The sequence below is a fragment of the Lygodium microphyllum genome, chromosome 5, assembly GCF_053477565.2.
Source record: "Lygodium microphyllum isolate KBCC chromosome 5, Lygodium_microphyllum_v1.1.10, whole genome shotgun sequence".
Taxonomy (NCBI): domain Eukaryota; kingdom Viridiplantae; phylum Streptophyta; class Polypodiopsida; order Schizaeales; family Lygodiaceae; genus Lygodium; species Lygodium microphyllum.
Genome location: NC_141139.1, coordinates 56,966,590 through 57,038,678, shown reverse-complemented (window position 1 = coordinate 57,038,678; position 72,089 = coordinate 56,966,590). Strand labels below are relative to the sequence as shown.

The 72,089-nt window shown below is 40.5% G+C and overlaps 1 protein-coding gene across 1 annotated transcript; it reads left to right on the top strand.

Moving 5' to 3' along the window:
• The first annotated feature begins 36,895 nt into the window (after positions 1-36,895).
• On the top strand, positions 36,896-42,365 carry AAT (aspartate aminotransferase). The gene is made up of 10 exons (XM_087677869.1): positions 36,896-37,372; positions 38,061-38,310; positions 38,410-38,503; positions 38,583-38,686; positions 39,773-40,021; positions 40,117-40,230; positions 40,403-40,486; positions 40,592-40,762; positions 41,314-41,427; positions 41,815-42,365. The coding sequence occupies exons 1-10, from the start codon at positions 37,221-37,223 to the stop codon at positions 41,968-41,970; spliced, it is 1,488 nt and encodes a 495-aa protein (XP_087533995.1). The 5' UTR covers positions 36,896-37,220; the 3' UTR covers positions 41,971-42,365.
• The last annotated feature ends 29,724 nt before the right edge of the window (positions 42,366-72,089 follow it).

Genomic DNA, 72,089 nt, shown 5'->3' with positions numbered 1-72,089 from the left:
TAGCGTACGAGGGTTAAGTATAAAAGGCTAAGTTGTAACTAGCTTAGGATATTTTTGCCATTTTACAACATGATTTGTTTGAGGTTTCAACCTCCCACTATCTAAAAGGGTGAATACTCTTGGCCACCATAGCTTGGGGTGCGTACTATGATGCAACCTCTCATCTTTTGATTCTCAACCAATATTGGTAATATCATTTCATGCCTAGCCACCTTGGCTATGGTTTCTTGATTAAATAGTCTACTAGGAAGATCGAAAGACAATGGGAAAAAGGGCCTAGGCCACGGCCGGCCATGTAAAAAAGGGGATAAGGGGATGACCACCCAAAAGGGATTTAGGGTTTTGTATATAAAGTTGAAAAGTGAATGAGAAGCTCATTCTTGTGTGTGGCCAAAGCTTCTTCTTCTTCTTCTCTTGTTTATTGTCTTCTTGCTTGTGCTTCAGTGAGGGATTGAGGGAGTGAGGGAGTGAGTGTGTGAGAGTGAGGGATCGTGGAGAAGAAGCTCCCCATCTTCTCTCTTCATCTTCTCTTCTTCTCTTCTCTTCTCTTTTCTCGCACGGCTATGAAGGATGGAGCTTGATGGAGAGGGCTTGAGATTGCTTGAGCTTGCCGCAAGGATCGTGGAGCTACCGAAGTGCAAGAGAGAGGAGGGAACTTGATCGAGCATCAAGGTAATCTCACTACACCCGTAAGGTAGGCATTGCACGTCGGCTATGTGAGAGGTAGCCATGGCCGCTCGGCTTGAAACGCTTGATCAACAAGCGGTCCGTAGGTATTGGGGTAGAGCTCCGTAGCTCCCCTTCATTTTGGTTCCGTTGTCGGGACCAACCGAATCGAGTCTCCAGCGCCGTGCGCATCAAATCGAGCATAGAAGTAGGGTTTGCAGTCCGAACCAGTACTCGAGATAGTTAGGAGATTTAGGAGGTTTTAATCCTTGAAGCAAGTAAGTATTTTGATTTGTTGTTGAATATTAGAGTAGGACCATCCATCTCCATATCTATTTTTTATTTTTGTTGCATTAGGTTAAGATTAGGATAGGAAAAAGAAGGAAAACAAAAAGGGTTCTGTTGTTGCTGGAAATAGGGAAATAGGGGCACAAATTCAAATTTCTGGTTGAAAGAGTGTGAGGGATTAGCTTCTGAGGTTACAACAGGCTAGGATGGGGCAATAAGAGGCCTAGGGAACCAGGAAAAACCACATTTGACATTCTGCTTTGTGTGAGAGAGTGAGTTTGAGAGCCAGGGAGAGAGAGAGAGAGAGAACTGCAAGGAGATCTTTGGAGTGCCGACCAATTTGAGCACCACAGTGATTCCAGGTATGTCTGGCATTTCCTTGTAGTGTTTTGCACCTATCTGGAAGGCACGGGATGATTCCATGGAGTAGACATTGACCTTGAGGCATTGCGCGCAACCTATGCGCTGTCGTCTGCACCATCGGACCAGTTCGTCCGATTCTCAGAATAGGACTACCCGATTTCTGGAGTCGGACCTTCCGACTGCGAGAATCGGACCACCCCGTCCGATCCGATTCCAACAGTCAGACCCAGTCTCAGAATTGGACCAGCTGCAAGGATCAAACCACTCTTCCTAGTGTGGAGAGGATCAATGATGAAATTGTACTCAGAGTCGGCATGGGATCGACTTCAGCAACGACCAATCCGTTCGATCGCCAGAAATTGAAATCACCCTGTCAATCTTAAACTACACATGCAACCTAACCTAAGGTCACACATAACACATTTTTTGAACCTGCCTGACAGTCCTAGCCACCCTGTTCACATCTCTGACCCCCCCTGGAAACCCAATTTATCCCTTAGAAGCTAGAGACCAGACAGGATAACCGAGGATTTACCCCAAACAGCTAGACACTGAGTGGACCTAATTTAGAACTTGACTTAACTTTCGGTAACCCACCAACCAACCCTGAAGCAGAATAGAGAATGTAGCATGGACTTTCACTAAGACCTTAGGTCAGCCAGAACTTGCGCTTAAAGCCATATCAGGCTACGAACGTGAGGGGAAGAGTGGAGTTTGTATTGAGCATTTTTTACGTCTACACCTCACTTTTGATTTTATCACCAAAGGTGCACTACAAGAAAAGAAAAAGCATGTTTTCGCACTGAGCACTAGAAAGCACGAAGCACAACTTGTGAATAAGATTGACAACTGCTTTCAATAACAAGGAACTCATCAGCAGATATAATAACATCAAGGAATCCACTATTAGGAGAAGATCCCAAAACATAGTTGAGTGCCTGAGAGCCCCATCAGTAGGACCTTAAGAAGACACGAAGATCCACAAGGCGACAACATAGAGGATCAGACACTGTTGGAGCTACTCAAATCAATCGACGACCTTGTGGAGCTAGAAGTGGGAGCAATGTCAGGATCACGAGGCGGACAAGGAGAGGACCGACTGGACTTGGGAGAATTCCCAGTCTTAGTGCAGGAGTTAGTCAATGAGTACAACTTGTTGACTAGGACGATAGTTCAGGGCAGACCAGTAGAGGAAGTGGTAGCAAGCCTAGAAGAGGAAAGGAAGGCGATTAGAAAGGTGCTAGAGAGCATAATTTCCTATAACCACGAGCAGAAGGCTAGGAAACTCCAACAAGAAGTAGACATGTACGAGGCCTGACATGTGCTAGCCTTGGCTAGTGCAACTAAAGCAGGGCCAAATGCAGAGAGAGAACGAGCAGCAGAGGCTGACTTATCGTTGAGTGAACTCCTAGCCAAGTGGCTCATGGACAATACGTCCACTGAGCAAAGCGCAACAGCCTTAGCCACCGCATTACTCTCGGGATTAGGGGTCACGCAAGGGGCAAAGGGGCAATCTAGAATCCCTATTGTAGCAAAGCAGCTAGACAAGTATGAACCTAGAAATGACCCATATAGCTTTGTGGAGAAATTTGAACAAGTTTGCAAAGCAAACGATCTCACGGACCTTGCACAACGCTCTCAAGCTTTCGGTCTGTGCTTAGGTGATAAGGGAAGAATTTGGTACATTAGTCTAGATGCAGCTGAGTGCACAAATTTTGCCCGTCTTAAGGACCTCTTTATCAAGAGATTCTCTGAGGTAGGGTACTCTGACAATCTCATCGTCTGGTTGATGAATGTCAGTCAGAGGGAAAAGGAGGACGTAAGGGACTATGTCACTCATGTGCGTAGCCTCTTCAAGAGAATCCCTGCAAATGAGCGACCTAACGAGAAGGCTATGTCTACCGTATTTATAAATGGAATTCGAAGCGAGGAGCTCTACAAGGCTTTGGCTAGTAACTCCACTCTACACCGATACGTGTTAGCTAGAGTCTTTGAAGAGGCAATAAAGGTGGACGATCAGCTTAGGGAGTGAAGCATGAGGAACACCAGTCGAGATAGTACAAGTCAGAGAGCTCCAGAGCGGTCAACAGTTTCAGGAGAGAGAGAGAACTCTAGCATACAGGATAAGGGAAAGAGTGTTGACCAAGGCCAGGAGCTGGCTGAGGTGAGAATGGAGGTTGCACGATTGCAAGACCAAATGAGGAAACCTGTGCGGTCGCATGTGTAGTGTATACACTGTGGTGGTAACCACCTCCCAGCCGAGTGCCAAGACCCTAGATCTAGGCCGTGCTCGAACTGCGGTAGGTTCGATCATGATGCATTACATTGCAGACTGCCAAGGAGATTCCCATATGTGCAGCAATACAACCCTCCATACTTAGGCAACAGGCTACCTAATCTCTTTGGCAGGGGAGCCCAGTTGGCGCTTCCAGCACCAAATGATGCAAGACCGGCCATTCCTAGGCTAGAGATGAACCCAACAGGCATAGCCAGACCACGAGGGCCCTATGTAACCCATCCACCGAGTGACGCTCCTGTTCACTATGTGGAAGAACCTAGTGAAGAGGAGACCTATGTGAACCCATACATATCCTATGATGAGGAAGGCAATCCTGTCCTGATGGACTACCGACCAGTACTGGTGTGGCACTAGGTAGAGGAAGAGGCAGAGGCTTTGGAGGACCAAGCCAAGATCCAGTCTCATGCTAGACTTGCGGTCATCCATGCCATATTTCATCACGCTGCCCGGAAAGGGAACAGTCAAATAAGGACAAAGCTGACCTTCGATGCACCGAGTGTGGAATCACACACCTATTTCTTGACTGTCCTAGACGGAAGCCATCAACTTGTTCTGCCAACGTGCCCTCAGTACCCTTGGGGCTGTTCGGTGTGGAGACCTTTGACAGTGAGGATACGCCCATCCCACTACATGTCATGACATGTGCACAGACAAAACAGGCAGACATCTCATTGCCTGGGCCAAGTAACTTGGATGCAGCCTCGTTGGGAAAGAAAAGCTAGAGAAGAAGGAGAAAGAGAACAGACGCAAAGATTACCCTTAAGATTGAGGAAGCTACAACGCTAGTGACAGGAAAGAGGATCACTGATGCAGAGGCAGAGACCTCACCTCCTAAGACAGCGGAACTAGGGAGTGCCAAGGTAGTGATAGGAAAGAGAGTCACTAATGCAGAGGGTCACTGATGTAGAGGCAGAGACCTCAGCTCCTAAGACAATGGAACTAGGGAGTGCCAAGGTAGGGGAATACCCCCACCCCAAATGGCAACTCGAGGCTATAGCCAAAGTTAAGGAGTGGGTCAAAGACGCCTAGGAACACCTTAAGGATGTAGAGCCCATACTGGAAGACCAAATTGAAGACCTCTCTAGTGTGAGTACACCCGTTTCACCGTCACGACCTCAATCGGGGAACGCACCCACACCATATGAGATGCCACAGAGGCAAGACCAGGAAGAAGCATGTCAGCAAGCTAACCAAGACATATGGCCAAAGAGTGCTGACCAAGGAGGAAGGCAGCCACCCAGCAACCTCCTCACAACTTTAGTAAGCACGCTAGTAACCTTGAGCCTAGGAGATCTACTTTGGCAGCACCCTTCCTTATGGCAAGAATTAAAGCACTGGGTGGAGGGAAAAGAGGAGCACACTGCCGCTGACTTGCAAGAGCAAGACGGAGTCATGCAGATTCCAAGCCTAATGCTACACTCAGTTCTAAGGTCACTGCATGTCAATGCTTTCTGGGATGTAACACGAAAAGGAATCGTAGACACAGGAGCCGGTGTTAGTGTCTTGAGCCACACAGTTCTACAGGCGTGGGGAAACCCACCCGTGGAAACGACTATGTTTAATGTCACATTGGCCGACGGAATGAAAGTCGGACCATTCGGGGTCCTAAAGAACTGGCCATGAAGGTCGCAGTTTTCCGTGAACTTCATTGTCATGAAGGGAGTGGACTACGACATAATGCTAGGCCGACCCTGGATGAGGAACACTCGAGTTATTGAAGTTGGGGTAACAACCTCATCTTCTTGGGGAATAGAGCAGAAGCGGTAAGGGTTGAGATGGATACCTCTTCTCTAGCTATAATCAAGTGCAAGTGCACCTTGACGACAGGCACAAGACTACCTTCACCACGGAGTGGGGTGTATTCGCCTACATCGTTATGCCCTTTGGGCTAATGAATGCACCTGCGACCTTTCAATGATTAATGTGCACCATCTTCAAGGATATGCTTAGACGCAAGCTAGAGGTGTTCGTAGACAACTTATGCATACAGTCTAGTTGGGCCGAACACTTAGAAAAGTTAAAAGCTATCTTTGAACGGTGTCGATTATACAACCTCTCATTGAACCCCTTAAAGTGCTAGTTCTGGGTGAAGCACGGATGTATCCTAGGGCACGTAGTGTCAAGGAACAGCATTGCCACTGACTTCTCAAAAGTCAGGGTCATTATCGACCTACCACCACCCATTAACTACAAGGGTGTGCAGTGTTTCTTAGGCCATACAGGATATTGTCGATGCTTTGTACTGAATTATGCACTAATTGCTAGACCATTGTACAATCTACTAATCGTATTCGAGTGGACTAAGGAATGCCAGCGTGCATATGAATAGTTGAAGAAGGCTCTCACCACTGCACCAATCTTACGAGCTCCAGACTGGAGCATAACGTTTCATGTACACATAGATGCCTCTAAGTTTGCTATTGGAGCTGTTCTATGCTATCCTGGTGAGCATAACCTAGATTACTTCGTGAGTTTTGCCAGTAGGCAGGTCACTGAAACAGAGATGAACTATTCCACTACAGAAAGGGAGGGGTTAGCCATGGTGTTTGCTGTAAAGAAATTTAGACATTATCTATTGGCCACCCCCTTCGCCTTTTTTGTTGACCATCAAGCCTTGCTTTATCTCGTGAACAAGCCGTGTGCTACAGGTCGCATAACTAGATGGTTACTTCTCTTGTTGGAATTCGATTTCTCTGTGGTTGTACGTAAGGGAAAGCAACACTACATGGCTGATCACATGTCCCGCATACCCACAGGAGAAGCTGTTGGACAAGGCATACCTGACGACCTACCGAATGCTCATCTCTTTGGCCTGTCTAGCGAAAGAGACTTGTTTAGAGCCGATCTGATGCCATATTGGGACGATGATGTAGTTCAAGTGCTAGAGAATGGTCTACCTGAGAGACCTATTGAGAAAGCCAGGCTAAGAAGACTTATCTTAAAGATCCAGCCATACCAATTGATTGCCGGCCAACTCTATAGGCTAGGACAAGACAATCTATTGCGTAGATGTGTGTGTGAGCATGAGATGCATGATGTATTGAGAGAAGTGCATGATGGAATAGCTGGAGGACACTTCAGTGGGGATACAACAGCCCATAAGGTGCTACAATCCCAACTATGGTGGCCCACTTTATTCCGTGATGCTACCAAATTTGTAAAACACTGCGATGAGTGCTAGAGGACTAAGGTGCCTGCCCAAGGATAAGATAGAGTTGACCCCCGTAATAGCACGGCAGCCCTTCGAAAAATGGGGCATTGACTTCATTGGACCTATCAGTCCTGCACCACAATACTCCCAGGCCTACTACATCATTGTGGCAACTCATTACGTAACGAAGTGGGTAGAGGCAAGAGCCACTAGGAAGAACAACACTAGAAGCACTATGAAGTTCTTGTGGGAGCAGGTCCTTTCACGTTTTGGTTGTCCAATTGAACTAGTAAGTGATCAGGGCACACACTTCATTAATGAAGTGATATCCCACCTGCTCTCGACCTTCCTAATCATTCATAGAAGGTCCTCGCCCTACTACCCTCAAGAAAATGGCCAAGCAAAATCCACGAATAAAATCCTAGTCAATGTGCTTACGAAGGTGATATCCACATCACAAAGTGACTGTGATAACAAATTAATGGTGGCCTTGTGGGCCTATCGTACAGCTTATAAGACGGTTGTAGGACAAACGCCCTTTAGCTGACTTATGGAACGGAAGCCATTCTACCCTTAGAGTTCTTTGTCCCTAGCTTAAGGATAGTAGCCTAGGAGCGTTGGGAGGGAAGAGAGGCTTGGATCAACCACTTAGTGGAGTTAGAGCGTCTCATGGAGACTCGACTCTTAGCCACCCAAGTTCTAATTTGTGAGAAGGAACGAAGAAAGATGTGGTTTGACAAGCATGTCAAAAAGCGTAACTTTGATCAAGGGGACCTCGTTCTAATATACTCTGTGAAGGGTCACAAACAGAAAATGAAATTTTGAGGACTAGGACATTTCCAAGTATGTACAATTAGTAGAACAGGCAATGTTGAATTGGAGACGCTCAAAGGCGAAGGAATAGGCTTCTTCAATGGCTGTCGCATGAAAAAGGACTATCCTCTTTCCCATCCGTTGCACAAGCCACCTATGCTTGAAGCCCTTGTCAACGTCTGTGTGGCACCGAACTGACAGATCAAGATGAAGAAGCAGTGGCACCCATCTACCTACGAATCACGGTCACTGCAGAACGAACGTATTCTTTTGATGCCTTGATCGACGAAGGTGCCGACTATAATGTCTTGACGCATGACCATTGGACACGCATTGGTCAACCTAAATTATAGCCCACAAATGCTAAACTCAATCCATTTTGGGGCAACACTTACTCACTCTTAGGAAAATGCAAAGTGGCTATCTCTATCGAGTCTAAAAGTGTACCAGTCTTCTTTTATGTGTTGTCGAACACCAAAGGGGTCGGTAATAAGTCACTACTAGGTCGCACATTTAAAAAGCAGATGAACTACAATGTGGACTATAACCTAGATCGCATCCATCTTGCTATAGGCAATGTGTGCATAGTGACTACTTTCAGCAAGGGTTATCTTGATCCCTCTACAATTGCAAAGCCATCGATAGAGACCCCTACGACCACACCTATGACCAAGCCTAGGGAGAAGGGCTGTGATATCTCACCCCATGCTCAAACTGCTAGAACCAAGCCCACCAAGGTCATTCACAAGGCCAAGGAGTCCACGCTCATATGGGCGCCAAAACGACAAGGGCCACCTCCTTGCAAACCACAGAAAAGTGCTTCTAAATGCAAAAACTATCAGTCACAGCCCAAGAGGCAGCTCAGACGCTATCGATGTAGGCGTACGACCATGCCGCGATGGATCCCCAAAGATCTCTTGCGAGCACAAGGATACTATGAGGGCAACCCCTGGATATGGGTGCCTAAGATTGGACATTCAAGAGCCTCAAAACTAAGCAAACTCACTCCAAGTAGAGAGGCTTGCACATACAGAGCCCAGGCTACAAAGCAAGCTGGACTAGCACCGGTTGTGATTAATGAATCCCAATACATTTATCGTCCAAAGCTAGATGCCCCAGAATTATCCAAGTCAGAGGAGTTGAGCACCCCCGTGTCGGCTCAGGTAGCATGCAGCACACCTCCTATGCCACTAGAGCCCCCTACAGCATCTCAAAGTGCTCCTAAGTGCAAAGTCCCATCTGTGACGCCATCAATGGAGCTACCACTGTCTAGCCCATTTGCACCATCACCACCAGCAGGTCTTAGGCCTCCCTATGAAAGACAATCTTTCCTTTCAGTGGCCAAGGATCTTGTTGAGACCTCGAGAGATGACACAAAGCGCAAGTCAATACTTTTGTAAAAGAGCGCAAGCGCATCATGATTTAATTTAAAGAGTGTCGGGCTCTCACCCATGCAATTTGATGTAGACGAGCGGTGGAAAGGAAGCTAGGAAGATAGAAAGACAATGGGAAAAAGGGCCTAGGCCACGGCCGGCCATGTAAAAAAGAGGATAAGGGGATGACAGCCCAAAAGGGATTTAGGGTTTTGTATATAAAGTTGAAAAGTGAATGAGAAGCTCATTCTTGTGTGTGGCCAAAGCTTCTTCTTCTTCTTCTCTTGTTTCTTGCCTTCTTGCTTGTGCTTGAGTGAGGGATTGAGGGAGTGAGGGAGTGAGTGTGTGAGAGTGAGGGATCGTGGAGAAGAAGCTCCCCATCTTCTCTCTTCATCTTCTCTTCTTCTCTTCTCTTCTCTTTTCTCTCACCGCTATGGAGGATGGAGCTTGACGGAGAGGGCTTGAGGTTGCTTGACCTTGCCGCAAGGATCGTGGAGCTACCGGAGTGTAAGAGAGAGGAGGGAACTCAATCGAGCATCAAGGTAAGCTCACTACACCCGTAAGGTAGGCATTGCATGTCGGCTATGTGAGAGGTAGCCATGGCTGCTCGACTTGAAACGCTTGATCAATAAGCAGTCCGTAGGTCTCTGGGTAGAGCTCCGTAGCTCCCCTTCAATCCTGCTAATTTCATGGGAAGTCTTCTTATGATTTAGGCATTAGGCTTGGAACTAATTTTCTAAAGATTAGGTTGTGGGTTTTCAGAAAGCTAGTGTGGCATTGAAGGTTCACAAGGCCCCTTTTATGGGTAGCATATATGTCAAACAATTATCCATATTTGTCAAACCCAATTTTGACGAGAAGCAGATCTTGGGAGGTAAGGGAGGCATTAGCAAGGCAACAACAATAGGAAGTTTTGTTGAATGATATAGGAGCAGTAGGATGATTGGGCAAGCTGAATGAAGAATAGTTTGCAATTGATAGACAGGGTTATCAGGATGTGGGTCCCTCTAGGGGTATTGCAAGGGTGTATAATTCTCCTACTAGTTGTTCTGAAGAATCTCCTCCAACTCTTGAAGTTCACCAAATGTTTGAGAGGATGAAGAACCATTATCACCACCTAAGGATAAAGGTACTCATCCTAAGAAAGCATTTGAGAGATTGTAGCATATAGTGCTTGAGAACAATTTTTTTGAGAAGTACTACACTTCAATCAAAGAACACTTTGAAATTTAATCCTTTACCACCATTGCAAAGGTCTCAAAAAGCAGAATATAATGAATCCAAATCAACTTGTTAACCCAAAGTGAGAGCTTCTAAGTTTTCTCGAAAGAAGAAGAAAGACCCTAATTGTCATGTGGCTCAGTTTGAGACAAGGTGGACAGCCAGTGGATTCAACCAAATGTATGGTGATCAAGTTAAGAAGCAGTATTTTGTAGCCACACTGCAAGGAAAAGCCTTGGATTGGTTTAGTAGCTATGGTATGGGAGCATTTAACACATATGATACATTGAAAACTACATTTTTAAGCAGGTTTAGAAAGGATAAAACACCCAGAGATATTTTGAGAAAGATCGAGAAAATCAAACAGAAGAATATGTCGATTGAAGATTATGCTCATAAGTTTAAGAATCTACTTAATAGCTTGGATGATGTAGATGCACCATCAATAGAAATGAAGATTACTTATTTTATTAAGGGTCTTTGAAGTCAAGTCAAGAATCCTATTGCTAATGTGGAGCTTGGTTAGAATGACACCTTAGATACCATTATAAGAGCTGCTATGAGGGTTGAAAACAGGTTAGGTACTTCTAGGTCAAAGACCTGAAAGGATGATGACTCTTCACATTCTAATCCTGATTCTGATTCAAGATCAAAAAGCGATATTGAAGAGGAGAAGAGTGACTATACTTTAGAATCAAAGGATGATTTCAATGACTCAAATGATGATGAGTCTAAAAAGAAGAAGCACAAGAAGAAGAAAAAGAAATCACTTTTAGGCAAGAGCAAAAGTAAGAAGGCAAAAGATAAAAATAAGGAAAAGGTTGTGGAAAGTAAATTGGATAAGAAGATTAGCAAAAGTTGAAAGATTGAGGTCTTTCTAACACTAAGAAGAAAGAAAAATATTGTGAATGTTGCCAAAGGAATGGCCATGAGACTCGAAATTGTTGGTACAATCCAAATGTCAGGATGGCATAGCAGATACCAATGATGTAGCCTAGGCCTAGACCTATGCAGCAGCTGCAGTTAATCAAGTTATGTCAGACATAGTACCTCTGAGGCCCTTTAGGGGACTGAGAAGAACGCAAGCAAGATAGCCTTGGGGAAATTTTAAGGCGTAGCAACAAACTACTCAAATGGGAGTATGCCATTATTATGGAGGTCAAGGGCATTTTTTTGGACCTAATTGTGAACTTTGGGCAAGGCATAGGACTGAGAGAGGAATGCTAGTAGCAAGCTCTCGCAATGATGGAAGACCTGTAGAAGCATCTCATCTACATATTCCACCTACCCCTATTGCAACGGTCCTCTCATAGAGCTTCCTAACCAAAATGAGCAAAAGCAATCTCCAAAAGGTTCAAGTATTGTTGGTTATGAGAAAACATATCCCGAAACAGTTCCCAAAGGGACAAAGGATGTGTCAAGAAAATTAAGTGCTGTAAGTTTGCATGTTGAATGTGATTGTTCTAATTTTATTAAGGTTAAAGACTATCCTAATGAAACTTTGGTATTAGCTATTACTCGGAGTCAAGCAAGTCCAAAGCTTGATTAGCAGGAACATGAGAGGACAAGGAAAAAGGCTATAAGGCAAGTAAAGTAGTCACAAAAGCTTACTAGAAAAATAAGAATTTGAGTGATTGGATGATAAAGGGGATTCAGGAATTCAAATTCGTGAACAACAAGAGCATTTTCCTAAATAGCAAGATTAGTTTTCTGATCAACAAGAACAGTTTTTTGAAAGTACAAATTTTGGAAAGTTAGGCATGGAGGTTTAGAAGAGCTATTTCAAGCTCTAGCAAAGTGTTCTTTGGACTTAATTTTAGAATAGATTTTGGATTTAATTCAAGGGTTAAGGAAAAGCTATTCTTGAAGATCAAGCAAAAACAACAGGAAGTGTTTAATAATAAAGTAGTTCAGGATCAGATAGTTTCTGACTGTCAGGCAGTTATCCCAACTCGACAAGAGGTGGTGGATTATCAAGTCTCTGCAACAACCCAAGTGGAATATGTTGGAAGGAATCATGATAATGTATTGTTGGATGGTGGGTCTGGGGTTAACATACCACCTGAGCATACATATTTTGCAACATAGCAAGAGGAGTTGTTATTGGGCCCATTTTAAGTTAGGATGGTAGATCAGAGAAGATTAAAACCTTTGGGTATTCTATGAAACCAATTGATTAAAGTGGTAGATTTGAAGTTTAGGGTAAGTTTTGTGGTTTTAAGGATGTCAAAAATTGAAGATTCTTATAAAAGGCTTTTGGTGGGCAAACCTTGGTTCAAGTTGGGTTTTCACATCATAATCAAATCAGGATGCATCCAAATGATATGGATAAAACTTCTTTTATTACATAGAAGGGGGAGCTTATGTTAGTACAATGATGAAGTTTGGCTTGAAAAATGATCCTCTTGAGTTTCAAGGAGCTGCTCATAACAAGACTTTTGAGCGCTATTTAACAACTTTTATGAGGGTCTTTATAAATGATTTATGTGTATTTGGAATGGAAAGGGATCATTTAAAGCATCTTAGATTATGTTTAGAAAGGTGTAGAAAATTTGGCATGTCTTTGAATCCTTTCATATCTATTTTTACTACAAAGCAAGGTGTACTTTTGGGGCATATTCTTTCTGAGGAAGGCATGGCTATAGACCCAAGGAAAATAAATGTGATTCGAAAGGCAAAAGCTCCAACCAATGTGCAAGAGGTCATGAAATTTGTGGGCCAATTGAAATGGCATAGCAAGTGTTTGAGATATTTGTCTCATATTTGTTTCCCTCTTACTACATTGACTAAGAAAGGTATGCAATTTGTGTGGAGGGTAGATCAGGACAAGGCTTTCAATGTTCTTAAGAAGATGCTTGTAGTGGCTCTGATATTGCAACCTCTTGTATGGGATTTACCTTTTCATGTATTTATTGATGATCCCGATCTTGCAGTGGGAGCAATGCTTATGCAAGATAAAGTACCTAGATGGTTTAGACCAATTTATTATGCTAGCAAAAGATTGAGTGCTACTCAAAGAAATTATTCAATTACAAAAAGAGCAGCATTTGGGATGGTTTTTTCTATGCAAAAATTTAGACATTACTTGTTAGGAAATCAAGTAATCTTTCATGTGGATCATCAAGCACTTTTGTTATTTATCGATGGATGCTATTGCTGCAAGAGTTTGATTTCAAAGTTATTCAAACTCCTAGTAAGAGCATGCAATGGTTGATTATTTAAGTAGATTAGAGAATGATGACCTTGAAGTTTGAGTTTTTGATCAAGTTCTAAATGCTAAACTTTTTAAAGTTTAGGTTCTTGATCCCAACTCATATTATGATCAGCTGTTGCATTTTCTGAAGGAAGGAGTTATGCTTGCACACCTTACTCTGCTGATCAAAGACGAAGGTTGGCATTAAAGAGAGTAGATCATTTCAAGTCATTATGAATACTTTGTACCAAAAAAGGGGAGTAGATAATGTCTCAATAAGATGTGTTCCGAAATACGAGCAGCTAGTAGTCCTTCATGAAGCTCACTCTAGATTGTTAGGTGGTCAAAATTTCTGGTGAGATTACAAGTAGAAAAATATTGCATGCAAATTTGTGGTGGCCTACTGTCTTATGAGATGCTCATCAGTATGCCAAAGAATGTTTACAATGATTGAAGGAGGGTTAGCCTCTTGACAGGGATAGGATGCAAGATCATCCTATATTGCCAGTTGAGCCTTTTCAGAAGTGGGAAATTGATTTTGTTGGGCCAATCAAGCCAACAGCAAAAAGGAGTGGTAATAGATATATTTTGGTTTGTACGGACTATTATACTAAATGGGTTGAAGCTCAAGCACTAAAGGATAATAAAGCAACTAGTGTGGCTAAGTTTTTATATTCTAACATTACGACTAGGTTTGGCTATCCAATAGAGTTAATTAATGATCGGAGAAATCATTTCTTAATGTTGAGATTCAACAATCACACTCACTAAACAGCCTCTTTGTATGGAGCTTCAGGGTCAAGGATATGCCGGCTAACTTATCCCATATGCACAATGGTGCCTACTGCAGTTTCCTACTTTCTTATATAGCATTGTACTTGCTTCCTTTTCTTAATGCAATGATAGTACTCTTTTCTTTTCAGTAAAGTGTCAGTGTCATTGTCCACATACACAAGATTGTGTTTATGAGTCCAAGTCTCAATCTTGGAATCTAATTCACTTGTGTAACAAACAGTGTCTTTTCCATTATGAGTCTACACTTCTCCTTCCATCCTCCATAGCTTCCATCTTTGCCATGCTCTAGATTCCGCATTTCTCACATGGTATCAGAGCCTAGCTGGGCATGGCATTGCTTCTCCAGCCCCTCTTGATACATGGAAAAGACTTGACACCCTGTTCGGTGCACAATCTAAATCATCAAAGTATGGTCTCCTGATTGAGTTCTTCAGGCTTGAAATGAATTCCAGCACATCACTTGCCACACATCTCAATTACATGGAAGGACTCCTAACCCAACTTGCAGGAATCAACATTAAAATGGATGAAGATGTTTGTATCGGTGTTCTACTTAAGAGTTTGCCTCCTGAATATAATAATGTATCAACAACTTTAATCAACATGCCAAATCCTGAACTTGTTGATATCCAGGCATCTCTGTTAGAAGAAGAAAAGAAACTCAAAAGCAAAGAAGAGCCTAGCACTTCAAAGGATGAACAAATGTTATATGTAAACAACAGATACAAAGGTAAAAAGGAACCGCTCTTCTGTGACTTCTGTAAAAGGACTGGACATACTGAAAAGTTCTGTCATGCTAGGAAGAGGTCCCAAAAGGCCTATCTTGCAGCTGTAAAAGAAGAAGAAGACCATGGACCAAAAGATGAAGAAGAAGATGAAGATGAAGACCACCAGGATCGAAAGGACAAGACTCATCGGTCCTTCTACTCTCATTACTCTGATAGACTGTTTTAAAAGCCTTGTATTTCCTTGCCCTAATGCTTCTTGCCATAAGCTTTGTAAACTCCTCATGTAACTTGGCATTACAGTCCCTGTACACTTTGTGAGGCCCTTGTTACAGCCTCTGGATGTCCATCATGTTTTGGTGCCCACACTTAGCCTTTTCTGCGACAGCCTCTGGTGTCTACCATGTTTGTGGTGTGCCCACACTTTGCAGGTGGTTCTCATTACAGCCTCTACACACTTTGTGCCTTTCTAGTTGTGATTGAGGAGGGGTGTTGAGATTCAGCAATCACACTCACTAAACAGCCTCTTTGTATGGAGCTTCAGGGTCAAGGATATGCAGGCTAACTTATCCCATATGCTCAATGGTGCCTACTACAGTTTCCTACTTTCCTATAAAGCATCGTACTTGCTTCCTTTTCTTAATGCAATGATAGTACTCTTTTCTTTTCAGTAAAGTGTCAGTGTCATTGTCCACATACACAAGATTGTGTTTATGAGTCCAAGTCTCAATCTTGGAACCTAATTCACTTGTGTAACAAACAGTGTCTTTTCCATTATGAGTCTACACTTCTCCTTCCATCCTCCATAGCTTCTGTCTTTGCCATGCTCTAGATCCCGCATTTCTCACACTTAAATCAGGTTATCCAATAATTGACTATTAGGCATATGAATTTACATAAAAGATCTACCCTATGTCATCCTCAAGCTAATGTGCAAGCAAAAAGTTCTAATAAGATTTTACTTCGGATTTTAAAGAGGATTGTTGAGGATAATAAGGAAGATTGGGATGCTAAGCTTGATTCATCATTGTGGGCTTTTAGAACTGCATATAAGGTGACAATAGGACTCATAGCCTTCCAACTGGTATATGGATTAGAGGTTGTGGTACCTATGGAGTTTCTGGTACCCAGTTTGAGATTTGCAATTACACATAAGTTGGATCCTAAGGAGTCAGTGCAGTATAGATTGGAACAACTCCTAAAGTTAGAGGAGGATAGGGTGTTAGCTGCCTACATTTTAGGAGTTACCCAACAACAACGGAGGCAAGCTTGGGTAAACAGACATATTAAAAAGAAAATTTTCTAGGAAGGTGATTGGGTTGTTGTTTATAATTCCCAACTCGATAAATTTATTGGCAAATTAAAGCTTCGTTATGTAGGTCCATTTGTAATATTCAAATATCTTAGTCAAGGTACATTTTTATTAAAAGATTTGCAAGGCAATGTGTTGAAGTCTGCAATTAATGGGTTTAGGTTGAAAATATTGGTGCGACCTTATTATTTAGAGATTAATTTAACTTTACCTTGGTGTACGAATTCAATAGTGACATGGAGTGATGATAAAGGGTCTTCTCTTTGTCATGGTGATGGGATGAATAACACAAAAAGTTCACAACACTTAGAAGACTTGGAATTGTGGGTTCAAATGGAGAAGATGACTCCTTCATTTATGTCTTCTTCCTTCTCACAATCGTATTCAGTGAACATGCCTACAATTCGCAACATGACTCATACCCAACGCAACTCAGCCAAACAGCTATCTATGCAGAAGCATTCTCATCAGGGTAATGATGATGATGCAAATTTTGATGTGACTGAGGAGGAATGGTCTGAGCAGTAGCATGATATCAAGGCACCACCAAAAGCTCCATCTTAAGGTAGCTAGCCCTAGTGCTGCATGCTACACAAATGTCGTTTGTAGAGTCTACGTTAGTCTTGGATGTTGATCATGCTCCCACCAAAGTGTGGTTGGAGAAGATTGGGTTTTATGATTTTGCATGCTTGCCTTGGGCAACATGGCCAGCAAATGCACATGCTTTGGTTCAACTCGACATTTTGAGGCAATCTTAGGGAAATATTACTAGTCACATTGATCTTACTAAGGCAGTGGTGAGCCAAGTTTTTGCATTACCCATGAATGTCAATCCCGCATTATGGTAGTGTTCAAATGAGCAAATAGTAGATTGATGCAGCTCATATGGTTTATCAAAAGATTTATGATGTTCATTAAAACTAATTCCATTGCTCATGAGACATATGGTCTCATCTACTATGTTGAAAACATGGGTACACCCAATTGGGCCAGTGTGATGCATGATCGACTTATGATTGAAATTAAAGTGCTCAAGACAAAGAAAGTGTTCCATAAGTCACGAATGGGATGCTTTTTTGGTGGCTTTATATGAATATGCTCGGATACAATTTCCAGATTTGACTATAGATGCTTTGCTGAAGTGGACCCCTAATTCTATATCCATTGATATAGGAGATACCGATACTATGACTAAGGATAATAATCATGGTAAAGATGGTGAGAATGCTAATACTCTTTTTGGGGGTGATGAGGATAAGTATGCAATCTATAAGGATTTGCTTCAAGCAGGGTATCAGGAGGCTTATGCTAGGCAAGTGGCCTTGGAATTTTATAAAGACCATGGAAAGCATATGGGTTTTGATCATGTAATGCATGCATATAAGCAGGTTAAAATGTATGGTTTGAAGTCTTTAGATAATGTGCATTCAATGAAAAAGAAGCACAAAAAATGGAAGAATTTGGCTTCGAGGTAAGCCTCAATCTGAAGATAAACCATCAAATGTTTTGGATGATAATCATGTTTCTATCAAGAATGCATTGGGTAAAGATCTTGGGTCTACTTACATATCTGATGTTCCATCTGCTTTGAGTCAGTTAGGGGATGATACGTTTATGGCTAGTAGCATCATAAATGTTTTGGCTATGATGTAGAGAGTTATGGTGTACTTGAAGCAGTATGAGCAGGCTAATTCAGGGATTTCAACAAAAGTTACAAGATTGCAAGATCAACAAATTGAGAAGATGAAGTCTGAGGTTTTGTCTTAGCAGTTGCAGCAAAAAAGGGTTGATTATGATGCCTTGCTCTCACAACATCATGTTTAGATTGCAGAGTTGCAGCACGTTATTGAGCATAATAAAATTTTAGTGCAATTGTTTGAAAAGTGGACTGAGGATCTTAAGACTAAATGTTTAGATGAGATGTACCGGTTTATGAATATGTATGGAAAGTCGCAAGTTGATCATAAATTATTGTTGGATAGATTTCACCCTTTAAAAGTGGTTGAGAAACAGATACTTCAGAATTTGAATGTTGATGTTGATGGATGTAAGGTACTTAAATTGGAATATCAGGATATTCATGATGCTTTGGTTTTGGAGGTGAAGCAAGCATGGCAAAAGATTGCCCAAATTTTGGATATCTTGGTTTCTAGACCTTTTACTATGTTTAAATATGTTTTTGTTTCAGAGAAGCAACATGTTGATTGTCATGAGAAAGAAGCATTGCATGAAAGGATATCTATGTTGGAAGAGAGGTGTCATGACTTCAAATTGAAGTTGCGGGATGCTTTGAAAGCTAAGAGAAATAGTGAATATTATATAGCCACTTTATTGCAGCACAAGCACTTTCATGCAGTTGATGGTAGTGATGTAGTTTAAGAAGTGGTCTGTGAAGTTCACAAGGAGTTTCAAGAGATGGATGATACTTTACTTGCAAGACATGGTGGTTAGCATTCTCGAGTTCAAATATCTTCCTACAAAGACATTATTGTCTATGTTCATATTTCCTTTTATTTGGTTATAGCTTGATGTTCTTACTTCTTTTTTGGTTCTTCATACTTCATAGATCATTTTGATTAGCACTTAGAACTGGTTATGTGACTGCACAAGAGGACTATGAGTATCCTAGAGGGGCTCTACTCATGGTAGCTCAATGTAGCTTGTTAAGAGGTGCAAGGCCTTTGGCAAGGCATAACTATGTTCCTTCGGTCATCCAGCATTTCACTTCATACTTGTGAATTCGAGTCATGACTATGGTAGTCATCCACCAAGATGTGTCAAGTGTTAGGGCTCAAATTCCAATAGTTTCTTAGTCTTTTTACTTTGATATATGCATATAGCTACTTGAGATCAACCTATGTAAAAGTGGCCATAAATATCATGTGGTATGTTACTTGTATTACAGGTACTTGTCGTGATATTCAGACAATTGTATTTCTTGAGATCAAATGAATGAAACCGAATGCAAAGAATGGCAGCACCATGTTTTGTTGGTCGCTACTGGTTAATCATTATTTCTGTATCTTGTTTCCTGATTACCAAAGTCATTGTTTACGAGCTATGTGTTCATAATTATTCTTAAGTATGGCTGTTAGAATCTGTGTAGGAATTATGTCAGTGATGAAGTCTAGCATTTCAGCATATTTGTGTGTCCTTGTATTTTCTGTTATGGTTCTGGATACCCAGAACACAAGTCTTGTCAATATCTGTGAGCACCACACTTCAGACATATCTCCATAGTCTTGTAGTCTTCTTGAAACAACACACAATCATTGACACATGCATGGATGCTATTGTAGTCTACGCTAAGCTTTCATAACACCAATCATGCATCATCACAAGACTCGTGCATCATGTTTCTAGATGGTAATATGTGATATTTTAGCAACTTGAAAAAAAAAAGAAGCACCCTTAAAGAGCACCAAAAGCACTTTTTATAATGGAGTCAAAATCAACCCAACATAGAATGTACTTGAACAACTCGGTCACACTTGCATCACTCCATCTATACTTTGCCTCCACACTTAGGAGTGCAAGAAGTGTCTTTAAGAAAGATACTCGACACCCATCATATAATGGTATGGACGCTTCCTCTCTCAGTGGACCAGATGAGTCAGCATCCATGGGTAATAATGCATCAATCATTACCTCCATCTCAAGCTCCAAGATTGGAGGAAGGTCAGAAAGACCCATTATCTCCTTTGGTATCAAGAGTGTAGTCTGTGGCATGCCCTCCAATTGGTATATCAGCTTAGGCACTCCATCCATCACACGCTCATGAACACTTTTGATGGGCCACAATAATAGATGCATTCCTTGGGATCACTACAAGATATATGCCTAATACCGACGTCTAAAGCGAAGAAAATACAAACAACAAAATTTGCCCCCGTCATCGCAAAAGCGTCGTTATTAACGATGCCATAGAAACATCAATATTGGCATCACTATTGGCGTCGCTATGTACGTCGTGCGACACTGATAGCGACGCCAATACCGACTTTGATAGTGACGGTTTGCGACGTGCATAGCGACGCCGATAGTGATGCGAGCAGTAAAATTTGCGACGCTGATAGCGACGGTAACAGGGGGAAAAAAATTTTGTGGCCTTGCTACCCTGCCACATATAGCACTGTGTGCTTTATGAGAGCCATACAAAATAGTTTCTGCACTACTGTGTACAATGCGCTTGCAAACAAAAACAATGTATACTGAAATCATAAAACTGATACATGAAATAAATACATGATCGCATAAAAAGCGATTGGTACAATCATGACAGGATATCACTAATACATAGAACATGAACATAGATCAGGAAACTCAAAAATAAAGGTGTGTGAGCTCCAGGGATCCAAGGGCGAGCTACGTATCCTCGTCCCCCGAAAGCTCGTCCCACCGCAAAGGAGCATCGAACGGACTTTACAGAAAAAGAAACAACACATCAGTCCATATACAATAATGCATTCAAATATCTCATGGTAACTACGAACAAGAAAGATGAGTGACTTACAGGGCCGCCGCGTCTATACAATTGGTCGATCAATGCATTGAGACCGTGCTTCTCTGCATATCGAGTCTCAAGGCCAGTCGGATTGCGATTTGTAATGGAGTGCTGCAAAAAAACAAAATGCTAACTGTTAGAAACATGATTGTTAGTACAAAGAATATTTCAAAATATAAACAAGCAAAACAAAAGAAAAACTTACAAAGTCCTCCAAATATGTCCTGTGGCCGCCACTCCCAAGATGATGGACTACTCCGGCCTCAAGTCGTGCCCTCGCCACCTCGCGCTGCTGACTCCAACGTCCTCGAGAATCTATAGCCTCCTCCCTCAGTCGGCGCCAGTCGTCTACATCTAACCACTCGGGCTTTGCAGCCCCACTCTTGATTGCCTTACGTGCATCGGATCGTCTATGTGACATGTATGTACGCATGCAATCCATCATCCAGCCCGTAGAGAATCTATCTACTGCGGCTGGCACCGGAAACTCCTCATGCAAGGATGCTACTATGTAGTCCTTGCTCCCCTCCGGTATGTTCTTCCAATGATCCAAGACGTTGTGCCGAAAAATTTGTTGGCACAACTCTCTCATGTGAGCCATCACCCTCCTCCCCTCATCATTCATGATGATGGCTCCTAACCTACTATCGACCAGATATCCATAACCCCTAGGAGTATGCCTAAGATGGATCCTCTCCCATCTACGTCCACGCTCCTGGGCATATCCAGGAGACCCCTCTGCATCCGGTGTACTGACGGGGGTAATCTCTCTCGGAGTGGCACCTAAAGGAGTGCCACCTGCTGACGGCTGTGCAAAAGCCGGAGTAACTGGAGTAGACGTCCCCATAGGTGTGACAAATCCTGGAGGTGACGCAGCTCCAGCTGAACGACGAGATAGAGACACCGTGTCCGTGTCTCCACAGCATCCACCTGAGCCACGAGAGCGAGGAGTCGCACCTATATCCCATGTCGACCGTGGGCTCACTGCCTCTGTATCTCTGTAGCATCCCGCTGATCCCGATGCACTCTCTCCCTCTGGCCCAAGTCGTGAGCGTCGAGATCGTCTGCTCGAAGCCGAAGCATCCGATCACGCTGAAGCAGATCTAGCAGAGCACCCTGACGAAGAACAAGACAACTCCTGGTCTGCCATCTCTCTGAATCTGGCAATCTCGTCTGGAGACATGCGTGCGAAGATGTCCTGTAACTCCTCATCGCTCATCCCTCGACTCATCCTAAAAATGTCACTTGCACAGACAAAAAACGACGTTAGAATAATCAATTTAAATCATACAAAGCACAATAATATAAATCCTTTTTAAAAAATCTCACTTAAAATGCATATCTTATGTACCCTTATAAGCGATTGGTCAACAAATTGAGTAAGTGGATGCTCCAAGTATGAAGTATCCTATGGTCCCATGTTAATCTCCTGACACAACTCCGCATACACTAGAAGGTTGATAGACATGTCACCACAAAAGAATGAGTCCGCCTCGTTCTCAAAGAATTCTTGGACTCTTGTATTTCCATCATTGTTAGCTTATGCTGGCTCCAAGCTTTCGACGGCCTCCACCCCTTGCAATATCGACCCCTCTATTTGCATATTATCTTCATCTATGCTCGGAACATCGCTTTGATCATATACTCTCGCACTTCGGGGAGTTGAAGGTATAACATACCACCATCGAGGTTGTTGGGGGTTTGGATAGAAGATTACATGTTGACAAACACGTACAAGAGAGTTCAAACCATTGTGACATAAACCATGTCGTAATACAATTAGCAAGCAAATGACTCCATGCACCTGTTCACAATGGGCCGGCAATACAAAGGTGTCGCGCAAATTCGTCCATTTTTTTTCAGAATCTATTTCGAGAAATCCAGATGGACCTCGTCGAACTGTTGCTCCAGCTCCTCCAAGTACCACTTTGAACCACTGCACATCGAATAGTATCATGGAGAAGCTACAGTAATCCACCGTAATAATACTTTGCAAGTTCCCAAAATACTCCAACTCATCCACAACCGTGTTTGGATCCATTGCTCATTGCTGGCTCTCTTGCTCGAACCTTGCCATGACACCACAGTCCATTGTGGAGCGCATTTTGTCAATACGCTCCATGCGAAAATGCTGTCCGCGCAACCACGCTGCACTATATATTTTGTACTGTACATTGAAACACTCATATTAGATGTCGCATATAAAATTTAGATACGACAGATTCTAAACCCCTCATCACCTTTGGACTACATCCCCTCGAGAATTCCCACTCCTCCATTGAGATCTCTGTCCCTTTGCGAGACGCTACGATCAAGGCTCCATGCAACCATCGCATTGACATAAACCGCGGCATCTTCTCCATGCCTTCAGGATATCAAATCGATCGATGACACATACTACGTCGGAATTCAACTCGCGCTTCCTCTCGATCTTGCCTAGCGATCTGGTACTTGGCGAGCCACGTCTCCATAGAGGCATGGTGCAACATACAAAAGCGATTCACCTTCTCTTCCATTGAGACATCCATTCTTTTTTCTATCCCATTTCCAACCACCACATCTCCAGTCAGTCTATCATCATCCTTCAGCGACCATAGCACTTCATTGTCTGGTTCTACCGTTGGTAGCCATTGTGAAATATACACTAGCGCCTCAGACACCAATCAACCTTTGGCCATGCGACCCTCTGGCCGAGCTCGTTGTCGCACAAAGCCTTTTAGGGTTTTCATGGAGCGCTCCAAGAAGAACATCCATCGCGTATGGACAGGTCCAGCAATCTCCACTTCATCCACAAGATGCACAAGAAGGTGGATTTGTATCGTGAGCATGCTGGTGGGTAGGTATTTCTCAAAGAGACAGACCGTCTCCACTGCTCCCCGCCTCGCGGATTCAATAGAGGACATCTTAATCTCCTTCTGTGAGATCCATTGCACCAAAGTCGACAACTTGTAAATGGCCCGGCGAATTTCTGGAGTAAGATATCCTGCGATCGTGATTGATAGTACAAACTGCCACAAATGAAAAAGCATTATGAATAATGGCTACATTCTAAATAGCAAAATGCCCACGCTAATTACAATCCATTCATAATACAAACCTGACATATCTTATACCAATCATGGGATTTTAGCCCTGATAATTGGTCATCTTTAGAAAATGCGGACCTGAGAGAATGCATCATACCCGTCGAAGTGCGGATAGACTTGATTACTTGCTTCCAAATGCGGTCTTCTTTAGTGGACAAAACCCAAGGAGCCCGAGGAAGCTGCACGCAACTATCAGCACTCGACTACGGCCAAAGCGCCTCCATCTTACCTACCTCCTTCAAATCCATTCGTGCCCCTATAGTGTGTCTCTTTCCTGTGATGTGGTCCCATAACAAGCTTCCCACATTCTTGAAAATATGCATGGGATTCAACAAGTGGTTGACCTGTAAGTGGGTCCAATATGGCAACTCGTAGAAAACTGAGAACCGCCGCATTTCATTTGGATGTGATTTCGCGTGGACCATTTTCAGCTCGTACCATCTTGCAGCGTTCATACATGTTGGAGCTCATCCAAGGAAACCTTCCCTGAGTTCATGATCCTCCGGCAAGAAAGCACCGTGTCCTTGATATACCATATTATTCATGGTTCGTGGCCTTCGGGAGTCTAACTGTGGCCTGCACAATGGATATGCATGATAACCTGAGGTAACCAGACCTGTTCCAATACCACAACCTAGTGAACACTTGATTGAATGAGATAAAGTATAGATATTACCAGCGAGAACGGAGGCCTGCTCACCTGAGCACTCTCCCAATCCCGAAAAGTCATGCATCGTCCACATGAGAATGGATCGAATATTGGCTGACCGCCGACCATCGCGCCTGCTCATATCTTCCATAGTGACCCCCTCCTCCCACAAAAACTTAAGCTCATCGACTAATGGACGAAGATAAATGTCCATATTTTTTACTTTATAGCGGCCTGGGACGAGCAAGCTAAGGATGAGATGTCCTTTCTTCGTAGAAAGCCATGGAGGGATGTTGTAGTTGACAAGGACTATAGGCCACACACTGTAAGAAGTTGAGCGCAGACCGAATGGGTTCACGCCATCCATTGTGAGACCGAGCCGAAGATTTCTTGGCTCTTGAGCAAAGCCTGGGAAGGTAGATTCAATGTGGCACCATGTGCTCGAATCCGCTGATATTCATTGAACTCCATCCGTGGACCTATTCTGCGCATGCCACGTTGTCAAGCTCGCCATGCCGGACGTACAAAACATATGGTTTATGCAGGGGATGAGCGGAAAGTGTCTGAGAACTTTTTGAGGGATGGTTTGCCCTTGCAAGTCCTGTCGATACCTGTGAGCACCACACTTTGGACATGTCTCCATAGTCTCTTATTCTCCTCGAAATTCGTTGATACATGCATGGATGTTATTGTAGTCCATGCCAAGTTTTCGTAAAACATGTCATGCATCATCATGAGACTCAGGCATGGTATTTGCAGATGGTAATATATGATATTTCAATCACATGAAAAAAATCATAAAACACCTTGAAAAAGCACAAATGTTTGTAATAATAGTGCCAGAAAAAAAATATCAATGAAGTGTATGTACAAGGTACCTGAACAACTCAGTCACACTCGTATCGCTCCACCCGTATTTTGCTTGCACACTTAAGAGTGCAAGCAGTGTCTTCAGCCGAGATACTCGGCACCCATCATATAATGGTATGGATGCTTCCTCTCTAAGCGGATCAGAAGTCTCAACATCCATGGGAATCAATGCATCGATCTTTGCCTCCATCTCAGGCTCCAAGATTGTAGGTAGGTCTGGAAGGTTGCATGTCTCCTCTGGCATTGACGGTATAGATTGGCCTTGCGAGTGGTGGATTGGCTCTTGCACTCCATCCATCACACGCCCACGAACTCTTCTAATTGGCCGCAAAGGGTGCACTCCCCCTTGGGATGAGACATCACCTCCCTGGATAGAAAATTTGCCAGCAAGACCCAATCTTATTGTATATGGTATTCAATTAGCTTGCGAGTACAATGCATGATTGATATTAACTTCAAATTACCATTTGCTGAAAATCCGCAATTGCCTGATCAATGATCTCGGTTGAAGCTCGCCAAATCGTCATACGTGTTCTATAGACAATCAGTGTTTTCGTCTAATTGCCAACTTGCATTGAGAGCAAGGACATGGGACATGCTGATTAAGATACGCCTCGCGATCTTGAACAACAGGACCTTCTTCGTTTTCCATCTTGTCTATGTCACAACAAACAATTTAATGACTTCTAATACAATTTGGGAAAACGAGGCTCAAATGGATAGCTTTATGGAGATGTATGTCAAGTTTCAAGTTGACCATAAGCTCTTGCTTGAGAGGTTTTAGTCTCTACAAGAGGTTGAGAAGTAAATTTTGAAAAACATTGAGGTTGATATTGATGCATCCATGGTGTTGAAATCTAAACTTCAAGATATAAGAAATGCTTTACTGATTGATGTAAAAAATGCATGGGACATAGTAGTTGAGAGATTTATTGATGTTATATCTCGGCCATATACCATGCTCAAGGATTTGTTTGTCCCGGTAGATAATTATTCATTATTGTGGAAAAAAAAGGCATTCGTTCATAAGGTTCATGAGTTGGAGACTAAATGTTTGGACTTGACTAAAAGATTGGATAATGCCTTAGATGCTAAAAGGAAAAGTGATGAATATGTTACTTCTTCATTGCAACAAAAAGAATGGTGACAAGGATGCTATGATTAATGAAGTTCTTCATGAGGTGAATATAGAGTTGAAGGGGATGGAACATTATTCTTCTTTGGGATTTAGTGGTGATCAGTCAATTATTGAGGTGTCTTCTTGTATGGCCATTATACCTTATATACCTAGCTACGGTCTCTAGGTTATGTACTTTGAGTATCTTAGAGGGGCTCTACTAGGATTACTTATACAACTGCACTAGAGGACTTTGAGTATAAGTAATCCTAGTCAACAAAATACAACTTTGTCAACAAATCCTAGTTGTATAAGTAATCCTAGGTGCCATTGATGAATATCACTTTTCACTTTGTTTCATCATAGTTCTTTCTTAGTCTCATTTTGTTGACACCTAGAATTACTTATACAACTGCACTAGAGGGCTTTGAGTATCTTAGAGGGGCTCTACTCAATGTTGCTTGCTCAGTGTGGTTTATTAAGGGATGCAAGGCCTTTAGCAAGGTATAACTATGTTCTATGCGTTAGTCTTCATGCTACTTAGTTTTCATGCTATATACTACTTAATTGCATACTAGTGGGTTTTGAGTCCTGACTATCACAGTAATACACTGGGTTGTGCCATGTGTTAGGGCTCAAATTGCATCATCTACCTTAGTACTTGTAAGCATGTAGGTGCATGAAATCAATATATGTATCTTTTCAATCATGACGAATGAAAGATCTTTAGGGAAGTGCCCGTATAGGGTCGATGATGCTTGATTCTACTACTTTGTTCTTGTTTCCTAGAAATTAGTCTATCTATAATAAGTTATTTGTTCAAGAACGATCGTGCTGAGAGTATTTTGATTCATAATTTTTAGGTGAGCAGTGCTTTGTAAATGATTATGATGTATATCTTATGTCTGCATATTAGTCCTAAAGAATTAATGATCAATATGTATGTAAATCAATTCAAGAAGTTATATGCAGTAGTAGGAATATTTTAGGCAAAACTAGTGTTTCTGTGTTTCTATTATGGTCTATTGAGGCCATAAAATAAACTAAAGAAAATAATCATCAATTAAAGAGAAATACAATAGGGAACATTCATACTCATCCCTCAAATGTTACATATATATCATAATATGCATTAATCATGCATGTGTGTGTGTGCGTGCGCGTGCGCGTGCGTGTGCATGTGCGTGTGCGTGTGCGAAGTAATATCATGAAGTAGCGATATGTGTCAGCATACACCCTAGTTATGGTATATCAAGATGTTAAGTAAATTCTATATGCTTATGTACACTTACCCATATATTCATATATTCTTTCTAGCACAACATCAACATTGTTGGTATAGAAAATTTATGAGTATCATTGAGGATCTCTTAGTCTAATAATAAACCAATCTCAACAAAAAGCATCTTAGTAATGTGGTTGTTTTGTCCTAGGTCCATGTATAAAAATTAATGCCATCTATGAAATTTATCAACTTTTATTGTAATGATTGGAAGACATCAAATGCAACAATGTAATACAAGGTTACCATGTCAAAGACAATATCAAATAGTAAAAATGTTTGTGCCTGTGTGGGGGTGTGTATGTGTGTGTACCATAGTTATAAAATTTGTTCCAATCAATTATGCTCATAGTCATAACCTTTGAAGAAAATATCATATGCTCAATTTAAGGGATTCTTCTTCTATGGTAACACTTTTGGGTTCATTTTGATAAAGTACCATAACGACCATTAGCTAGGGGATCATTTTCTTTTAGTCCTTCTGTTGACTAGTTGGCATGATTACTAATTTGTTATGCCTATAAAGTTAATACAAAAACAAGGAATTATGCATATCACAATTAGATCCCCTACTTGGACATAATGAAGGATATGACCAATTTTAAGCCATCTTAAAGAGTCACCAATGTACGTGGCCCATGGTAAAGCACATTGCATACCATTATCGATAAGTCCATTATCGTGCATCTTAAATATCCTAATTAGACTTTATAAAGTGTATGACCAATTTTTAGCCCTCTTAAGGAGTCGTTGATGTAATGGTGCCCATAAAAAAAGCAAAGTGCATACCATTACCATAATCATGGATATGTTATCGTTCTAATATATACACACACAGGTGGACTACATCTTGAGTAGACAAAAGCTATCCATTTGAGTAGACATACATCTCCATAAAGCTATCCATTTGAGTATACATCTCTTTCTCTTTCTCTCCCTCTCTCATTTCCTCCCCCTCCCTCTCCCTCTCCCTCTCTTTCTCTCTCATTTCCTCTCCCTCTCACAATATATCCTAACACTCTCCAAAAGCAAAAGGGAGAGGGAGAGAGAGAATGCACTCTCCCTCCCTCTCCCTCTCTTTCTCTTTCTCTTTCTCTTTCTCTTTCTCTTCCTCTCTCATTTCCTCCCCCTCCCCCTCCCCCTCCCTCTCTTTCTCTTTCTCTTTCTCTTTCTCTCTCTTTCTCTTTCTCTCCCTCTCCCTCTCCCTCCCTCTCCCTCTCCCTCTCTTTCTCTCTCATTTCCTCTCCTAAACAAGCAAAAGAGAAAGTGATTTAAACCCTAAACAAGCAAAAAAAGGAGAGAGGGAGACTCAACGATGAGATATGGCAACTGTGGGGCAGCTCCTCTTTGCGATGAAGGCTCCTCCTCTCCTTCGCGAATAATAGCGGCGGCGGCGGCGGCAAGCCTTCTTCCTCTTCCTCTCTCACAACAGTCGCTCTCTCTCTCTCTCGCTCTCGCTCTCAAAACATAAGACGCAAAAATGCGAAATAAACCCATGCTCGATTTCGGCCTGTTTTTTTTCCCTGTGGAGCGTCGCTATTTGCGTCGCTATTTGCGATGCAAATAGTAGGCTTAAATCCTTGTAGTGGATGAAGCGTCACCTCTCTATAGAAATTTCCAAGGCACATCTGATATTTTTGTATGTGATATTCAATTACTTTACAAATATAAAGCCTAAACGATACACACTTTTCTTACTGTTCATTCAAAGTCTAAGATTGCCTAGTTAGTTATCTCTTATTGAAACTTGTCGAAGCGTCGTACGTGATCTATGGACAAGCAATGCTTTTGTCTAATTGTCGGCTTGCACTGAGTGCAAGGACACAGGACACGCTGAATATGATATGCCTCACAATCTTGGATGTCATGAGCATCATCATTCTCCATTTGGTCTATGTTATGACAAACAATATGTTTTTGTTTCCCTCATCGATGATCTTCCTCCATTTTAATCGCTACTTATCTTTCTTGCTCTCTATTCTTATATTCCCTGCCATTCCTTTTCTCTCTTCCCTCTATTTCTCTCCCCATCCCTCTTTCTCTCTCCCTTTCCTTTTCTTTGTTTGCCTCCTTTTATCTCTTTGTTTCTCTCCTCTTCTCTCTCTCTCATTGTTTCTCTCTCTCTCTACCATCTCTCTACTTCTCTCCATTCCTTTCTCTCTCCCCTCTTTATTTCTCTCCCCACCCCTCTTTCTCTCTTCCTTTCCCTTTCTTGCCTCCCTTCATCTCTTTGTTTCTCTCCCCCCCTCTCTCTCATTGTTTCTCTCTCTATACCAACTCTCTACTTCTCTCCATTCCTTTTCTCTCCCCTTCTCTTTACCTTTATCTATCCCCCTTGCTATTTCTTTTCCCACTCCTCTTTCTCTCCCTCTTTCCCTTTGTTTGCCTCCCTCCATCTCTCTTTGTCCATCCCTTTTCTCTTCTCATCTCTCTATCTTTATCTATCCCTCTCTCTCTCTCTCTCTCTCTCTCTCTCTCTCTCTCTCTCTATTTGCCTCTCTTCATCTTTCTTCGTTTCTCTCTCCCCGTCTCTCTCATTGTTTCTCTCTCTCCCCCCATTTTCCATTCCCTCTCTCACTTCTTCTCTCTCTTCTTTTCTCTCCCTTCTCTCCGTTTCTCTCTCTCCTTCCCTCCCCTTTCTCACTGAATGCATCTCGTTACAATCAAAATCAAATATAGAAAATAAAAAAAATAAAAAAAACAAGGACATTGAAAATCCCTCTCTCCCTCTCTTTGTATTTCTCTTCCCCCTCCCCTTTTATTTTTCTATCTTTCCATCCCCTCTAATTCTCTCATCCTTTCCCCATTTCTCTCTTCCTCTCTCTTTCACTCTCTATTTGTTTTTCTCTCTATCTCTCTTTTTCTCCCCCTCTCTCCCCCCTCTCTCTCTCTCTTCTTTTCACTCTCCTTGTTCTCTTTACCTCACCCTTCTTTTCTACCTCTTCCTTCTCTCTCCCTCTCTCTTTCTCTCCCCCTCTCTTTCTTTCTCTCTTTCTCTTTCTTTGTTGCCTCTCTGTTGTTTCTCTCCCCCCTCGTTGTTTCTCTTACTCATTCTCCTCTCTCCCTTCCTTTATATCTCGTTTCTCTCTTCCTCTCCCTTCCTCCCTATCTTCAATGCATTTCATTACAAAAAAAACAAAAAAAAAAAGAAAATACAAAAACAAAGCAAGAAGAGGTAATGTACCTACCTCAAAGGCCCAAAGGTGAATCCTTTTCTGCCTTCTCTTTGTGATGTTCCCTCTTTCTCTCTTGCACACTTCTCCCTCTTCTTCGTGTACGATGGCAGTTGCAGCAACGATGGTGAGGAGCTCTCCTCTCTCTCTTCCTCTTCCTCTCCCTCTCCCTCTCAAGGCAACAATCTCTCTTGCTCTCTTTTTCTCTCTCTCTCGAAATTGTTTGCAGCAAATGCCACGCTCTGGTTTTCGATGTTTTTTTTTCTCAGACTAGTGTCACTGTTTGCATCGCAATTAGTGTCGCTATACACATTGATATTAGCATCGCAATACGAATTTGCAACGCTAATAACGATGCATATAGCAACACAAATAGCAAGGTTGCTATTTTGCATTGCAAATCATTGTTGCTATCATCCCATTCCCTTGTAATGAGAGCAAAATGCTATGAGTAGAGGAGTAAAAAACTTTCATGTGTTTACATAATCATGTGTTTTACGAATTCAAGGAAAAGGGAGCTAAAGACACCCTAACATGATGTTCTAAATACTGTGATCTTGGTTGCTAGTAGTAGGTACCTTCTGCAACAATGAATATTGACCTCTAAAAAAAGAAATAAATCTCTTGAAGCAAATCAAGCCACCTAAAGTCACGTGGAAATGGTCCGATATTGAGAATAATGTTGAAGTCTAGATTGAAACCCTTGAAGATTTTTTTGATTTGATAGGAGAAAGTATAGCTAACAAGCCTATGATTGCAAAGCTATGACTGGTAGGCGAGACATGCTTGTGGTGGGAAACAGTGGTGCCATAATAATGCTATCATTGAAACCCTTGTAAGTTGAAAAGACATCAAGAAGGCCATAAGATAGAGATACTTATCTTCTTCCTATCATTCTATCAAGATGAACAAGTTCTTTTCCTTGCACTAGCTAGGATTAAGCCTAGAGGTCTATTACTCTTGATTCATGACAAATCAAAAATTTGCATTGCCTATTGGATACTATCCAAACATTGAGCTACAGCATATCCAATATGATAGCCCTAAGTTGGATCAAGAAGATAAGGAACCAATAGTGAAATGAAACCAGACAAGTTCAGTATTCAACATTCCTTAAGAATCAAATAATAATGAAGGCATATAGTCCATTGTAATCTTTGAGGGTGATTATACATGTACGGTAGGGACATGAGCTTAAAGAAGCTTTAATGGAGTACCATAGGGCGATGGTAGCCTTTATTCTAGATCTCACAGGAGCCATGGTCAAGTTGGAGGTACTCAAGTCAAATTTAGCAGCTCATTTTCAACTTTGAGGTAAAGTTTTAGGGGTTCTTGGTTGAAGAAGGCTCATAAGACTTAGAGAGAATTTTTAATTGCAACTACTTTTTCAAAAGAGGGTTGTTCTTCTTCATTCTTGAGAGCCTCCATGGATTTGAGCAAGAAATCTCTATCTCTCTTCTTGTTCTTCACTCATCCTAGATCAAAGACCCTAGAAGATCCTTCCTTAGTTGTTTTAGAGCATTTTAAGCACCATCATCAAGTGCTCTAGGTCAGTAGGAGATTGAGACAACATAACATTGTTAGCCTATTTGTATTGTCTTCATTTTCCTTGTTATCCACATGAGATCTACTAAAAAAGGAGATGAGAGACCTACATCCAAGGAGGAAATAAGATCATGCTAAAAGTAGTCTTGGAGGGTCTAGATAGAAGAAGTTGGAAGCCAGCCTATTTGGGACTGTTGGAATCAAGAAGTGCTACATACTAGCAAGAGGAAGCAGATCTTATTGTTATTTGAACTGAGGTCAATTGAAGAAGGCATCAACATTGGAGATTATTTTGTGGATAAAGAGGAGAACACCCCATTCCTTTGTTTGCTCGTTCAACAATTTTATTCATATTTTTCTATAGACTCCTGATAGACCTTCCAATTTGGACTACTAAGGTTCTTAAGTAGGGTTGGCGATAGTTTAGAGCTAATATCTTCTCTAATTAGGCATCTACTCCAAATCTGATATCTTCATCTATATCAGTTGATCGTACAGTTTGTGAAAACTGAGCGAGCCTTTGCATATGCATTCTCTTAGTAAATTTGGCAAACTACCCAAAAGCAGAATTGTCTAGTTTTCAGAGGTGAATATGATCATTCTAATTGGGACAAGGGGATTTGTCTTGATCACTTTGAGCTTGAAAGCAGCTCTATCATAAGCAAGGGCTACTTCTTCAGTAGGAGTCAAAAGTGCATGAATGTTTTGTGCAAAGTGTAGGCTTGTTTTGTGCCTTATAGAAGATGTAGAAATTGATTCTCAAAGCTTCTAGTAGTGCTACAAAGACTATTGAGAAGTAAGCAACATGACTATGTATTCTTGCTCAAGCAATCGATTGATTATAGTCAACTTGCATAGGCTATATGCTCAAAGCACAATGTGAACTTAATCCCTATTCAAAGTTCCAAAGGGCTTGGTGAATGGGTAGGGTTTTGCAAGATTGATTCCAAGGGGAAGGCTTGAAAGGTTGTTGGCTGCTCTTATGCTGTTGTCAATGATTTTGGTTAGGAAACAAAAAAGGTCTTCCAAACACTTGGATTTTCCAGCCTTGAGCTTCCTGGAGAAGTGTCTTAGCTCTCCTAGTAGGAGGCTAATCTCCTCCTGCATGGCTTGCAATTTCTGGCTTATCTTGTCCTCCCTAGAGCACAAAACAAAACAATGATCTGCAACCCCTTCTTTACATTGGACCACAAGAGAATTGGATTGTGGGGGTTTTAAAAAATTTGGACACCATTGGCAAGCTTTTCCATGGGAACAATGAATGATGATGGGCTTATGCTTACATGACAAACATAGTCCTTGTTACCATAACATAAGAAGCGGCGGCAACCACACCCACATACATGTTTTCTGATCCGATTGCAAATAAGAAATTTTTTGACTTCCAACCCTATTGTTTGGCACATTCTCATCACTAATGGCCCATGCATCCATGAAGCCAATTCTAGCCTTGCCATCTACCACTTGATGATGGCTTGCCACACCTAGGGTCATTTCCTTGCATTTGAATCCTATCAACTACAAAGGCCATTAGATGCACTTAGAAGCCATGGGCATTATTGTTATGATTATGCATTGTACAAGGATGTGCCTTCTCCACAGTCAAGGGTTGTACACCAGTTTGGATACAAGCACTAGAATTCCTATGTGCAAGTGGATCAATGTTATGTAACCTCAAAAGTACTTGTTTGTTAGTTTTCGAAGGTATAGCAATGCTACTAATGTACATGTTTGTGTTCTTTGGATGCCATTCCATGGCACATGCCCCATAACCACTAGTTTGATAATCATAGACATCATACATATGTACTCTTGGGGTGTACGATGGGTATGCAAGACTTGCCATAGAACCATTGGTTTGCTTCCAATAAGCTTGAATTTGTGAACTCTGAGTTCTCCAAACATGATCCTATTGGTAAAGTTACTGGGATGCATATCCATATATAGTCAAATTTAGTAAAGTAGTTGGTTTCTTGATTGCTTGCCCAACACACCTTGTGTGGGTAGCACTAAGTTGTGGTACTGCTAGTGATGTTAATGAACAACAGATATCTTAAATCACCTCCTTGAGATTAGTGATCTCAATGGTGAGTTGATGAAATTAGCAATCAGCAGGATTACGAAGGATTGCAGAACTGATTGGTGATTTGATGTAACTAGCAAATCAATAGGATTCTCAACCTTCTCTAGTTGGATAATATACCCTCAATATGATGTTTGATCTTCTTCACTCCCTCTAGTTTGTAGTTGGTGAATAGAATTATCATTACTTGTGCCGTCACCTTTTGACAACATAAATTTCTAGATAGGTATTGCTAGTGTTTGGACAAGTTCCCACTATTCCTTTGGAAAGGGTCTGTGTTGTGAATGGCTACTGGCTACAAATAGATGCTGTCAAGTAGACTCGGGCATGACACGCTTAATTTCATCAGTGTAGTTGTCTAGCTCAGCCAATATTTCATCTTCCTCTGTGTTTGCCACTAAACCAACAACAACCAGATCAATAGAATTTCTAGCATATCTTCCACTATTGTAAGGGGCGAAAGGTTGAGGATGCTGACGTAACTAATTCTTGTAAGGATCTACTAACATCAGCTGCAGTCATGGAGGCTAAAACAGGCATCAAAGAAATATCAACTATGCTACTGCTTGCTCAGGGTGCAAATTTAGATCCTAGATAGGAGTTGGCAAAGCTTATAATTGAATTGTAGACTTAGCTCCATAAGGATGGCTTCTTCTTACTAAGTTGATGGTACTACTTTTGAGCTTAGAGAGTTTATGTAGGAAATTGTGTTTGTTGGGGATTACAAGGCTTATAACACTGACTTTTGCAAACATTAAAGCAAGCTAGCATGTAGTATTTGAGGGGTTAATTAAGCAGGTTTTTATGAATCAAATGTTAGGATAGGAAGCAAAAACATGTAGACATTGAAGCAGGTTGTCATGATCATTTGAGAGGTCCAGAACAGTGAGTAGTAGTGAGCAACTTCGCTAGATAAACTCAGTCATGGCTCCTAGTTCTAGCTCCTTTTCTCGCTCTTGGCATCCCCAAATGAATGCATTGAATGATTCTACATGGTGAGAAGACACTCTTGGGGCTAAGAGCCACAATCGACTAATTGAGCAACATAGCGAATTCATGTCTAAGATGGAACAAGTGATCTCAACCATCTTAGTCACCAACATGCAAGCCATGGCAACCAATGACAAACTTGCAGCCCTTATGACTCAAGTTGCTCAAATGGTTGCACTTAAAAGGATGGATCAATGTGATTATGAGCAACAACATGGTCATTCTCATGGAAATTATGAGTACCATGATCATTGGTATGGGTTCAATGAGCAAAGGCAATAGCATGTGTCTACTTATGGTTAACATGCATATGATGATTGTGCATATTATGAGCAACAACATGCATTTGATGACTATGCACTTTCTTATGAGTTGCATTATGGTCGTAGGCATGGACAACCATCTAGGCAGCCTTATGTACATGGGCAGCATCATGCAAATGTATATGAGTATGTACATGGGGAGCAACATCACTATTGACAAAAACAAAGTGCTTGATATTATCAGCCACTTGATCATTACTATGAGTAGCATGAGCATCCTTATGAGTAACATGATGCTTCTCACGGATGATGCCATGATGAGAGCATCTCACTACAACTTCATGAGAAGGAGCCCCTTTAGTCCAAGGCCCTTAACTTTGAATGGCCAATAGTAGCCACGAATGTGGGCTCATGGACATGCAATGCCTAAGGGTTGATGATTGCAACCTTATTTACTCCAGTCCTACATGGCAAAGTGGTTCCTGAAGAATTTATGGACGAGTTAGTGCATGCTACTGTGTGGGTTATTGGCGGATCTTGTGCCATAATAAGTGCTTGAGGATGACACCATTAATCACTTCTATGATATAGTGAATGTATGATTACAATTATCCTTTTAACCTCGATAGTAGTGCGGAGACCCATGCTTGTGTGGATGACCCATATGCTCTTGATGCTTACCATGTAGGTTACCTCTTTGATCCCAGGGGAAGGAACAATTTGGAAAAGCCCTACATCAATCAACATTTTACCAATGCTAAATAGAGGTGCATAAAGAGTGCTATAATGCGCATGTGCACACACACACACATACACATGGAGACTCCTCGCACATTCAACATATCACGAGTGAATGCATTTTATACAAATATATATTGCTTATTATAAATCACAAATTTGTATGATTATTTAAATGCTTCAATTAATAATCTCAATAAATAGCCTAATCACATTCTTGACATTTTTCACATTACTTTACGTGTGAGCAAAGGTACTATAGGGCCGCTTCTCTTTGCTCACAAAAACACAAAGCCTCACGAGCATTGCAAGTTCGCAACCTGCACAACGCACGAGTAGGAGGTCCGTCCGGTTGTCCACTTATGGAAGGAAACTAGTGTTATAAGGCAGAATGGTCTTCTCTGGCGACTAGTCCATAAGACCAGCTGGGGTCGTTGTCAAAGCCAACCACGGCAAAAGCCCACGCGAGGCAGGCTGGGTTTCTCTGTCAAGTTTCTTCCACCAGCCCAACTAACACTCTCTCGTGCTCATTCGCTCGCTTCAATCCCGACTGAGCGGCTTCTCTCTCGTGTTCATTTGCTTGCTTCAATCCCGAGTGCGGGATCCCCCCTCCACCCATCCGCCCGGGCGCCGCCCCCCCCGCCCCCCCTTCTCTCTCTCTCTCAGGCGCGGGCGGAGACGCACATAGCGAGTCCCGTTCTTCCTTGGCTCAGAAGGAGCAATGGCTCGGATAGCTTCTGATGCATGCACAACATTCGATCTCGCACAGACCTGCCGCGGCCTCGACTGCGGCAGACAGGACTTTGGCTCGCCCAGGCGTGTCTGGCTCACAGGGTGCTCCGCAGATCATCATTGTCACTTGCTTGTCGCAAGGTGCGCTCATTTCTTTTCGGTTCGAATTCTGATGGAAAATCTTGCTTCTGAGAAATCAACCAGATAGACAAGCATTTGCTGTTTCGGAATTGCATATAATCTTAGTAGGCTTATGTGAAAAGACAGAGAAGGGATCTCAAAATTCAGGTGGAATGGCTAATTTTCCAAATAACAAGTGTTGTAAGAGGATGAGAAATTCCCACACAAGAAGTTTTTGGCAAATTCTCACTGTAATTACCACATTTTGAATTACGACAACATCATGAGCTTCTGGGAGGAGTGGCATGCCTAGCTAGGTGCGGTTGGAGGCAGGGGGACTGCTGGCCCTTGCGGTGCCTCCTTAACAGAAGCTATGATGTTGAACACTATAGGGGAAATGGAGGGAAAAGAGCTCCTTTTCCCATGTGGGAAAATGGCAAAAATTTCTTGTGTCAGTATTATAAACGAGAATTGCTTGCAAGTTGCAACAAGAGAGGTGCCTGTGCGCTGATGACAATGCATTTAGTCTTTGTGGATCACTGTACACACACGGTTCTCTTTGAAAACTCTCTCAAATTGGACTTACGGGTTGCATTTTGAAACAAAATTGTTATCGCCAGGAGCCTTCATTTTGTTGGTCGTTTGGTATAACTATTCTTTCTAGTTTGGGAACTGAGACCTGACAAATTGCAAATTTGAATGCAATCAGGAAACCAAGATATCAGAGCGTCCAGACGCACAAGTACAATTTTGTTGCTGAAGCCATTCCTGCAGATCAGGCATCTACCAATGGGTCATTGAAGGTTGACATCTCACTTAATCCAAGAGTTTCAGCTCTTAAGCCATCTAAGACCATGGCCATCGCTGATCATGCTACCGCATTGGTGCAAGCTGGTATTCCTGTTGTCAGGCTGGCAGCAGGCGAACCTGACTTCAACACTCCACAGCCCATTGCCGAAGTAAGTTTTCTTTTTAAAAGACTCGTTAAGATTTTGATAATACATTTCTGCTTTCGTCGTAGAGGGGATATTTTTGAGTGATGTGGCATAATTCTGCAGGCTGGAATAAGGGCAATTCAAGATGGATACACGCGCTATACTCCCAATGCAGGCACCCTTGAGTTGCGGACGGCCATCTGTCAGAAACTGAAAGGTATATATCAGAGCTGCAATCTGAGAGCCCATACTTCTAAGAAAGAATTTAGTTCAGGTCATTCTATGTTGCATTTCAGATGAAAACAGCCTTACCTATTCAACTGATGAAATTTTGGTCAGCAATGGGGCCAAACAAAGTATTCTTCAAGCAGTGCTCGCTGTTTGCTCCCCTGGTGATGAGGTAAAACACTTTTCCAAGCACATATTTAAGCAGGAAATTATCCTTATTGGATAAATCAGAAACAGAGCTTCCTGTTTAGCTCACAGACTCAAAGAACTTCGTGCAATCAATCTTTCTTGCATCAACTTATTTAATAATCTAGAGGTAAAATGGTCTTGCATTACCAGGTTGTTGCTAGAATGTGGTTTACAAACTTGCTTATAGATGGAAAAGACTTAAGAAACGGGAAGTTTTCAAAACACTCATTTATCAGTTTCAGCCCAGACCTACAAGGACCACAAATAGTATACATAAGCAAATGCTGAATGGAAATGTTCATCAAAAGATGCTAGAAAATTTGGGCACCCTTTTGATAAGGATTCCAGCACTACGAGTGGCTTGAAACTGCATATGTACTGCTAGTGGTTTAAGTATTGACACAGATAGTAGCTGATTGTAGAGGCTGTTGTTGACCTACCTGCTGTGTGTCCATCTAGGTCTGTAGGGTAACTAGGAGCATGCGAGTGCAGCAGTGTATTGCTTGACCACTTCTGCTCAGGGCAGCAAGTGCCAATCCTTGACTGACTGTAAGGGCTTTTACTGCCTTCTTGATCTGAATCTTGGAGCATAGCCAAACTGTCAATGAGAGCAGTGAAGGAAATGCTGATGCTTTTTTAGCGCTTACATTTATAAGACTGCTGTTAGTACACATTTAGTGGGTGTAACTGCATTGGGTTGTGCTGTTGCCAATACTAGCTGACTCTGTTCAAAGCTGCATCTCAACTGTGCTGTTATACTGCGTACCTCTAAGGCTCATGCATGTTGCATTGTTCATTTATGAATGGCTGGTTTCCTTTTTCTTCTTTTTAAAGCTATCTTTTGGTAAAAATTATGGTGGTCTTGTGTAACTAGATCGATGTATGAGCCACAAAAAGGACGAAGGGATTTAAATGCATGATGAATTAGGAGGCAGAGGGCTACCGAGTGTGACAACTCATTTAGTTCAGACAGTTCCAAAATCTTGCTAATTGAGTGTTTGATTGCAATTCCTAAAACTAAAATTTCAGTGCAGCTGGAAAGTAAATGTCTCTTTGTTTGAATTTGCAGGTTATTATCCCTGCACCTTTTTGGGTTAGTTATCCAGAGATGGCACGTTTAGCAGATGCAGCACCCATAATTGTACCAACTGCTTTAACAGATGACTTTTTGCTAAAGCCTGAAGCACTGGAAGCAGTTTTGAATGAGAAATCTCGACTCTTGATCTTATGTAGCCCTTCAAATCCAACAGGATCTGTTTACCCTCGAGATGTTTTAGAAAAGATTGCAGGGATCGTTGCAAAGCACCCAAGGCTATTGGTCAGTTCAATATATCTTCACTCCAAAAAAAAAGCTTTGTAACCTATGTCTCTGCAGTTTAAGTTACCTTTGGAAACTTGGAAACTTGAATGCAGGTACTTTCAGATGAAATTTATGAGCATATCATGTATAATCCTGCCAGTCACACATCTTTTGCTTCTTTGCCTGGAATGAGAGACCGCACATTGACTGTCAATGGATTCTCTAAGGTGGGCAGCCAAGTCTCTTCACATAAGGAGAAAAGGCTATATCAAACACGTTAATTAAATGTGGAGTTGGTAAAACAGCTCATTATACTATTGTTAAAAGACTTGTAGGAGTTTCATCTTGATAGATGACAAGAAAAGTGCCTTTCTAATATATAAAGTTTTGCCGCTGCAGGCTTTTGCAATGACAGGTTGGCGCCTTGGTTATTTGGCTGCACCCAAGCACTTTGTTACTGCATGTAACAGAATTCAGAGTCAGGTGTTTGTTTTGTTGGCACTCAAGATTGTGTTCTTTGTCTGGGCAGAATATGGGGTCTTCTGACATCCTGGATTTGTTGTTTCCTTTTGTTTTCTTTTTTTACAGTCAACTTCAGGAGCAAGTAGCATTTCTCAAAAGGCAGGGCTGGCAGCCCTGGAGCTTGGTTATGCAGGTGGCGAGCATGTGGCAGTTATGGTTAAGGCCTTCAAAAAGAGGAGAGATTTTCTAGTGGGAAGATTTAAAAAATTAGATGGTGTCAAGTTGTCTGTTCCACAGGTATTGCAGTATTAATTGTTTACTGCCTATGTTAATCAAGATATTTAGTTTTTGAAAAAATAGGTTATTTTATCCCACTGTTGATGCTTCTGACACATGCATTGTCATAAGTGTGAGCCTGCCAGGTCTCTCTGAGGTTCTATGATGTTTTTATGAAAACAAGTTAGAATTGAATGTGTGTGTGTATAACATATATATATATATATATATATATATAGAGAGAGAGAGAGAGAGAGAGAGGTGAGTTTTACGGAAAAAAAAAAAGAGAGAGGTGTGAGTGATGGATAGACAGATAGATTGATAGATAAATAGATAGAGTGACGTGAGAAAGGATTGATAGATAGATTGATGGATGGATGGATCAATGATGGATAGATAGATAGAGTGAGGTGAGAGAGATGTATACTGCATAAGTGGTGTAAAGTCACATGTTCCCTTCTATTCTGCATTCTATGGTGTTTTATGCTATGCTCTTTTGCTTTCATCAGCTTGTCTACCCATTCAGCAGAGTTCAGCTAGTGTTCTTACTCAACTCCATGTGGATCTGGCAGGGTGCTTTTTATCTGTTTCCCGATTTTAGCGACTATTATGGAACTGAAGCAGATGGGTTTGGGACCATTCATGATGCAGAGACCCTGTGCCGTTTTTTCCTGGAAAAAGCTCGTGTGAGTTAGCATCATTTTTAAAATAGTCTCTTCTCTAGTATTTTCTGCATTCTATCATGATGGTGAAATGAACAATGTTCTGCTTATTTTTGAAAAAAAAATCCATGTGAAAGGGGAAAACATCAGAAGTGTTAGACATTTCTACTATGATTCCCACATTTTGAATTATGACAACATCATCAGCTTCAGCAAGGGAACCTGGGCCAGCAGCCCCTGCTCCCAATTGCACCTAGCTAGGTATGCAGTGCCCCCCGATCAGAAGCTCATGATGTTGAACACTACAGGGAAAAACAAGGAAAACAGCCCCTTTTCCCACATGGGAAAATGCCAAAAACTTCTTGTGCATCTCTTGGATTGTGTTAACAGACATCCTCTATGTTTTACCAGGTGGCACTAGTTCCAGGCGATGCATTTGGAGACCCAAAATGCATCAGAATATCATATGCTGCATCTCTTGAATCTCTACAAACGGCCATGGAAGCCATTGAGAATGCACTGAGCTTACTACGGCCAACGACAGCAGCAGCTGCTGTGAAGAAGTAATTCCTAGCTCTTAATAAACAGGATGCCCCTGTGAGGGAAGGGATTCCCAAACTCTTACAGATAAAACAGAAGTATACATTTAGAGCTTGCTGATCAATCATATCCACATACCCTCTCCCAGCCAACTGGGCTGCCACTGTTGGCACCTCTGTGAAAATCTTATTTGAGAAACCTACTAGTTGAGGGAACAAGGAAGAAGGCTTACATCAAGCAACCCAATCAGGAGTAAGACAATTGGATATTCATTTGGGTGGCTCTCAAGTCCCCTCTCTCAAATACCAGGGATTCTTAGTTATGTGTCTATTCTATCAGATACTCGAAGGTGCTCATTCTACAGTACATTTACTGCTGACGCACTTGTTCTACAGCCAAATTTGACTTGTTTTAGTTCGGGTCGAGAGATGTTATGTCCCACGTAAAGATGCACACGTGCATGCACTCACACGAGTATTCAAGTATATGTCTAAAAATAAAACTAAGCTTCTCATCTAAAAATTGGGTCCGTTTGTTACTAATAGTCTATTACTTTAAAATGGAGAAATGATATAATTGTAGACTGACCTCTACAGTGAAGAAGGCTTTGAACACATGCCATTTACATACACCATAGTTGTTGCATTTAATGATGAGCCATCTTGAGGAATTCATTGTATAACCCCATTACAACCATTACTTTCATTATGAAGTGCCAACTTATTCTGTCATAAGCTTTGTCAAGCTCCTTATTTATGAGTATAAAAGCCGCTTTTATATGGAGTGCATGATCCAGCAAGAAGATTTAAGTTCAAGATGTCATCCTAAAATCTCCTTCCTTCCACAAAACTAGGCTATCGTAGTTGTACTATTCTTCCAAGTAGGAAATCCCATTGCTTTATGCTGAATTTGACATGGTTAGCACCCCCATTGAGACAGCTTTCTTCTATCTAGTGCTCTGGGAATAAGTTTAATCATTCCTTGTTTAGTGCTTTTGGAAAGATTCCATCATGAAATCGTCATCACAATTCTATCAATGACTTCTATAGCACCATTTACTCCAGGATAATAGTGGAGATTTTTGATACTTAATCTTATAAATGTTATTTACTTTTGAAATTAAACCCTTAAAGAAATGAATGACATAATTATTGACATAATTATTGACCAACTCCGATGGACAACCAAAGGAAGTAATAATATTTTCATAGATAAATTGAGTAATATCTTTTTCATAATCTGTATTGAGTGCTTTAGCTTCACTCCATTCGGTGACATTGCCCATGCATACCAAAATATATCGATTAGGATAGTATCACAGAGAGATTGAAAAAGACAAGGGGGATAGTGAAATGCATTCCATTGTGTAAATTTTTGGACCAATAGTTAACAAGGAGATGCTAGATATTGAGGGTGATGATACCTTCTAGGATGGATGTATGACTCTCTCTTTGGTGACACAAACCAATTACTTTGCTTTGATACTAATGTTAAGGTTCTTTACTATGCAACAACAAATCATTAGTAAAAATTGAAAGAAAAATAAATTAGACAAAAAAGAAAATAGAGATAGGAGAGAAGAGAATTTGAGAGCACTCATGACACAAGATTGGGTATAGTCTTGAATGTCGTGCTTTTGCTTCAATATTTCTGCTCTTATCAAATATAGTTAAACTAAGGTTTACAGAATAATAATAATCAAGCTTTTTAAGCCTTACAAAATAATTTTACCTAAATAAATAAATTGTGCATATTTTGTATAACTCTATCCTATCTAATGATTTGCTTACTACAATACAAAGCACTTTAGTATCATTCCATCTATCTACCAAGCATAATGCAACCAATGCCATATATGCATGCTCGTATAATAAGTCAGAATCATGGAACAAATAGATTAAATCTATACAAAGTTAAATAAAATAAAATAATTTTATTTTTATAGTAAAATTTTAAAAATACCATAAATACTATAAAATTTCATGGAGATTAAAAAATAATTATCCTTGATTGATAAAATAAGCAAAAGCACACATATGAATACTCACGTACTGGTATTGTCTCATGCGATGAATCCAGATCTTTCTATGAAAATAAGGTTCTACTTTTACAAAATATTATCTCATGTAGTGCATTTGTATAGGTGGGATATTAATGTGATTGTGACTAGTAGGTATTTACTAGATGGTCATAAGTCAGAGTTAGCAATCACTTTTGAATCCACTATGATTCTTTGATAAAATGGTTTTTGTACTTCACTAGATACTTATGATATTGATTCTTGGTTCTAGTTATGGTGTGATAATGGTTAATAATAACTTTAGGTATTAAAAATTATGTGCCTTCTTCTAATAATGAAAAGTCATCTACTATTGAAGTTATTGTAGGACTTTCCTTAAAAGGCAAAACTATTTTCTAGAATAGGTGCAATTGGGATGAAAGATTGCAAGAATTGCTTTTGGCATATAAAATTGCTTACAAGGTTACGACTAATATTATACTCTTTAATTTAGTATATGCGATTGAAGCAATATTTCCTATTGAATTGGAAGTTTCAACTTTGAGGGTTTCCTTATCCAATTGACTTGATGCGAGTTGATTAAGCTAGATGAGGATCATGTGTTTGCCTTCTTGAGACATATAAAAATACATCAAAAACACACGAAAGCTTGGCATGATAGACAACTCAAGCTTAAGGGTTTTCAAAAGAATAATCTAGTTCTGTTATATAATAGTTGCTATTATAAGTATCCAAGGAAACTTCGCATATGTTGGTTGGATCCTTCTAAAGCTAGAGAAGTTTATGAGAATAGTTCTATTGCTATTCAAGACTTAAAGGAGACTCATGAAGCATTTCATGTTAATGGCCTTTGTTCGAAGTATTTTGTGACTTAAATTAGGGGTTTGCATAGGGATGCGTAGATAGTTAGCTAGATTTCTTCTCTCTAGCTAATATTACTATTTGTTGTATGGGGATTTTTGATGGGTCATAGTATGGAGCTTCTATGGATGGATACACTTACAATGGAGCTTCATAGTGATAGTTTAGATCCTACTCAAATGGGTCCATATAAGATTTCACCTTTTCAGATGCATGATCAATTTTATATGCACTAATGGAGGGAGGCACGTTGTGGATCCTCATTTGTGATCATATTTTTGTTATGAATTTACCCATCTTTTGGATATAGACTGTGTGGGCATAAGTTTTATGTGCATGCACAAATGTCATATTGGCAATGTAGGGCTTATTTTAGATACTATGATACAGAGGCCATGCAATGCACTATGGGATATATATATCGGTGCTTGATTATGATAGTGTATTTTCATCCTAGCATGGCATTGCCTAGCTTCAATTTGGTAAAGAGTAGCAAGAGTTTGCTAGATATGAAGTTGATGTGTATCAATTGACTCACTCATATTTAAATATGTAGTTGGATGATAGATGCTCATACTAGGACTATGTTTGTGATTATATGGATGCGATTGGGGGATATACACTTGGATATTCGCATGTGGCACTAATGTTGTATTTTGATGAGGTAGTTGGAGCTCCACTCCATGATGTGATGGAGACTTCTTACAATACACTAGATGATCATTTTGATATGTTTGAAGTATTTACGCTTGTGGTTATTGATGAGACTAATGTATTCTATCATGGTGTGGCTAGGTTTGATATGGATAGTTTAGATGATTTTGGTTTGCATTTCTTATTTGCATTAGTGCATTTACGGATTATAATTTGGCTATTTTATTTTCTTAGGTTCTTAAATTTGTTTACTTTTCTTAATAAAAAAAATTTAAAATCGACTAAAGATTTTTTGTTTCAATTTAGTTTTTCACATTTTAGTTAGTTAGCTTTTACATAGTTTAATAATTAGTTGTACATATGGTTAGGTTTATCTTTCAATGAGGTTTCCTTATTGAATGCTCTTCGTGCAATGTTGTCATATGTTTTTTATTTTTATTTTTTTATTATGTTTTTTCTCTAATTACTTAAGTTTTTTTTATACTTGTTTATTTCACACCTATATTGGAGAGAGTAGCACATTAATAACTTTTGGTTCAAGGGAATATTCTAGCTAGTGCATGACTATAGGCTTTTGAATTTGGACTCACAGAGCATATCTAAGTGACTTTGTTCATCTTTTGCTTGGATTAGCTAGGTAATAAGCTCATAACAAGTTCTCCGTAAAATTTTGACTGGCTTATTTGTGATGAGGGTCATTTTTGTTGAATCTTATGAGATCAGCCTAGATGTCAGTAGAATGGTTAATACAATGCCTCATGTCCGATGCCTTGCTTCTCTTTAGGGTGGAACCTTTTGAGCATGGCCAATTGAAAGTGTATCTTTAAAAGAAACAAAGAAACTAGCCAGAGAATGAATGGTAGATCTACTTGAGTTTGTATAATTTCATTATTACATGCAATATAAAAGCACAAAAGTACTTACTTTTATGTGCCTAAATCTAGAAGATCGTGGTATTGTTCTCTATTGACACAATTTCTTGACAATATTTGATATCCTTTCATCACACTATGGGGGAAGATAAAAATCCCCCATGTGGCAAAGTACTCCAGTGTTGTATAGATAATAAACGTGCTTGCAAGGGAGCACACACAAAATTATTAGGTTGTTCTCCACAAAACCCAGACCATCTGCAGATCACTCCAAGATCAAAAGAAAGATAGGATAGAAGAGAGAGAAGCCATGAAAGCTATGAAGGAGGTGAGATGAGAGACACTAATTGTATTATTTCCAAAAGTGATGAAAATTACATGTCTCATACCTTTTACATAGATCACTGTGACAAGGTATTATTAATAATCTCTCTCTAAAATAATATGTTAGCTAGCTTCTTACAATCCATCCCTTCCCGAAGGTTTTTGAAGAAACTAAAATTTGTTAACTGAAATGAAGATATAAAGAGAACCCTCTGCCATATATACAATATTGATGTCTTCAAAAGAGAGTTTGAGCCCTTGGATGTTGGAGAAAAAGTCCATGTAATGAATAGACAACCTACTTGAAGAACCTGCCTTGTTGAATGAAAATTGCCATAACTCCTAAAATAATCAAAATGGGGCATACCATATGTCAAAATGAAGCTATCAAAGAGTATGTTGATCCTATTTAAATGGATTTTTTCTAAAAATTAGACACAATAAAAACTATTCTAAAAGAGATTGTTGTCTAAGCCTTGTTTGCACATGATTGTCTCCAGCCCTAGTAATGCATCCTCTATGTATGGAAACTCATCCAAAATAGTATTAGACCTCCAACAAGCTTTCTCTAGTAGCAAACCTCTCCATTTAATCAAGCACATAGTGATAAATTGAGAGAAAAGCTTCTTCTCACACTATTCTATTATCTTCTCAAGGCTGTATTGAATAAGACACTTTTCATCAATAGAAGGAAGCTCATTAACTGTTTCCACCGGGGTACCATAAAATGGTTTGAGTTGGCTTATATGAAACACATTATGAATCCTCGTGGAAGAGTACACTTCTAGTTTATATGCCAAGGCTCCAATACGCTTCAAGTTCTTGTAGGGGTCCATAAAACTTGTGAGCAAGTTTGTTGCTGGAACCATTCATTAAGAAAAACTAGCTCTTCTTCTTGGAACTCCAAAGTCACCTCTTCTCATCAGCATACATCTTCATTTGGTCTTGGGCTTTCCTAAGATTCATCTTGCATTAAGAAGGATTTGCATTCTTTCCAATTTTTCTTCCTCATAAGGGTTTATCTTCTCACTAAAAATGAGTGTGGGTAAGGGCACCTTGTAACCATACATAGCCTTAAAGGGTGAAACCCCAATATTAGCATAGGTAGAGTTGTTATAGACAAACTCAGCCGAATGTAACAAGGAATCCCATGCATGATGCACATCATGATAGAAATGACAAAGGCAAGTCTCCAACCACTTATTTACCCTTTTTGTCCGGTCATCAATCTTCTACAAATGATGCACATCATGACAGAAATGGAAAAGGAAAGTCTCCAACCACTTATTTACCATTTTTTCCTAGCCATCATGATGTCTTCTATAGAGATGATAGGCTATAGAAGGAGCCAACTTAGTACTCATGGAGCTGTATACTACTTGCGAAAAGTTACTCATGAACTTTGTAACCCTGTCATGCACAATCACCTATAGTAATCCGTATAGTGTAAAGACATGCTCCGATCAGAAGAAAGAAGGTCCTTTAACTAGTTGAAGCTACAATCTGCAAGGGCATCCCAAAAGAAGGCTTTATTCTTCAACTTGTTAGTCAAAGGAGCTACTACAAACGCATAATGCTACTTAATAAACTTGTGGTAGAATGATGATAGATCAAGAAATTCTCAGAGTGAAGTAGCACTTGTAGGTGTTAGCCAATGTCTGATACACTATACCTTCTTAGGATCAACCTGTATCAATTTCTCACTAACAATATGGCCTAAGTACTCCACTTTTGTTTGCATGAATGGACAAATTTTATCCTTAGCAAAGAGTCTATAGTGCCTCAACACATCAAAAACCTTCCTCATATGTAACAAATGGTGCTCCAATGTCTTGCTATAAATTAGTATGTCATCAAAGAATACAATGACAAACTTAGAAAGGCTACAAGGTCTTGTTCATCAAACTATGGAAGGTACTTGTGGCATTTGTAAGCCCAAATGGCATCACCAAGAAATGGTATAATCTAGATCAGTCCTAAAGGATATTTTCATTGCATCACAATCTCTCATGTGGATTTGATGATGTCTTGATCTCAAGTCAATCTTGGTAAAGAACTTAGCCCCCTTGAGCTCATCATGCAAATCATCCACTCTAGGAATTGGATACCTATTCTTCACTATGATCTTGTTTAGATCCTTATAATCTATACACATCCTAAAGGATCCATCTTTCTTATTCACCAACAAGACTGATGAAGCATATGGAAAAAAACTAGGCTTAATGAATCCCACCTCTTGAAGCTCCTTGATTTTCTTGGCCAGTTCTTTGCACTCAAATTTAGAAAATATGTAGGGTGGCTTATTGATTAGCTTGGAATGTGGCTCTAAGTCTATAGGGTGATACATTGCCCTCTTGGAATGTAATGACATAGGCATCTCAAACAAGTCCTTGTACTCAAGTAGAGATTTTAATGCTGGATGATCAAATGAATACTTGGACTAATCCTCAACCTCTTTGTTCATGTGTAGACTAAAAATTTGAGAGTGTTTCTTATACTCCTTGAACTGCTTAATGGTGATAAGCTAAAAATTTGATTTACTGGGTATTCCATGTAGATGGATAGGTTGCCCATCAATGGCAAACTCCATATACAATAATGAGAATCCCATAGCAATCCTCCCTAAGGTCATTAACCAATTATATGCAAGTACTACATCTATGTCCCATTTTCAAGTAATTATGTTCACTTTTTGCTTCATAATTTTCAGCCAACTAAATGGGAACCTATGGACACATTTGGGTGCTGATTTCCTTTTTACCATTGGCTATATGGGCTACTATAAATTAGTGAAAAAATAATGCAACTTGTTCACAAAACTGACTTATTTACAAAACTGTGTACTACCATTGTCTTTTAGGATATTCATCCTTTCCATGAATGGTACCCTTCATACAAAGTGTATTAGGGTTCCTAGAACTTGTTCAAGCATCCATGGGAATAGAACAAAGGGTAGTGGTAGTAGTATGCAAATGTGTGCACCCATAGGGCACAGTTGGTTCTTTAATAACTTCCTCATCAAACATCCTCAATTACTGTCACGTTATCGTTCTTGTATTTTACATTATTGTAAGTAAACTTAGACACATGATTATACATATAAATTTCACCACATTTGAAACATAGATCCTTCTCCTTGCACTCTCTAAAAAGATCCATGGGTATGAACTTGCCATTGTTTGCTAAATTATTTTTGGGTCAACTATCACCTCATTTAGGCTAAACTTTATGGCGATTGTTGGCTCTGAATTACTTTGCAATATCTGGAAGCATTAAAAGTAGGATATGTGGGAACTTTCAATATACCAAATGAAGTAATAGATCCACCATAATTGCCACCAAAGTTGCCCTATTTACCAACAACCCTTTTTGCTGTCCAAAAGAAGCCTACATAAGGATATCCTTTCTATACTTTTGAGCATACCTCTCTACTTAGTTCAATATCCTGGAATAGTGTGGCATGTTTTTAGGCCATAACATCATTTGACAAACTAGGCTCTAGACCTTAGATGTACTTTGCATCATCACTCACACTTTCTACATACATGGTAAGGTTCAAGAACAGGTTGGTATACTCTCTAATGGATAGACTTCTTTGATCCAACTATTACCATCTCCAAGCCAATTTTTCTTTCTCAATGGGAGACACAAATACTTGAGCCATTTTTACTTTGAAATCCTCCCAATTGTCAACCTGCTAATTTTTTCTCTTTATGTACCTCCACCATGTATGAGCAAAGCCCTCAAGGTGAAGTATAGAAAAGCGAATATTTTGGTCATCATATTTAGGAAAAATATCAAAATAAGACTCTAAATTTAAGGTTCACTCCTATGAATCAATGGTGATGATGAATGGCCACGATATTTGGTCAACACAATTTTAGCATGGAGTTCCATCTCTACAAAGCCTTGTTGCCCATTCAATGCTTAGGACTTCTTGTCCATATAGCTACCAATGGGGTTTGAAAGATTAGAGGCACTCCTATGATAATTGGCTTGAAACCTACTTGGAGGAATAAGTGGTTGAATTCTAACTCTTGGAGGGGGGTTAGATGCATTAGCAAGAGGTGAGCAAAGTTCCTCTAGGACAATTGGTCACACCCCTTTAGGATCTTTGATAGTGAGGAAGGGTTACCTCCCTTTTGTCCCACGATATCCCCTAGCATCCATCTTTTTCCTCAATGGGAATTTTCATGGTAAGAGCATTCTACTCTAAGAAAACATGGACAATATGCATTACTAAAATGATTTTTCCAGCCTTCAATCATAGGCATAGATTTGATTGATGAAAAGAGAATTGAAAAATGGGATTGGCTAAGGGTCTTACCATTGTAAATCAGTGACTCACTGATTGCAATACTTACCCTTTACCATTTATTTCTTGCATATAAGAGAATCAAAACGTCAAATTAGGCTTATGCATAAAAGCATACAAAATGGCAATGATGATTGAATTGAAATGAAATCAATGCTGAATTTCGTTGTAGAAACTTTGATTTACCTAAAGAGGTATTAATATCTAATCTATGTTTCATTTAGAAGCTCAAATGACCAATATCTCTCATAAACAAATGGAAGAGCTTGAGCAAGTGGATGTAGAGAGATCTTAGAGATGAAAAGCGAATGAAACACCTCTTATAAGCTTGAAGAACATGGAAGATTCAATTAGAATCAAGCCTTAGCCACTAGTAAAGGAAAAATTTCCAATTCATTCCATAAGCTCCATGCTCCATGATTCCATTGAACTCAGCCCATCCTTTGCTTAAAGGCCTTTGAAGATTAGGTGCTTTTAGCCTTCTTGGATGCTTGAATTCCATTATGCTTGATAGGTTGAAATCTCTTCAAATTCTTCCATCTTGATGGTATTCCACCTCAATGCTCTCTTGAAGAATGTCCTCTGTCTTTGTATGCAAGCTTTCTTGACAATTCTCGAAGGATCTAGGAGAAATTCAACAATACCTTGCTATCCATGAACTATGGAAGTAGAAAAAAACTTATAGACATGAAGAAATGGCTCAATCTTGATACCATTGATGGTCCATGACTAATAAGCAAGCCTTAGGATTAGGAAGATGAGTAATCCTGTGACATTCTTCAAGATTCTTTACCATGAAAGTTGTTGCCCAATTTCTACCATAGTATGATTTGCAAATGTGAAAGAGAGAGCTCAAAATGTTGAAAGAGATGCTGCCCTACTTGTCAAGAATGTTCAACTTGATTAGTAATCACCATAACAAAGTTGAAGCTTGTTGATGAAGGAGAGAATCAATGTGGGGATTAATACAAATTGCATAGAAATTGTTGGGCTTGCTCTACTATAGCACTCATACAAATGATCTTGGCAAGCTGGTACTCTATATGTTATTGAGAAGTCATTGAATACTTTCCCCATGGTCGCAGAGAAAGATAGAGACCCTGGATAGCAGAAGGAAGGGCTTCTTGGAAGCCACCATGAAAGCCTCAATAAGAGCTTGAAAGAGAAGGCCTATTTTAAAAAAGTAACTATGCTTCTAACCCTAACTAAGTGAGAAGCCCAATGGACAGCATCGATGAATCTACCAAGAAAACATGCCTCATGGTTGCATCTACAATGCCCGTGCCCTCAAAAACTTGCAAGAAAAATACTTCCTCTCACCAAGAAGCCATGCTAATACACACAAGAATTTGGCACACAAGAAATATGACCATCATCTTCATCCTCACTCTCTCCTTCTTCTTCCATGGAAGAGATAAAGCAAGAAAGCACAAGAAAGGAAAGAGACCAAGAGTTGTGCCAAAATGGGAGAGAGGGAAGTGAAGTGCGAGAGGGGAAGAGAGAGAATGTAACCACCTCAACCTCCCACCCCCTCAAATCACCCAACAAGCCTTTTTATTTTCCTTTCTTGATATATAAAATTGAATTTGCATACATCTTGGCTAAGGTCTAAAAGACCCTTTATTTTGAGAATGGGATAAAGGTGTTGACCATTCCTTTTCCTTTCCATATTTTAAGATGCGAGCCTAAGGATCCACATTGTTAGATTGCTTCATATTTGAAAGTTTTGCCAAAGAGTTACATTTTCAATGAGCCATTTTACAAAAAGTTGTTTCCATGTGAGCACATTTTTGTGCCTTTATTTGCACAAATTTCCCGGTCATCATTCCTCCCACACTTAAGTGTGAAGCATCCTTGTTTTTTTAAAAAAGAAGAATCACATTCAGCACTTGAAAAATCTTCATCTTCTTTCTTCAATCTTCATTTCTTTTCGTCATCATCTTTGAATTGTCATTGGATAGGGAAGGAAAATAATCATACAAAAATACACACAACTAGGACATTGAGCCTAGAGTTAAAATCTCACCACAAGAAAAATCCACTTAACACACAAAAGATAGGGTTCTTAATCCAACTTGCACACAAAAATAACTTCACACCCAAGATAGGTTGATTCACAACCACACCATGAAGCTCATTGAAACCCGGAAAAAATATAATCATTGAGCATCCCTCACAAAAGATATTGCAATTACGCACTCCACACAGTTCCTTTTAGTAAGGACAAGGAAAAAGAGAGGAATTTTTTATTATGAATATTAAAATAGAAAAAAAAACACTCAAAAGATAACTTATAGGAAATCTTGTATGTTGTGAAGAAGGTTCTTGATAGAGTACGAAGAGCATATGAATTGCCTTTAAATCCATGTCTATGAGGGAAAGAAAGGAGAGGACACAAATAGGATTTAAGGAAGGTGTATTTTTTTTGAAACGTTTAATTGCTAATGTTTTCTAAAGACAAGACATTGTGATTGATATGTTACGTGGAGGATAAAAAAGATAAGGTCAAGAAGATTGCCGCACACGGAACGAAAGGAGTGTGAAGAAGAATCAAACAGAGTTGATGTTGACGATGTCATGGCAATTGTCAAAACCACATCATTGCTGGCACCACGGCCAAGTCATCAAGATGCAGAACTTTGGTTGCTCACTGCAACGACGTTGTGATTTTCTGCATATGTACGGCTGCCGCTATTGTTGCTGATGCCATGGAAGAAATGTGGAATGGGTTGGGGGAAGAGGATAGACAGGCTGGTGAAGATACCCTCGCCCGACTCATAGAGGGTGTTGGAGATGGAAGGGGACGATGAAGAAGGAGATGGGAGTAGCCTTCACTTTCCCATAGCCCAACGGGGTTCAGGATGAATGAACTTAGCAATCCGCCGCCATTACTGTCATAAGCGTGTCACTGCAGAGGAGGCGCATGAACCACTCCATCATCAAAGGGATGGGTCGAGATGATTCTGAAGAAGAAATTGACATTGCTGGTCATGAATCCCCGGGGAGAGGTAAGAGCCACAGTTGGCAGAGCATGCAGGCTAGTGCTTCATATTATTACTTTGTTGAGGCAAGCGGTAGACGAAGACGATACAAACACCCCTCAAGCTTGACGCATGCAGGATCACCAGGCGATTGGCTAGGCCTTCTGCCCCACCAACCCAGAAGAACTACCTCGACCCTCAATACTGCAAGATGAGAGAGATTCTAGCATAGAATTGATAGGTCATGTACATGGCAGCACAGTAAGGGTAAAGATGATCCTTGTAATGGCCATGGAATTTTAGATCTAAAAATTGTTGCATCCTGACCTCTTCGATTTGACATTTCACTTATCTAACAATATCTTCTTCTCTATCCACTTCACAGTTAGCACCACTTTCGTGTCATTCTTCTTTGGCTTCAGATTTGCAATGGTAGAAGCCCATTTGCAAGCTTCAAGAACATCCATGAGTCCCCACGGCAAGATCACCAAAAAGTGAGAAGCCCAATGGACAACACCAAATCTACCAAGAAAACAAGCCTCATGGTGGCATCTACAATGCTCGTGCCCTCAAAAACATGCAAGAAACATCCTTCCTCTCATCAAGAATGTTGGGGGTAAAGGCGCCTTCGCCTAGCCACCCGTGTATTACTACACTAACAGTACTCGCCACTGCACACTACAGGTGGCGGGCGCCCATCATAGTCACTTATTCTTTATTCTTTTAGTGACAGTTTGAATAAAGGAGGGCCCAACCACACATTGTAGTTATTGGAGTTCCCATTTCTTATCTCTCTCTTTCTTGCTCTTGCTCTCCCGCCATAGCTCTCGCGTGCAAGCTTTGATCCTTCTCATCTTTTAATTGGTATCAGAGTAGGTCCTTCGCAAGCGCTTCCCGGCCTTCCCCGTCATCTACACAAGGTATGAGAGCTTGCTTCTCACTCAGTTCTCGGCCATTCTTTGACATGAACAGTAAGGTTTCATGAAGAGGCAGCCATAGCTTCCATCATTGAAGCTTGTTCTCTTCACCTCTTACTTGGACTTGTCCTAGGATTGTGTAAGCCTTCATTGGGCTCTTGCTTATCCCCTACCCACCTTGATTTGGACCCTCAAGTACAGCAAGATGCTCACGTTTTATTTGCGCTTGTTTGCAAAAGTGGCTCAAAAATCACTCTTTTTGTCATATATCGGGCATTCAGAACCCAATTCATGCAAGATAAGAGTCTAAGTTGGGATTTTGGCATGCTCCAAAAGCGATGGTGATGTCGGATTTGCCAAATTCTGATGATAGAATATTATGCAATAGATTTCAGGTCTGAGACAGCATGTATTTGTATGTCTATGGCTTATGTGATGCTTCTACTGATGTCTATTGATACCAGATCACTTGTGGATATTATGCCTCTTATGTGAGACACATTTGGAGCTGATTTAGCTCAGCCATTGATTATTTTAAATAGTCCCAGATTTGGCCAAAACAGGGCAGCACTTATCTCTAGTCTATGCTTACAGGGATTGATCATTTGATGCATATTGATGCTCGGATGATGTCTACATGTATGGAGATGCTATGTTAATGGATTTCCATCATTTTGATACTGATTTGAGGCCTGAAATACTCAGTTTGGAGCAGTGAATGTCTACTGTAAATAGTTGGGCTGAAGCTATTCTACTCGTGTATGCTTATGCCTATGTTATTCGGGTCATGTCTTGGAGATGTACATTGATGTATTGACCATCGGGGATTGGAAAAGAGTTTGACATTGCTTCTTAATCTTTGGTTGAGCTTGAGCTCCGCTTTCCATAGCATTTGGATATTTACCTTGGATATATCTTGGCACTTATTGGTCTATGCTTGACCGCTTTGGACATGCACTTATGCTCATGTCGCCTACCTATGTTAGTTACATTGTTTGAGCTTGGATGCTATTGGAGCTTTACTTGGGCTTGACATTCAATTTTCTAGAGCATATTTTGGAGATTTATTGGCTTGCCAGAGTTTATTTGGGATATACTTGATGTCTATGGATGCTACATATGGATGTCACACTGCCTCCATGTCCCGGATGTCTCATTGATGCTTGATCTTTGACACTTGTCACTGGTGCTTGTACATGATTTGTTCGAGCTTTGTTGCTTGATATTTACGGCTTTTGTGCCAATGGGAGCGTCTTTGGATGCTTGCCAGACATTGAGCAGGCGGTCTATGCTATTTGAGCTTTTGAGACTATTTGGGTTTTCTTACCCTTTGGGATAATGCATGGTTCATATGTCTTGGTTCCTTTCGATGCTTATGAGCTGACTCTTTGACTTGGGTCCCTTTCCTTGTGAGCTGACACCTACTTGTGTCAAGTCTTGGTAGTGGCAGGCACACTTTGCTCCGTTGACTAGGGGTGTGCCTACTCACTGGGCAGATATTTCATGACATGTTTGGGTGTTGGATTCATGCTTATCGACTATCATATGTCTATGTTATGCCCGCATGATGCTGGTTATGGTCTTGGCAGTATATGATTGACTTGGGATTCGCTTTGGCACAGTTAGCTCTCATTTACTGAAATCTGTCATTTATTACAGCAAGTTAAAATATGCAAATTTTGAGCACTTCTCTGAGGGTAATGCTTCATATTTGATGTTAACTTGGTCATATTTGGTGGACATGTGCTTTTCTTGGTAAAATCCACTCTTTCAGCCAATTCTAGAAATGGTTTTAGTGCACTTTTTGCTAATTATAACAACTTGCAATTTTGCCTTTTTGCATTGATTTGGGACAGTATGGCTGGTCATCTAAAAGACACAACTCTCTTTAACATTGCCAAGTTGGATGGTACCAACTATGGGTATTGGAAGTCCCAAATATGGCAAGTTTTCGTACAAAAGTTGTAACCCTTGCATTTCAAAGGTGTCAAACTAAGGATATGGATGATGATGTTTCGATGGAAGTTGATGAGCTATGCAAGTCTACCATTATTTTGTCACTCTCAGAAGAGGTCCATCATAATGTTGTTGAAGATGAGAGTTAGACATAGGACTTATCAGAGAAAATTCAGGAGCTTTATGCGGAGTAGAGTCCTGCGTCATAGATATATTGGCTGAAGCAGTTAATGGACCTTCGCATGGAGGGGTCATCCCTATCATCTCATTTTAGTCAATTTCATGCTCTCATGAAGAATCTGTTGTCATAGGGTATTGAGTTCAATGAGAACTTGCACCTATTATTTCTGCTTGGCACCCTTCTTGAATCATGGGATGTCTTCCACACTGCCATATATACGAACAAGCTTGATGGGCTGAAAATCAAAGATGTTGAGAGTGCTTTATTAATTGAAAAAATCAATAGGAAAAACAATGATGCTTCCCGCTCTTGCATTGACAGTTAGAGATGGCAGACATGGCAGGCATGATAATGATCATAAGGACAGGGACTCTCAGAAGTCCAGGTCCAAGTCATATGATCGCAGTAAGTCTCGTGGACGGAAGTATGATCTTACATGTCATTATTGTGGGAAAGCAGGATATATTAGGCCGTAGTGCCATAAAATGCATGATAATAAGCGCAAGGAAAAGGGAAAAGATAAAGTGCATGAAAAGTCTTCTGAGCACAACATAGTACCTGCAAAGTCTAGTGTGAAGATAGAAGAGGTTAATGTCATGCAGGCCACTGATTCAAATGATGATTACATACTTGTAGCTTCTTCATGCGATGCCTTACAGACTTCCGAGATACATTCTATGTATGCGTAGTGCTGGCTCTTGGATTCAGGTGTGTCCTTTCATGTGACACCTTATCGAGATTGGTTTCATACCTATCGTACCATGTCTAGTTATATGCGTCTTGGTGATGACAGGTCTCTTGACATTGTGGGCATTGGAGATGTTAGGTTGTAGTTTCCTTCTAGCAGCTCTTGTGTTTTGCATGATGTATGCCATGTACCTTGACTCACAGCCTTATGTCAGCTGGACAACTTGATGATGCAGTGTATTTTGTATCTTTTGGAGACTTTGCATGGAAGATTACTCGTGGCACACTTGTACTTGCAAGAGGTGCCAAGTCTAGTAGCCTCTATCCCTTACTTGTATTTGGAGCTACATTGGATCATGTTTTGTCTTGGATTCTATTCCCCATGTATCCCTTTGGCATGCTCGTTTGGGGCATATGTCTCTTAAAGGAATGAAAATGCTCAGTGCTTTTCAGTATCTTCCGCCTTTTGACTCTTCGCATTTTGATTATTGTGATCATTGTTTGTATGGCAGGCAGACTAGAAATATGCATAAAAAGTCTGGTAAGAAATACATGGGTGATCCCTTGGCTCTTGTGCACTCAAATGTATGTGGACCCATGCCTTGTCAGTCACTTGGTGGGGAAAAGTACTTTGTTACTTTCATAGATGATTACTCACCTAAGGTTTGGGCTTATCCCATAAAGAGAAAATCCAATGTCTTAGACACATTTCAACGTTGGCTCGCATTAGCAGAAAAACAGTCCGAGAAAAGGCTAAAATGCCTAAGATCAGATAATGGGGGTGAGTATGTATCACATTGTCGTGATGTTATGAGGACACAGTGTGAAAAAGTATGGAATGCAACATTATTCGACTTCTTTATTGATCTAGAGAGTCAATGTGATCTGAGCCATTAGTACTAGTGTGAATTGCATGGATTATCTAAAAATACTAGATTTTTGGATAATTTTAGCCTATTTTTGATATTATTTATTGTAAAAATCTGAAAAAGTTAGAAAAAAAACATCTAGATTAGGATGGCATGCAAAAAGCTAGTTGCTTTTTCAGCCAATTAGGGGATTTCCACAAGAGGGATAGATTGACAAAATCGCCGCGTTGCGATTGCTGTAAACAGGCTGAAAACTGCAGATTGAACTGAAAGAAGAAGGAGTGATCTGGAGGATCCGTGAGCAAGTGTCCAAGGGTTTTACCCCCCTTTCGGAGCCAATGGAGCCATCAGATTTGGGTTCCGAGCAGTAGAGAAGGAGCTGTAATTTTTATGCACGTTTTGTTCTACGAAGAAGCTCCAGGAGATCTAATGCCTAGAGATTGCTTTTGAGTAGTGCGAAGATTCCAGGTTCTTTCAATACATATTGATTCAATTCATTGTGATTTGTCTTTGTAGTGTTTACCACTTGGATATTCTCTATCTTCTCTTCCATCTTCTATCCCTACTTCCTTCTACTTCTGATCCCCGGTGGATTCGACCTTTCGACAAAAACCCCTTCGACATTGGTAAACCCGACGTGAAAGGTCGTCAGAAGAAGGAAAGACAAGATGGGAGAATTTGCGAATACATTTTCCAGTGATGTTTTGCAATAGTTAGTGCAAAATATGAATATGCTTATGCAGGTACAACAACAACAGGTGATGCAAGCTTCAGCTTAAACAGAAAGTGTTGTGATGAATGCTTTGCAAGTAGTTGAGCATGAAGTGAAGTTATTCATTGGCAGGAATGTATCTGAATATGTATATACCTATGCTCAGAAGATGGAATTCTTTGGGGTGGCTCAATCTGCATGGAGTCGGTATTTTGTATGTGCTACTGTTCATGAACTGAAAGCACGGATTACTGAATTATACTTGTAGGATGCAGACTGGGTAGCCTTCAAGAAGACACTCAGGGAATAATTTCACATTGAGGACACTAGTTTGATTACACGCAAGACTTTTCAAGAGTGGGTTTTACAACCCAATAAGGGTCTTGTGGGTATGGAATCGTTAAGAGAATTTGAAAGTCGATTTGAGCAGTTGGATCTTGCAGAATAGCAAGCTCTTGTAAGTTAGAAAATTGAATTGTTTCTATGGCAGCTGATCTTGAGCTTCAAGAGAAACTTGATGATTTGTTGGAGGATCAGACTACAGAGACAGGTTTGAAAACAGAGTGGAGACATGTCAAGGAAGTTGTTACTGCACTTGTGAAGAAGCATAGAAGAAGAGAAAGATTGCATGTCTCTAGCTTGCCCACTATTATGGGCAAGACAGTTGATGTATCCAGTAAGCCACCTACTTCTGTGGCTAACCCTATGGTTGTACCTGCTATTGTTCCCTCTGTTAGGGAAGATGTCTTGGATGAATTGGTCAAAGGGATGCGGGATCTTCAATTGAAGGTTGCAAAATTGGATGAAAAAGGACAAGAGGAAAGGGGACGGGCAGCAGTCCCTAAACTTGGAAAAAGATGTATGTGGTATGACAGTTGGCAGCATGAGAGAAAGGATTGTGCTGCCTATCAGGAGGCCTTGGCACGATAGCTCATCTTTTGGAAAGATGGCAAGATCCATGCACAAGAAACGGGATTGCCTCTTGCTTTGAATTTTGGAAAAGGAGGTATGCAAAAGTTGTTGGAAGACTTGGCTGTCCAAAATGCTTATGCTGCGGTACATGCTTCTACTTTTGGTCTATAGTTGGATAGAATGCATGGCCAAGTGATGGTTGGTCCAAAGGCCAAAATATGGACACATGCTTTACATGCAGCTGAAAAGAGAAAGGTCACTGATAGTGAAATGTTTGATGCAGGGCAAGACATTCATGGCATAACTGGTTGGGAATCACCGGTAGATGCATATTCAGTGTATGCATATTTAGCAAAGGTACAAAACATGAAGATATTGCAGGGAAATCTAAAAGAATGACAAGAAGAAGTGTGGATAAGCTTAAATTTGCAAATCAGCCACCTCCCGAGCATGTTATGGAAGAGGTTAGTCAAGAGCAAAAACAGGATAACAAACAAGAGGGCAAAAAGAAGGGCAAGCAGCCATGATATAAGTTGCAATCTGACATTGAGACAGCCATAGATCTTAAGAAGGTTCTTGAAGAACGGATCTTAAACAGTCGGGTGGAATTTACCTTGGGAGAGGTGCTTGGCATTGCCAAGTGAGAATTTCATGATGAGATCATTGACATAATTAAGAGGAAGCATCAGTTTCTTGGTGATACCACTAGTGCATTGCTGCAATTTGAAGAGGAAACTGGTTTGTTGGGTATTCAGGCTAATTATGAGCATGAAGTAAGTACAGGATTGTCTATGCACGATGCTACTAATCAATGGACATCATGTGGAAAAGAGAAGAAAGTGGCTGAAAATGCATTGTCTTGTAGCAATATGCATGGTGGAGTAAGGTAAATGCAACAATATGGAGAAGAGACTCTAGGACTCATTACTTGAAGTCACTACACAGGAAATCATTGGGCTAGAGCTACCACTAAAATGATAGTAAAAATAGGGAAACGTGAAACTCCTTGTGTTGCTTTGCTTGACCATGGGTTTGAGATAAATGAGCGGGGATTGTATGAAAATGGTGCATAGTCTGTAGACACTGATCATGGTTAGTGAATGAGGGCTGCAAATAATTCTTCAGGGGAGCTCTATGCTACATGTCCTAATGTAAAAGTGATGATTGGTGATGTACAGGAAGAGAAACACTTATTTTTGTAAGATAATTCCTCATATGCAGTGATTTTGGGACAGCCCTATATTACAGGTGTGCGTATGGAAACAAAGGCGCTTGATGATGGTTCTGCTTATGCAAGAGTCAGAAGCAAGGATGGGAGAAAAGAAGTCTACTTTCTTATTGTTCGTGTTAATCATCCTAGAAATCGGGATAAGCTTTGAGAGTCTCCTTTGGTTCCAAATGCAAGGGAATTCAAAGACCTGGATTTTCATTAAGCACTGCTGTAATGCGGGGCAACAGTAGTGCTGCTCAATGGGTGTACTTGCCTCTTGATGAAATGAAGCATGTATTTACCATTGGTAATTATCAGTTTACAGCAAACAGTTCATGGTGGTTTAAGCCTATGGAAGCTATGTGTAGGGCTGACTGGATATCTATGAAACGGGCTACTAAGAAACTGAGAGCATTGGGGTTGTAAGCTGAAAATGATGGCATTTCAGGCATAATTACAGCAGATAGGGGTGAGTTGGATGCAGATGAAGCTCATGATTTCTTTGCATGGTTGGGGATAAAGCTTGCTTTAACTTCAGCCTATAACCCTGAAGGAAATGGAAAAAATGAAAGAGATCACCCACCTATTGTGAAGGAATTTGCAAAAGCATGTGGAGAGAAGGTAAAAGAGTGGCCACGATTGCTCCCTTATGCTTTGTGGGCAGACAGAAAAACTCATAGTGTTGTTACAGGATATATGCCTACAGAATTGATGTATGGTCAAAAACCTATCATGCCGATAGAAGAGATGAAAGTCACATGGAGTGTGTTACCTTGGGAGGAAGAGTTGAATCGAGAGGAGTTATTGGCCTTATGCATTAGAGAGTTGGAAAGAAAGTCAGAAGACATAGAGACAACAACTGCAAAGTTAAGGGTAGAAAGGATACAGAACAAGAAACGGTTTGACAAAAGACATAGATTGAGACTAAGAACCATACAAGATGGGGATTGGGTATTGGTTTATGATAGCAGTTTAGATAACCAGCATAGTGCCACATGTAAAGTTTCCAAAAGATGGTTTGGATCCTATATGGTAAGACAAGTGTTTGATAATGCTACTTATGCATTAAATGACATGGATGGGACAGCCATCAAACTTCCGGTAGCAGGGAAAAGAATCAAATTATTTAAAAGGCAGGAATCTACTACCTATGAGTTGCTAGAATTGAAAGAAAATAGTGGTTCTGATACAGGGGCTAGCCAGGAAGATATGGAAGATGAAGAAATAAAGGATATGGTTGCAGATGATGAGGAGGACTTAAAATCCGCTTACAACTAGGATTTTGGCACATACCGGAGGATGTGCAGGTTCAGAGGGGGTAGATGTCGTGATGTTATATGAGGACACAGTGTGAAAAAGTATGGAATGCATCATCATCCAACTTCTTTATTGATCTAGAGAGTCAATGTGATCTGAGCCATTAGTACTAGTGTGAGTTGCATAGATTATCCAAAAAATACTAGATTTTTGGATAATTTTAGACTATTTTTGATATTATTTATTGTAAAAATCCGAAAAAGTTAGGAAAAAAACCTCTAGATTAGGATGGCATGCAAAAAGCTAGTTTCTTTTTCAGCCAATTAGGGGATTTTCACAAGAGGAATAGATTGACGAAATCGCGCGTGTCGCGATTGCTATAAACAGGCTGAAAATTGCATATTGAACTGAAAGAAGGAGTGATCTAGAGGATGCATGAGTAGGTGTCCTGGGGTTTTACCCCCCTTTCAGAGCCAACGGAGCCATCAAATTTGGGTTCCGAGTAGCAGAGAAGGAGCTGTAATTTTTATACCCGTTTTGTTCTACGAAGAAGCTCCAGGAGATCTAATGCCTGGAGATTGCTTCTGAGTAGTGCGAAGATTCCAGGTTCTTTCAATACAGTTTGATCCAATTCATTGTGATTTGTCTTTGTAGTGTTTACCACTTGGGTATTCTCTATCTTCTCTTCCATCTCCTATCTCTATTTCTACTTTTGATCCCCGGTGGATTCGACCTTTCGACAAAAACCCCTCTGACAATGCACTTTTGAGCAGTTTTGTGATGAGCGGGGTATTAAGTGTCAGTTGACCACCCCTTACACCCCATGCCAAAATGGTATGGCTAAACGCATGAATAAGAACATTTAGGAAAGGGTCCGTAGCATGCTTAGCCAGGCTGGCTTATCGTAGCACTTTTGGTCTGAGGCAGTTACTACTGCAATGCATCTCATTAACATGTTGCCTAGCAGTGGCATTGACTTTTAGGTTGCAAAGGAGATGTGGGCAGGCAAGCCCCCTCTTATGATCATTTGTGTGTCTTTGGCTGTGAGGTATTCTGCCATGTGCCCAAGGATAAACGAAATAAGCTAGACCCTAAGAGTGTCAAATGTATTTTCATTGGCTATGGAGATGCATGAGAGATGGGTTACCGTCTATGGGATCCACAGGTGCGAAAAGTGATCCACAGCCATGATGTCATCTTTCATGAGGAAAGTGAGATGCATGAGAGAAAAAATGCATATGTAGCTTGAAAAAGTGGTTGAGGTACGCAGAGTTATCTTTCAGGAGGAGCCCCCTGCTCCCGTTCAGCCCGTCCGCTCCACGGCTAGCTAGACATCGCACAGCATCACCTGTTGCTCATGGCCCAGATGCTAGACATGTTCATGCTAAACAAGATGTCAGTTAGGCAGCAGAGTCTGGGTTGAGGTGTTCTACTAGAGATAGACGACCTCTTGACCATTTTGCGCCCTCTATGGATTATGTATTGGTTACAGATGCAGAAAAGCCTCTTACTTATGATGAGGCTATGCGCAGGGGTGATTGTCACTCTTCGGAGAGGGCTATGCAGTCTGAGCTTGACTCATTGCATAAGAATAAGACTTGGGATTTGGTTTCCTTGCCTCAGGGTAAGAAGCCTTTGCTATGCAAGTGGGTGTACAAGCTAAAAAGTACCCATGGATACTCCAAGCCGGCATACAAGGCTTGATTGGTTGCTAAGGGTTTTAAGTAGGAGCATGGTGTTGACTTTGATGAAGCCTTTTCTCCTGTGGTTAATATGACCACCCTATGCTTAGTCTTGGCCTTGGTTGCACAGCTTGACCTGGACTTGTACCAAATGGATGTCAAGACGACTTTTCTACATGGGGACTTGCATGATGAGATTTACATGGAGCAGCCTAAGGGCTTTGTAGACCCTTGCAGAAAACACCCAGTATGCAAGCTAAAGAAGAGCCTATATGGCTTGAAGCAAGCACCTAGGGAATGGTACCATAAGCTTGATGCATTCATACAGTCACAAGGCTATAGCAACAGTGCTATGGATTCGTGCTTGTACACGAAGAAAGCCCGTGACGGTTCTTTATTGATTTTGGTACTCTATGTGGATGACATGCTTTTAGTAGGGACAGCTCATGAGGAGCTCGATGCTCTTAAGGCTCAGCTCAAGAAGATCTTTGAGATGAAAGATCTGGGACATGCCTCTCATATACTTGGTATGCGCATCGCGCGCCATAGATCTCAGAGACTCCTCTATCTGTCATAGAGGGAGTACGTACATAAAGTCCTTGAGCACTTCCGCATGTAGGAGGTTAAGCCTATTGGCTATCCATTACCTTCTCATGTGAAGGTTTCACAGGTCGATTATTTGCAGATAGATGAGAAGAGGGCCGAGATGGCTAAGATTCCCTATGCATCAGCCGTGGGCAGTCTTTTGCATGCCATGATAGCCACCTGTCCAGATATTGCTTTTGCAGTTGGGGTTGTGGCATGTTATATGGCTACAACTGGCAAGAAATATTGGGATGTAGTGAGGGGTATCATGAGGTACGTGAAAGGCACAAGAGATATGTGTCTTTGTTATGGCAGCCAGGATGATACAGGAGTCGTGGGGTACACTGATCCTGATTATGCAGGACATGCAGATAGTAGGAACTCCACTTCTAGCTATGTGTTTACTTATGCTGGAGGGCCTATCTCTTGGATGTCCAGGGCGCAGAAGTGTATGGCCCTTTCTACTATGGAGGCCGAGTATATTGCAGCCACATAGGCTTGCAAGGAGGCCATCTGGTTAGGCCGTTTGATTGCAGACCTTGGTATGACAGATGATATGCCTACATTGCATTCGGATTCTATGAGTGCCATTCAGTTGGCCAAGAATCTGATCTTCGAGACATCCTCTCTTGAATCCACAAGGTGGGGAGTAGTGGAGACGGTCTATCTCTTTGAGAAGTACTCGAGGATTAGCATTCGTGATTCGGAGATTTCGTTTGATCAACACAAAAATCAGAAATATTAAATCTTTTAGGAACATAGTACCTTCCTTGTACTCGCTTAGGTTCATCTTGTACAAACCCAAATTACCCCTTGGAATTTGCGGTTAAGAATTCCCCAAAGAAATTATATACAGGAATTGAATAATATCTTATTATGCATATGCAGCTTCTGTTGCCTATTCATGGGATAAAGGCTTGCTAGCTATTTTTATTTAAGAAAATTAGTACTTGAAGATACATGACGACAGGTGCTTGATTGATGGTATTCACGACTTCATTTGTAATCCCTGTACTTGCCATTCTGTTTATAGTAATTGTGTCTGTAGCATTATTGGCAACTCCTGCCTTCGCAACCTTCATAGCTTTCTCCACCAGCATCCTCACGATAAAATCCACCTCCTAGTGCACACACACACACACACACACACACACACACACACACACACACACACACACACACACACACACACACACACACACACACACACACACACACACACACACACACACACACACACACATAAGTCTATGATTCTCTCATTCTCATTTCAAGCTTTCTTTCTACCTCCCTCTCACCTTGGGATCCTTGCCTTAAACCTCTTTCCATTCATAGAACATAAGCATGGACTCCAAACTAAGCAGCTTTATGGCTTTTTTGGAGAGTAAATTTTGAAAGGAAAAAATACCTCTTTTAAATTGTTAACCCTCCCATCTCTCTCTATAAGACATAGTACTTTGGCATGGGGCTAGTCCCAAAGGGCTTGCCAAATATATGAGCATGTACTTTTGAGAGTATTTGGTATCATTAAGGGATCCTAGGAGGATCAATTTAATTACTCACGTGTATCTTTATTTAGTTTAGTGGAAATTTCACTAATGGTTTTTCTTTTGATTGTAGGTCATGCTAGATATTGATAAGTTTGCCCCAATAAATAGGGGGCTAAGGGGCTTTTGGAAGAGATACTATCCTAGCTTAATACATAGGGAACATCCTCCATTGTTACCTTATTGTGGTGCATAGTACTTCACCCTCAACGCTTGTACCCAAATCATGATTCTCAAAGTACTCTCAAAGGTGCTCTATATCTCCAGCATCACCTCAACTGTAGACAAGGTCATCCTTATAGAGAAGAAGAACCTTGTTAGATATAATTTTAGTACATGCTTATGCGGAAGAGTTGTCAACTTTTGATGGCTTCAGAGAGTGTATTCAAGGCTTCAAAAGCAAAGATGATGGTTGCATTGGTACAATGGAAATTGATGATGGCAAAGAGATGTCATAAATAAGTAGTTGAAGCCATTAATATCAATAATCGCATGATGTGAAGATTGCTTGAGCTATTGGGCCAAACACACACAATACATACAAGAGGAAGCTCACTTAAGAACAGAAGAAGGCATATGGAGGCCAAAATGTTTCCTTATTAGTTCTTCTTCCTTCTTCCTCACACAATGCATAATGTACAAAAACTATAGATAAGATACAATATAAAGGAAAGTGACTTACTAAATCAAACAATGCATATTTGTCTATACTAATAGATTTTGGCATTATAATGATGCTAACTGTAGATAGGTGTAACTAATCAAATATAGTAAGTGATAAGTTAGTGGGAATGTGAGGATTATAATGACCATTGGTATGCTAAGTATAGATATGCAGACCAATCTAACCACATGGCCCATCATTAATGTTTCACTTGTTGAGCTTGCTATATCAATGCTTTTCCTCAAGCTCAACTACATCTCTGCAACTCCAAGTAAGCTCTAAAATCTTCCAAGTGAGGGAGAAAATGAGTACTTGTGGCCTCTACACAAATGGGATGAACCTCCTTATATTAAGAGATTTGAAAGGAGTATAACCTAGCTAAAGTAAAAGTGGACTAGGACACTTTTACACACATGAGTAGAAGGTGATGATATAAAAGAGAAAGAGAGGAGAAGGTATGGTGTAATATGAAGTAAACAATTGAAAATGCTAATGTTAAGGGTATGGATAATAATGGTGATGATGTAAAAACAGAAAGAGAAGGAGGGAGTGGAGAGGATGATGGTGCAGAGGAATTTGAGGTAATGAAATGGGTAGGATGGGGATAATGGGGGAATAGAGTATATGAGTGGAAGAGAGTTAGAGTATGATGAAATGGGGACAAGGAGGGTGATGGACTTGGGAGATGGGTGGGAAAGTGAGGGAGAGGGATATGGTGTATATGATAAAGTGGGGAAGAAGGGTGGTGGAGTGGATAAGGATGGGAGAATGGTGGAGGAAATAAAGAGAATAAAGGTAGTAATAATGGTGGTAGAGTGGAGTATGTGTGTCTCCCAAATGCTCAAAAGGTTCTCATTTTATAGACACTTGATTGGATTATATTATATACTAATCCTAATTAATCAAGTATAATCTTGATTGATTAGAGCCCAAAATTGGATGATGTAAGGTAGTGTATGGAGTCTCCATTCATAATATATTTTGTTATCTTGTGTGCATAAGTCTTCATAGTCAAGTTTCTCAGAGAAAATAATAAGAAAAGGAATGGTAGACTACAAAGGTTGAAAAATGTGGGGGAGAGTTTTGTATGTGCATTAATATAATGTAAGGTTTTACAATGTAGGATGGATAATTTTACAAGGGTTTGAGTAGAGAGAATGTGAAAATATATATATACTTCTTACAAGATGTTATCATCCTCCAAAGAAGCTTACTTTGGAGAGAGATTCATAGAGGAAAAGGCTTTGAATAATAATAGAAAAGAGTCTAAAATCTCCACCATTGTAGATGTGGCCTTTGTTATGAATCCTTTCATGCACAATACATTTTTGCATTTTCTTCTTTTGCAGGCTTGAAGTTTTTCCATGCATCCACCATTTATGAGGCTTTAAATATTAAAAGAAAAAATATTTTAGTTAATTTAATAATAGGCTACAGAAAGTGAGTTGCATGAAAAGAGAAAAATATAAGATAGAAGAAAAAGTGAATCGGATATATGCATCACATGGAAGAGTTATTAGAGTATTTTCTTAAAATACTCAAAGACATGTATGTCCAAGCTTGGCTCCATCTCCTCCTTTTATTTTCAAAGATCTTGGCTCCAAGTGATTATTAACTTTAAATTTTTTGTAGAAGGTATCCTTATATTCTCTTGTCTTCATATTGACTTCTTTGTATACTTGGCCCATGTCTTTAAATGTGAGGAGACTCTTATGTACTACTCCAAGATTTTTTAAATTTCATATGGCTCACCTCCAAATCCATCCAAGCCCAATGCTAGAATTATTGTAGATAAATATTCCAAAAGAGAATAACTTCTAGAAAAGAAAATTCCAAGGAAAAAATAGATCACTCTTATTTAGTAGAAATGTATAATCCTTAATAAACATTGATTCCTACATAAGGCTTAAACTTTGTACCAAAAGCTATGTACACCTCATGTAATTCTAATAGGAGGCTTACATGGAAATAATAAAAGGTTGTGAAATACACCCATGCCCATCATATTTAGCTCTCCCCTCGAGCTAAAAATATTCATGTCTCTGGCTTGACATTCATGTTTTTGTTAGTGTTGATAGGTTCACAAGGTCTTCTTCCCATGAAGACACACCATGGTGGAAGATTCCACAATGATACAATTTCAATCTCCAACAATTCACTCAGGTTTTATGCATCTTGCTCAAGATTTCATGTAACTAGTGGAAGATTCCACAATGATACAATTTCAATCTCCAACAATTCACTCAGGTTTTATGCATCTTGCTCAAGATTTCATGTAACTAATAGCTAGCATTAGAGTACCTCTCTAGTACAAAAAAAGGTTCTTCCCATTTGGCTTCAAACTTACCAACCTTCTTGTTGTCAAACCTTTTATCATATATAAGTAGAAGAGACCCTTTTATAATCTCCTTATTTGAGAGCTTTTCTTCTTTTTCTTGCTTGAGTAGCACAATGTTTGATTTCCTTTTCCTTGTCTAATTGCAATCTTTCAATGTCTAGAATCCATTGTTTGATCTTGTCCTTAGGTTTTACGATTGTTCCTCTCTAGCACTCGTAGGCTAGCTAGCTCTATCTCCATGGGCAAGAGTATCTCCTAGCCATGGACCAAATAAAATGGAGTGAATTCCAAAGATGTCTTGAATGAGGTGTGATAGGTCTATACATTTGCATTCAAATGCTTATCCTAAGTCATAGGCTTATCATAAACCTGTTTAGTGATGATTTTACAAATCATTCAATTAACTTTCTCTACCAATCCATTGTATTGGGGATAGTAATGAGTAGAATATCTATGTTTGATGCCTAGCCTCCCCATGGGGCTCTTACAAGGTCTCCATGAAAGCATGGTCTCCTATCTGAAATAATCTCTAGTGGTGTTCCAAATCTTCAACAAATATATTCAAAAATAAAATTTTTCACTTCTTTGGTAGTGATCCTACTTGTGGAAATAGCTTCTACCCATCTAGTCATGTAGTCCACTCCCACTATCATGTATTTCTTTTGAGAATCAATATATGAAAGAGGGCCAATTGCATCAATCCCCCACTTTTCAAATGTCCCATATAATTCAATAGGGGTTTGAGGTTCATGAGTGACCTTCCTTGGCCCTTTTCTTTGGCACACATCACAAGCCTTGTACCATAATTGCAGATCCCAATTTAGACTTGGCTAAACATATCCTACTTGGAGTATTTTCCTACTAGTGATATCATGGGTAAAATGGCCACCGCATACTCCATCATGGAAACCCTCCAAAATGCCACTAATTTCATTACAAGATAGGACCTTGTGCAAAACTTGACCTTTTCCTAACAATAGAGGTCATTATTGATGAGATAATACCTAACTGCCTTTTGAGCTAGCCACCTTCATTGCTCCTTGGTTAAGTGATTTGGATACTCTCCTATCTCTAGAAAACAAATAATGTCATGTAGATGATCACTACCTTGAAACTTAGGATCTTGTAACTCTGCAACTCCCACCATCTAATCTTCCATTTTTATACTAGCCAAGGCATTTGCAATCTGATTCTTGTCTCTTGGAACAAAGTGTACCTATATAGCTTTAAATTTCTTCATACAACTTCTCACCTCCCTTAACCTAGTGGCCAAATTTTCACTTTTACAAGTCCAAATTCCTTGAATATGTTTGATCAATTGCATGGAATCACAAAAAATATTCAATCTATGAATCCCATTATTTAGCATCATTCCAACCCCTAAGAAAGAATTACACACTCTGCCTCATTGTTTGATCTCAATCCTTGTAGGAAAACTCCTCTTCCCATTACCTTATCTCCCATAGGGTTAAAACCGCTATATCTATTGTTTCTTTTTCTTCATTTCTCTTATTGTTTACTGCAAAGCGAAGAAGCTGAAAATGAGGCATTAAGAGGAAAATCACAAGGTGGAAAAAAGGAAAGGCACCCTACAAAAGAGTGGGCTCGGAGAAAATCTAAAAGCATGGGAACAACCACCAAGAGTCCAAAACTCAATCATGGAAGCTGCAAGAAGCCAAAAGCAAGAAGGAGCACCTTTAAATATAAAGGCACAGCCAAAACCTCTGTAAAAGAGCGCCAGGTTTCCTCCTGTGTAGTTTGTAACCATGAATGGGCAAGAGGACCAAGCTAGGAAGAGAGGAGGACAAATGGGAAAAAGAGCAGCCATGGCCAGCCATGTAAAAAAAGGGATAAGGGGATGATCACCCAAAAGAGATTCAAGGTTTTGTATATAAATTTCAAAAAGTGAATGAGAGCTCATTCTTTGGTGTGTGGCAAAGTGGACTCTTCTTCTTCTCTTCTTCTCTTCTTCTCTTCTTTTGCTTGCTTGCTTGTGAGTGCTTGAGGGAGGGAGTGTGAGTGAGTGAGGGTGAGGAATCTTGGAGGTGAAACCCTCCTCCATCTCCTCTCTTCTTCTTCTCTTCTCTTCTCTCGTCTTGCATGTGGCTATGGAGGATGGAGCTTGAAGGAAGAGGCTTGAGGATGCTTGAGCTTGCATCACGAATCATGGAGCTATCAGAGTGCTTGAGAGAGGAAGCAAATCAATCGAGCATCAAGGTAAGCTCACTACACTCGTAGAGAGGGATAGCGCATCGGCTATGTGAGAGGTAGCCATTAGTGCTCGCTTGAAACACTTGAACAATAAGCGGTTCGTGGGTCTTGGCGGTTGAGCTTGAGCTTGCCTCCACATTTTGGTCTTGGCGGCCTCTACGTTTTGGTTCCATTGTCGGGACCAACGGATTCAAGCTTGAGTGCTTATGCACTTCAAATCGAGCATCAAAGTAAGGGTTTCATCCTCGAACCGGAGCTTGAGATAGATAGGAGATTTTGGGTTTCCTATCCTCCTTAGAGGAATCGAGATGTCCTCATCTCTAGGGATCTTAGGGATTGTTAATTCTAGCATAAATGGGGATCATAGAGTCTAAGGATTAGGACCCATCAA

Bases quoted from the DNA above. Each gene is read 5' to 3' on its own strand.
- AAT (XM_087677869.1), top strand. From the start codon at position 37,221: ATGGCTCGGATAGCTTCTGATGCATGCACAACATTCGATCTCGCACAG. The intron at 38,311-38,409 runs GTAAGTTTTCTT...ATAATTCTGCAG, and splicing joins CTCCACAGCCCATTGCCGAA to GCTGGAATAAGGGCAATTCA. The intron at 40,022-40,116 runs GTCAGTTCAATA...ACTTGAATGCAG, and splicing joins CAAAGCACCCAAGGCTATTG to GTACTTTCAGATGAAATTTA.